Below are 70,091 nucleotides of genomic sequence, written 5' to 3'. Positions count from 1 at the left end.
TCTGGTCAGGGTTACTGGGTTTGGGAGTTTGTGATGTTGGGGGTCTTTCTCTAAGATGATTGCTTTGGGGCCACTGAGTGTTTCAGGGTCCACTGAGCTTTCTATGGGCCACCACTTTAGTATAAAGACACATACATACAGTCTGAGGACACAGCTAAACACCTGTTTGTAATGGTTTATTTTCATATTTATAGCTAGTGGTTTGGGTTTGGTGTGTCATTTTGGATGTGGTAGCTTTGAGTTAGTCTCTTGTCTGTTTTATCTCATTTATCTTTTTCTTTGTTGTCTGCTCTTTGTCTGTTCACCTTTTTTCTATTTGCTTGCTTTCTCTCTCTCGCTCACTTACTCTCGCTTTCTCTGTGGCAAAAACAAGCTAAAATCAGCTTTGTGCTTTTGAGATATTGAGCAAAGTAAATATCCGTCAATACAAAAACCATACCATGATAAAACAGATTTGAAAAGAGCTTTTAAAAGCATTGTTCTATAGAAAAGATGCATGAATGTTTTGAATACCGATACAGGTCTCCATGTGTTGATGCTGTTTTTAACACATTGTTTCCCAGTGTTATGGAATAAGTTATTTTCCCAGAATCAAACACAGAGCCCCGAGTCTGTCCTGAAAGGGTCTTTCTTTCTCCTTTGATCTTTTTCTATTTCTGTATTTTATAAGAACAAGTTTTTCTCCTCCATTGTGTTTAATTGGAGGTCAGTTTTTCACGAGAAACAGGCAAGCTGTACCTCAAACAGACCTCTCCGTTTCATCACGATCAGCATCTTTCTTCACTTTCTTCACTTCAAAGTCTCAACCTTTGCCAGAATAACTTTCCTACAGCTTTATTTGCTACATGTATGCATTTTCTTGCATGAGTAAAATATTTCTCTGAACCACAGGTCTAATTTGACAGGTTTTTAATTTCTTTGTGAAGTTTTTCAAATATAAAGATGAGCTTAACGGAAGTGTTCTATCTCTTGTGTATACAGGGGAATCTTTAGACAGGGAACTTGTCTTTTTTAAGTTTTAAAGCTTTAAAAAAATTTATATCTCTATTTGTTTTTTTCCTCCTCATTTTTAAGAGTGTTGAAAGTAAAAATGTACTAGGATTGACCCACAAAACTGAAATATGTCATTACCATCATACATCTTTACCATCACACACAATTCTGAAAGTCCATTTGACAACTAATCAAGGCCATGATCAGATCCTTATTCCTTATTCCATATTGTGAGAAATGTTTGAACATAAATGGAACATTGTTTTGGAAAAGTTTCCATTTAAAATGTTTTTATTCTAAGTAGTAAGTGCCCCATCAAAGAAATCACCCATAGACATGTGTGCTTGTATGTGATAAAAAGTGTGGAGAGAAATGAGGCCCCTCACTGGAATTGCAGTGAAGTTCAGGTTAGCAGAGTTCACCACACCTCAGTTCAAGGTGTCATCTTGAGGACAGCAGGGAATAAGATGACAATGTCACAGGGGTGAAACAAGAAAGATGTGATTGGTGGTTTGGTCTAACAGAGGGTGGGTCATGGAGGTCAGCTTGACAGGCCATTGAGCACACACTGTTTGATGGGCAGCCTGCTGTGGAAACAGTGCATCGCTTTGGGAGTGTGAGGTAGTTCATTTAGACACAGAGCCAAAAGAAGAGGAATAAAGGCTGAGTAGCAGAGGACAAAGGGATGCCCGAGGTCACTCATATGTCTGCCATGTGTGAAGAGAAAGATCCTGACATGAAAAACAATGAAGAAAACAAACCTTAATTGAAATAGCGTGCACAGGTATGTGCGGTTATTATGGTGACGTTTTCAAAATGTTATATTCAATATTTTGTACTTTCATCAGAAAACAATAGAAAACATCCTGACCATTTGATGATTAAGGTGAAGCTTCTTTGACAGTATTGAATGCAGTGATATTCAACCCAGAGCAAGACAGAGAGACCAGAAAAGACCATAACATAATATTAATGAGTAATGGTCATTTAAAAGTCCCTAAGCAGGTTCCACCATAATTATTTTTTTTAAGGGGAACGTATTTTATCAAATCAGGTCAAACGTATTTAAGAGCATATTTTAAATAGATGACCAAATTTGCATGGCGAGATTGAAATTACAGTTTGTACAAAAGTCAACATGGCATCACTAACACAGACATAATGAAAAGGTTTATTTAAATGTAGGAATACTACAGAAATCCTAATGCACAGGTACATTAATATATCTGAGGGGATGGCCTAACTACTGGAATGGGAAATATCTGAAATGTTAATATCAAAGCTCATAATTCATCCATCCATCCATCCATCGTCAACCGCTTATCCTGTGTACAGGGTCGCGGGGGGGCTGGAGCCTATCCCAGCTAACATTGGGCGAAAGGCGGGGGACACCCTGGACAGGTCGCCAGTCCATCGCAGAAGCTCATAATTATGTTGGATAATTAATAACTTTCATATTTTGTTTATTTATTATGGAATGCTCTCTAGTACGTTTATATGAAACTCTTCAGGTGGGTTTGGGCAAGTAAGGGATGTGTGGGAATAAGATCGGAGTCAGGATGGCTGTGGAATGCACTGCACTACCTCTGTCCGAATGAACTTCTGTTCTTTGTGTGATGTCATGATAACATCAGTCCTCCTGTCACCATGACAATGGTTGTTCTGTTAACCCCCCCATACCCCAATAATTATCCCAGGCTAGATTGTGATTGGAGGGGTCAGACTTATGGGGGCTCCATCTGCCCCATGAACAAACCAGCAGAGATAAACCCATGCCAGACTCAATCGCAACACACACACACACACACACGCACGCACGCACGCACGCACGCACGCACACACGCACACGCACGCACGCACACACACACACACACACACACACACACACACACACACACACTATAATTCACAGTTCAGGCACATCAGGGATCAAGCACAGGGTGTAGTCCAACAGGATGGAAATGATTACATGGCAACGAAACCTTTAATTTAACGATGCATCCATCCTCTTGTTTCTTTTTCCTTTCTGTTTCTCTGATTCCCTATCATCATGATGAAGTGTGCTGAAATCTCATTCGTTCAAGTGCATGTGCCCATGTGTTCAATATGTGTGTGTGTGTGTGTGTGTGTGTGTGTGTGTGTGTGTGTGTGTGTGTGTGTGTGTGTGACTGATTGATTTGTGGTGAAAGAGAACAGCCAAGCCAAACCGACAGAAATCTACACTTAACCACAAAGGCTCCAGCGACTACTCATAGCATGGTAAAGGGTGCATTGATGTGTGCTTGTTCATGTGTGTGGGTTGGATTGCAGGGTTATATGCACATGTGATATTGCACCATAATGTGATATAGGATTGTGGAATGTGGTATCTGACAGTATGTATCTGGGTGTTGGCAGACAATTCATGGCACAATGAAATTAACTAACACATTTTTTATCTCTCTCAGTGTACATGTGCAATCATGCATTCATTATATTATTTTTATATAATGAAGGTCTTAAATTGCCTAAAATCATTAATACCAGATCTTATCCACCAAATACACTCATGAGTGCAGTCTGGCTCTGATTCTGTGTGTGTGTGTGATGTGAGGAGCTCTGTGGTTTGATTGTGAGCTTTGTGCTTTTGGGAACATAATATTGTTACTCATCTGTATCAGCACTAAAAAGAGCTCTGCAAACACAGTATCTTTTTGCTGACCTGGTATGTGCAAAATAGGAAACAATAAGTTGCCTGATTTCCCATTTTTTTTCTCTCTTATTTTGCTGTCTGGTTTTCTCTGTCTCTCTGTTATAACAGACTTGGGTTAGGTTTTTCAAAATCCCTAAACCAAGACCAAAGTTTCTAACTCATCCTAGAGCTTTCAGGCTAAATTATATCAATCAATCAATCAATCAATCAATCAATCAATCAATCAATCAATCAATCAATCAATCAATCAATCAATCAATCAATCAAAATCAACCAGTCAATCAGTCAACCCAGCCCAAACCAATTTAGCCCAACCCAACATCTATGAGAGGTCACAAAAAAGAGAGGCATGGTTTTATACAGTATACCAACCTCAGCAGAAAATAATGTAAGGATTGCTTTACAATAAAAATGCAGTGGCGGAATATGGTACAGTGATGGTATCAAATTGTATCCCATGGTAGTCAATATTTATTTTCATGTACCAATGTATTTACTCCAAGGTACTTCAGCAAATACATTGCATTACCATGGTAATTTATTTAATGATGGATGAACTGTAAAGGGGTGGAGTTAGAGAGTGGCATAAGCATCTGTTATTTACAGGAGGATGGCTAGAAGGTAAAGCCACAATCAGTTTGAATGAAAGTAAAAATCGATGGAGTATAAGAGGAATGAAATTAAAGTATCATGTGGGGGTTTAATGAAAAAGGAATGTAATAAAGGAAGTATTGGCAGTGTTAAAGGAAAGGTGCTGAGGGCACACAGTGAGTTGAGTACGAAGGCTCTTGTTCACAAAAAGCACCCTACTATTGTGAACAAGATCATGCATGAGATCTTTGTGGGAATTAATTTATGAATGTAACAGGTCACTAAATCAAGGCTACAGTGTCTGGTAGAGTATCACAGTCAAGGATGTAATCACATATTCATGATTGATGGGGACCAAATTTAATAGTGTAATAATTAACCATGAAAAAAAAACTGAATTATTTAACAGTGAACTACCACAGTCCTCAGTTCGCTATTACTTACTGATTAGTTAATCGTGTTTCCATATTAGTTAATAGTAGTAACTAAAGTGTTAATGGTGTACTACTCATTAATCCTGCATTAATTCCTGCATAGTTACCTATTGATGACGGGCCATTATTATAAAGTGTTAACAGTTTCCGGAAACTCTCTTTGGTTCAGATATGTTTAAGTCAAAGAAGGTTTTGCCATTTACAGGACTGTTAATTCCATTTTTGTTTGTTTACATGTGCACGGAAGTATTTGTCTTCATACAAAGGTCTTTGTTTTCCTCATAGGTCTAAAAATGTCCATGCTTATGTGCTCGTCTGTCTGTATGTGTGTCCTTGTACTGTACTTGGGCATGTGTGTTTGTGCTATATGTGCTGGTTTGGCTAAAGGGTTTGATTTGATTTGAGGTGTGTGAGCAATGGTTTGCAGAAAGTGAAGAAATGGGACACACACTGTGGGGTAAGAGGCTAAGGGACCAGGCTACATGATACATGATTCAGAGCCATGCATATGAGAATTCTCACAGCTGGCCAAGTTTAAATCAAATGACACAGTCATATCAGTTATAGGCAAAAAGCTGCAACCTCTCCAGAGATACAACCAGCAAATTGCTCTACTTCAAATGGTCAGATAAGTGAAATATCATATTTTGAAGCTAAACAACAGTTAGTTCTGGTCCTCAATTTTGATTTCACAAGTGTGCGTTACAAGAGTGCCGATATTCATATAACAGCACTGGAGTGTTTTACTCTTCTTCTCACTCTTAGCCACTTAACCTCCATGCTGATTTTCAGTTCAGCAGCAAACTGGTTGCTTGAATAGATTTTTATATTCAAGAATGGGTATTAGAACTTAAGAATAGTGTTTATGTCAAGATATCATCATCTTCCATAGAATTGAAATAATCTAGAACACAGATGTGTAATTCCCAACCTGGCTTAATCAAGGACTCTGAGATCAAATTTAACATGGAACAAAATCCACCCGGAAAAATACTTTGGATCCGAACCAAAAAGGAAAATGTACAGTGCTTGTTATTCATCTAGCCATGAGAAGAACTGTTCTTTCCCATCTTAAATAAAGCAAGAGAGCAGACATTCAGGGCCAGGGTGAGATGAGATGCTCTTCAAACACAAAAGTGACAGAATTATGAGGGCGTAATATTGTGTGTTACAATACTGAAGCTTTATGGACTGCAGGGTTTCTGTGTGCACAATACATGCAGGAGGGTGTGTGTAAGAATGTGGGTCATGTATTCTTTGAGATTTGATTGCTAAAGGGAGGATGTGTGAGGATGTGTGTGTGAATGTGCTCTGAGAAGGGAGTAATGAAGGAGTGAGGGAATTCGTTTGTCATCAAGATTTGTTTATTTACAGCCTGTCCTTCTCTCCCACATCCCTCTATCCTTAGTAATCTTCTCTTATTCTTGTGTAAATCCTTCCCTCCATCTCTCCTTTAAGGGGGGCAACAGTTGGCTGACTGACACACAGGCTATCTCTGGAGTGATCATTGAGTGAGTAGGAGTGTGTGTATGTATGTGTCTGTGTGTGAGGTTTCAGAGAAACAAAGAGATGCTTGAGTATGCAGCAGGCTCCTGCAGGGCTCCGGTCAGGGTTTTGTGTTTGTGTGCGCGCACGTGTGTGTATGGGTGGGTTTGGGTGGTTTATGAGGACTTTTCTTTGGTTACAAACTGGTAACTACAAGGGTATTATGCTATAAATGGGGTATATGAGGACATTTCTAGTGTCCCCATAATTAAAATTGCTTAAAAAACATATTAAACTATGCTTTTTTGAAAATGTAAACATGCAAGTTTTTGTGAGGGTTAGGTTTAGGGGTTGTGTTAGGTTTAGGGGATAGAATCAATAGTTCGTACAGTATAAAAATTATTTGTGTGTGTGTGTGTGTGTGTGTGTGTGTGTGCTTGTGCATGTACATTTTTATACTACATTATGGGGAAAAATGTCCCCACAAGGATAGTAAAACCTGAGATCACCTACCTTGTGGGGCCCAGCCAGTGGTCCCCACAAGGTAAATGGCTTAGTAATCTTACAAAACTATGTTTTGTTTTTTTTATTGTAAAAATGTCAAATGTTTTCTGTGAGGGTTAGGTTTAGGGGTAGGGTTAGGAATAGAGGATTATCATTTTATCATTAGATATGTATAAAATCCAAACAATGCATGGAAGTCTATGGAGAGTCCTCACTCATTCGGAACTTGACTTGAACAAACCAAAAACAGAATCGCAAAGTACACACACACATTTCTGTATCTTCCACCTCTCTCTCAAAACTCTCCTACTGTGCAGTCACATAAACCCACATATCTGCCTGCCAAAGCCTTCAGGAACATTCAGCAAACATCTAAGGACAACTTTCAGCTAACGTTGGATATTGCATGGACTTTAATTACACTTGGCTGCTTTTTATGTTCTGCAGAACATAAAGTAGGGCATATATGTTTGGAACGACATGAGGGTGAGTAAATAATAATGTAATTTTTATTTTTGCCTGAATTATTTTTTTAATATTACTTCTTACAGAACTGAAAAACGTTTTTGTAATTCAGTTCTTCAGTCACATTTGTTTGTCCAGTCTGTGGCCTTCTTTGAATTTGTCTCTCTGAGGTGGACTGTCTCTGCCTCTTTTAATGTAAAACTTATGAACCTCTGGATTATTTCTGTTTTTGCTATTTTTGTGGATTTCCTCTGCATTCTGTTTGAAAATCCCAAAGACACTGCTGAGTGTGTGTAAGAGTCCCGCAAGGGTGTGTTCCTCTTCAGTTAAATGGTTTCCGTGATCAGGAAACCTCCACTCTCAGCAATTGACTTTGGGGAGTCAGTGGGCTGAAAAAGGAAGAAAGCAATGCAATGCCTGGTCATGTAACCTGCAATTAATTTGACACTTATATTACAACATATTAATATAACACTGGAACAATCAAGTATGGTGTTTTGTATGTGTATTAACAAGGTTTTACATCTTCAGCATTTTTTAGGCTTTTAAAGGCACTTCTTGGTGGATAGAGAGAAGGAGAATGTATCCCCTGTTATAGATTGTATAAAAAGAGTGTTTCATATTAAGCCTGGCCTTTAATAACATGTGTCTAGTACCAAAATAATCAAAATAATCATTACAGATGTAGTGATATACTTGTAGATTTAATTATTATATTTTTTTGTGAGAGGGGCAATAAAACCAATTAACCCAAACTTTTGTTTCTTAACACTAGAATTGGTTAAAGTTAAGATTATATTTTTGTAACGCATATTTACATGTTTTCTCTAAATGTGTTTAAAATAAAACATTAATTAGAGGACTCTCTTTTGAAGACCCTCAATTTTTTATTCAGATACAGTATGTTGTTTGTTAGTTTGTGCCACTGCTGTGTCTTTAGTGTAAATACCAGAGAATACCTTACCTCATGTTTCCTTGATTGACCTACTCTACTGTATCATTCATTCGCTCAGTCCGTTTTGGGAATGAGGCCCTTATTGTTGTGATTTGTGCTGATTATAGCTGTGGAAGCAGAGCACGCTCAGTAGATTACCTCCCTTTGCAACAGCAGAAAATTAGTTCCAGACCATCAAACATACCTCTAAGTGTGCTGTGATATTTGTTTGAATTTTCCCACATAATTTTTTTCTTCTAGATTTTATATTTATTTATATTTGTAATACACTTTTCATAACACACAGTTTCAAAACAGCATTACAGAAAATAATGCTGTAACAGAAAATTATGCTGTAATGTCTTAAAGTCTTCATTGTGATAAAGTGATGAAAAAAGAAGTTGTACATTATGCCTTCAAAAATATTAGTTTTCTTTAGACCCACAGTGAGCAAGGCAAAGGCAACTGTGGACAAGGCAAGGAACACAAAATTCCATAGGATGTTAGTTAATGGAGAAAAACAACCTTGGGGGAAACCAGGCTCATGAATGTAATGGCAAAATTAGTTATCTATGTGTAATACAAGTCATGGTTTAAAATATGAAACTGACTAGATTTTGTTGGCCAATGTTTGAGCAAAAGTATTTTGTTTGCACTCTACATGAATGATTTGAATTAACTGTGCTGATGCTCATGTCAATGCAACATCCTTTGTTATTTGGCCTTCATTCACTCAAACGACTGCAGAACCACACACATGCACACAGTCCCTAGAATGAGGAGGTGATGGTTTGTGTCCGCACCAGTCATTCATCATATAACAAAACTAATGTGTCCCCCTTAGAAAACAAATGTCTATCTTAATGTGTCACGGTCTCAGTGAGTCCAATGGTTTGTTCCATTTGTGTTTACATTCTCTTCATGTGTTTCAGGTGCCGTTGGCTCGCAGAATCAGTGTTGCCATGGGAACCCTGATCATTTCCATGGGAATGCTGATCATGCCAACTTTCAGCGGATAAGCAGCACCTGATCATGGTTTGTTTTCTGCCTATATTTAACCCACTCTATTTCGTGTTCTTTGCTAGATCGTTGTTGGGTGTTAGTTATTCACCACTGTCTCTGCACTAGTCGGTCCTGTTGCGTGTTTTCTATATTGGTTGCCAGTATTTGCTGTAGTGCCTGGATTGTGGTAACCATCCTGTTTGTCACTTTGCTCACCTTGACGCTTCACCTGAGTGTTCCTCATCGGTTACCTCTCTGCACTGGATTTGCTCTCGCTCGCCTTGACGCCTTGTCTCCTTATTGTGTAATGAAGCCTTCATATAGTGCACAGGTCAAATGAGCTGAGCTAAGGTTAGCTGATCTTTATGTGGAGTTTAACTTGACCTGTTCTCCAAACTCTTCCATTAAATCAGATATTGGTTGCACTCAAGGGAAGTCTAGCGGTAATGTCTTAAGGTGAGCAAAGTTCCAACACTCGTGTGACTTCATGAAGGCACTTTAGAGCTGACAGATAGATTTGTCTTCACAAAGGAGTGAGCTGTTTAAACAGACGAAAGACAGAGGGCCTAGGCCTCATGCGGAGTGACAAGTGTGTGTGTGTGTGTGCGTGTGTGTGCATATGTGTGTGTGAACGTTAATGCTATAATATCCACACAAGACGAATTAGCTTTATGAGTAAAAGTCAAAGTACACAAACTTGAAGATTAATACATTTTGTGTCAGTCTTTCTCCCTCCTTCCCTCAGTGAGTCTAGGAATGGCTGCATGTGGAAAAATGTCAGATCTAAATATTTGCAAGGTGAAAGTTTAAAGGTCACTGTAGCAAGGTGAACACGAACAATGCTATGCCAACCTCCTGATGCTTATTGGTAGGTTTCCAGATGTTTGCTGAAATGTTGCTGGATCTTCTCTGTGTAGCTCTGGGATTGCTGGGCAATTGCCTGGGGCCCAGGGTGAAAGAGGGCGGGAACGATTGCTGTCCTGATGGAGAAAATTCCCCAACCTCCCCACTCCGGAAGGCAATAACAGGGAGGTCCCGATCAGTGCTTTGTACTGTGGCCCGTAAGATCCAAGTTACGCCACTGGCCCAGAGTGTGCAGAGCTGTAATGAATTTGAGTCCAAGGGTGGTTATTTTAAAGAAAATACAATATAAAATGGTTTTGAATAAATAAAAAAAAAGGTTTGCCCACTATATAATTTCCATAATTCAATTTGTGTCATTTCATTCTTTTTATGACTTTATTGTTTTTCTAATATGTCAAAAATATCAAGAAAGAGGCAACATCCACACTAATAAATTTTTGTTTAAACCAACGTTGTTTAAACACATTGATTTTGCAACATTTACACTGCTCATCCACACTGGAACTGAATTTTTCTCCACTGAAAATTTTCAGGAAACACTCCCAAACACCACATACTATGAAAAACAATGACGTTAGGAAACTGAAAATGGAGGTTTCAAACTGTAAAGGGATCAATGTAAAGGAGGAGGCGAGAACCGGCTTGACAATATAAATAATAGTTTTAAGGATAAACTTAAAAGACAAACGTAAACGATCTCTCTCTCCCACACGATCCTCTGCAGTTGACCTTTATCCATCTCTGAGGCTTAATTAGCCTAATACGGGACCGGGTGTGTAGGATCATGGCCCGGCCCCGCCCTCCGCCCTGCCACACAAACTTTTAGTACAATTAACGATTAGTATTGTATTATGGCCTAAGTGTACTTTTGACTTGTTGTGTATGTGTGAATGTGAATGGTTGGGTGTTTCATTAAACAGTTATGCTGTTCACAATAATACATTTTTAAAGTAGACTGGCCATGATAACCCTTTTTTAGTAGATTGGATTACTTTCTTTAGCCTCAGAGATAATTTGTTCTGAGTTCTGATTTTTCAAAGTGGTCAAACCATCCAATTTAATATATCACACACTGATAGCACAAGCAGGTTCTGTCTTTTTCGCTTTGTCTTCACACTCTCCATCTCTCATTTTCACTCAACCTGGCTTTGTCCACAGGTAACACAATTCCCCTTGAGGAGGTTATGTGGTTTTAACCTTTGGCCTCATGACCCTTGTTAATGGGTGCTCAGTAAGTTGTGATACGATTGGTTGTTTGTGGTTTTTGGGATGTTGGTGAGGATTGCAATCCAGCAATTGCACCAATCAGAATGTTTTGCTTGCTTTAAGCAAGAATAGTTGCTGAGTTTTTAAGGAGTGCAAGTGTGTTGTGTGTATTTGTGTGGATTAGTGGTTTTGGCTCTGGTGAGTCTGCTGGTCTCTTGGGAGTCTGGACTATTGACTGCGTTGAGAAAATGACAGAGAAGTGTGAGTGTGTGTGCTTCAAGAGGTGTGTTCGTGATATAGAATGTGATTGTGAATATGTGTGCACAAGTGAAAAGTATGTAGTTCGGCTGTCCATATGCTTCAGAGCTTGTATATGTGAAAATAGCTACCAAATGTTTATAAATGTTTACATTTATAATAGTTAATAACATCATAATCTGTGTTTTTTGGATAACAGCCACAGATTAATATTTGTGTGTTTATGTCTAATAGAGGGTGTGTGTGTGTGTGTGTGTGTGTGTGTGTGTGTGTGTGTGTGTGTGTGTGTGCGTGTATTTATCACTTTGTGGGGACCAAATGTCCCCATAAGGATAGTAAAACCCGAAATTTTTGACCTTGTGGGGACATTTTGTCGGTCCCCATGAGGAAAACAGCTTATAAATCATACTAAATTATGTTTTTTGAAAATGTAAAAATGCAGAAAGTTTTCTGTGAGGGTTAGGTTTAGGGGTAGGGTTAGGTTTAGGGGATAGAATATAAAGTTTGTACAGTATAAAAACCATTATGTCTATGGAAAGTCCCCATAAAACATGGAAACACAACAAGTGTGTGTGTGTGTGTGTGTGTGTGTGTGTGTGTGTGTGTGTGTGTGTGTGTGTGTGTACAGCTGTAAAATCCCTGCTGTGGCTGGTTTGAGAGGGTAATTGGTGGTAATTGGTAGTAAATTTCCAGAAGGCACAAAGACAGCCCTAATCTATTAACACAACTTCCACTTCTTACTTTAACTGTGTTAGTGTGTGTTCATCATATAAATTACTTCTTTGTGTAGGTACCTGACTGACTGTGTGTGTGATATAGGTCTGAATGTGTGTATGTGTGTGTTTGCCTATGGGACCTATTGCCTTAAAGTCACACTGAAGGATTAGGACCAGGCGCCATATGGAAATGGGAAATTAGCCTGAGGCTGTGTATGTGTGTCCAGAAGGCTTTGTAGAAAGTGCACTGTTATTTCCATCGAGACGTTAAGGCATAGTGCCCAGATTTTTGACAGTAAACAGACTTATAGTGGAACTGTGAGCCTAGATTAGGGAGTGACTGTGAATAAATATATATATTTAGGGAAGATAGACGGATGATCTTCCTTTGTTGTTTAAAACCAGTAATATTGATATGATGTGTATTGAAACATTCGTAGACCTTATTCGCAATATTTGCAGTGTGTCCATAATTTGGAGGGCAGCAACCAATCAGATCATATTTAAATGTTATGTCAAGCTAGTGTTTTCACTTATTGGTTGCTTTTTTGCTGTCAAATTCCAGTCTTATTTGTATTACCCCCTTCAAAAGTCAAACCCATTTGACAATAATCAACATGGAATAAAGTAGAAAAATATATGGATTGAAAAGAATTTGGAGGATGTGGTTTGAGGTTCTGCCGTGTTGGTTTGACAGCTGGCATGTGGGGCAGATCTGAGATTTGGCTCATTATTAAGGGTTTCTAGGAGTTTTGGAGAGGTTTTAGAGGTTTATTGGGGGCAGGCGGGGTCCGTTTAAAAGAGGTTTGGGAGTCAGACACTAACTAAACATTTAAAGCAAATCCCCATGTTTTAAAGAGAGAGAGGCAGAGAGAATAGTACAGTATTTGTATAAAATAAAAGCAGGCTTAAAGTGAGGTCTGGTCTTCATTGGGTTCACACAGAATGGCTGAGCCTTATAAAACCTTCATGATTGTTTATAAGCTCTTATAACACCCTCATACAAACAATCCCTTCATAATCTCCAAATGTTTATTCAGTGTGCTCAAATTAAAATACCCTAGTCCAGCATTAAACCTACATTTAGCTGCTGTGTGATACCATACATCCACACACTAAAACATATATCATAATTTTTTGTGGCATATCCATAATCACACCCACAAACTTTCTCTATCCCTTCTATGGATATCTACAATGGCTTTTAGCAGCATTATAAATAAGTGTGATTCATTTGTTAAGTTGCTGAGCTCGGTGTGCTCAGAGATTGAGTAAATGAATTGAACGCACTCCCTAAAAACACATGAAACACACTCATTAATCTTCACACTCATAAAACATTAATCTTATGTTTTAAAGGGCATTTATGTGGGGTCCAGTGCTATTGCAAGACTAATATATATTTACGTTTGACTTATTCAACTGTCTTCCCCCTCTTTCATGTATTTGGTTCATTGAGTGAATACAATCTAACTATGAATGTATGACCTACTAAAGATCACTAAAAATGAAAAACATTTCTCAAGTGGATTTGCCCACATGTTTTGTCAGACATCAAGTAGTGATAACCCATATTTATTTTGCCTGGGTCATATTTGTGATTTGGTTTACATGGTTGTAAAGGTTGCCATAGACCTAATTTGACTAGCTCCTTCCAAGTTATATAAATATGCCACAAAATACGGTAGAGTTTAATTGGAGGCGTAGCCTTCATTTCAAAAAGATATGTGTAGTCTTTTCTCTTCTATTAACTTTAAACAGCTACTGAAACCACAAATTGGATCTGCATAAACAGAAAATAACAGCAGAATTGCTGATGAGCTACTGACGAAAATAAAACCAGAGAGGGTTTAAAGAGAGGGAGATCGAGAAATAGAGATGAAAATAAAGAAATCTGGATAGAGAGAGCTGTTGGAGGAAATGAAAATCATTTAATTCACTAATGTCTGTTCAAACTGTGCAGGTCTGTTCTGTGGACGGTTATAGCAAAGGACAAGGATAAAAGAAACCCAGGATGAGGGATGAAAAGAGAAAAAAGTTCAAAGTGGCAGCTCTCGCAGGTTTTGAGGCATGAGCATATACAGACATGCATGAACAAACACTGGTGTGTAAAAAAGGAGATCAGAACAGACAGAGTTGAAATCGATACATCAACGAGAAAAAAGATTATTTTTATTGTTTGTTTTGTTGCATCAACATTCATCCACAGGTGAGAGAGAGAGTTCAGTCACGCTGTAAATGTGATGAAAGGTAAAGGAGACATTTTACAAATTTTTTTTTACTAACTGTCATCTCTGAAAAGGTCAGTAATCTCATATTCCTGTACATCTCATACACACACACTTAAAGCCATGTTTTTATTTTGGTGAAGGCTGCATTTTTCAACCGTGCTGTTATCTCTCCATCTCTCTTCTTCACAAAAGAGTACATTCTTCAAGAGTGACGAGTAAATGAAAAGATAGAGAGTGATTAGAATGATGATTAGGATAAAGACCAGTAAAGACAAAAAGTAACAGATGACTAACATCAGCTAATTGACATCAGAGGTATGAGTATAAGGGATATATTCAAGTAGTTTCAGCTGTGAATGTGTGTGCATGTCCATGCTCTGGAGCTTGTAATTTGCTGTTTGTAAAGCAGTTGAATTGGCAGTTCTGTAAGCACAAATCACTAATATAAAGCTGTTATCACATTAAAAACACATTCTCAAACCACACGTACGTTCACAATTAGACAGACTAAACACAGGACCTTTGTATGTGCACAAACCTAAATATTTATTCAAAGCACTTTCACACACCTGCACACATACAGGCAGGCAGTTCACAAAGAAGAATTAGGTATAAACACTCACACTCTGTTGTGACAGTTATGATTTATGAGCATTGGGGTTCTGGGGGTAAATAAATAAATGCTGTCAGAATGCTCGAGAGGTCAAAGGTCATGAGTCACGGTCAATGACAATGTCACTATGATCATCTGTGTCAGGCTCACGACCCTAACATGCTTGACCAATCATTACAAAGCATCACGCCATTTCCAAACCACAAACTAGGGAAGGACAGAGTGTGCGCATGTTATCAGAGATCCATCAGTACTAATAACCTATAACATTAATATAAAGACCTTATCAGAGATTCATGTTATCAAATTACCTTCAGAAATCAGCAAAGCAAGTTTAGAACTCAGACTGGCCCACAACATATTACATGCTCATTCCAGACGTACATTCCACAAAGAGGTTGAACATGGATATTAGCAGAAATGTAAGACTGGACAATTTTGGGTACAACTGCACTATGGTTTTGGGTTCGGATCTGTTCATTAATCTTCCTATGTAATTCTGTGTCAAGCTTGCTTTAAGAATTGATTCAAACTGCTGTGTAACTGGCCAAAAGCTATAAATACCCACTATTCTGGAGATTTGCAGTGATAATCTATCTGTCAACAAGTCCCACACTGGAAACAGAACCCTGAGCTTTCTTGAGATTTCAAGAAATCAACATATAAAGTAGATACTTTATACTCTGAAATATTCATTACATAAAAACACTGCAATTAATTTAATAAAATGTTGTATTCAATATGTAATGAATATAATTTAGATTAGCCAAAATCAATCTGTCCGTCCGTCCATGTATTTGTCTGTCTGTCCATCCACAGTCATAGCTTTTATAACTTCGAGAGAAAAAACTTGGAAGGGAGTAAGGGTAAGGAAGGTCCCACCAAAAATGTATGAGAATATTCTCAAAGAGCAAACAAGAGACTAATGAAAAAAGGCAAAAGAAGAGGGGGAAATTAGCATCATGTCAGGGGTCACATTCTAATTAAGACTTTCTATAAATGACCTCTTTCCTCTTCAATGGATCAAAGGTCAGCCCCCTGAAGGGTTTTGGGGTTACCTCACTGTTTCACATGTCTGGCAGGTGGCTCACACACTTTCTTTGATGAAACATGGTTAGCTTCAAGTCTTTTTATTATGGTCCCCTTTCTCTTTCTCCCTCTGGTCCGAACATTTTTAACTTACACATAAATTGATACAAAAAATTATTTGAGGGCTATTTTGGTATTTGAGAGTATCAGATGAAGATTCACTTCATTAACTTAATAATTATCCAGTTTAATATTTAAACTGTAAAAATTTTGGCAAATGTCATAAATCTAAATTAAATTTAGAGTATCCATAACATCAAAAAAGTGACACAACAATAGCATGATGGCAATCACATAGGGAAACACTAAATATGAATGAAAGCAAGCAAAATAAGTGAAAATGAAAAATTACATGCATACAGAGAAACGACAATCATTCACTGTATTTAATTGGCCAAACTCTTTATAGTAAAATGTGCATTGTGTCACATTGAGGTCTATGGAAATAAGACTAAGTTAGAAACACACACACACACAATCTCAAATTTGTTCTCCCCGCCCACCAACATGCAACATCCCAACATGGATGTCAGCCTAAATTATTGCCTACTTACTCCTTGCGAACAACAACTGCAAAAATGTCCTATCCAATAAACTAAAAGTCTGTTAAAATTGGTCATAGTGCTCCAGACAGTTTGCACTTGGCAAACTCCCATATTGTGTCCAAAATTGCTCCCAATATAAAAATGTTGCTCTCTGCCTCTTTGCCAGGTCATTTCCAATCCCCCGTTGCTATGTCAGTAACAGCACTGGAAATGGTATGCTGACATCATGCAGCAATGACGTCTCCTTTTTTCAGCGTTGGATTTTCTTGATCAAAAGATCCCGCAGAGTCTTAAATGCTCCCAGAATATCGGGACCTCCGATACTCTCAAGAGGCGTAGCAATACACAATAGGGCCAAGTGATAATTTCAGATCAAGGGAAAGACGGAAATTGTCCGTAGGTTATAGTCAAAATAATCAGAACAGAAATATATAAACGAATTAATGCAAACTGAAAAACACATTTCTTTTTCTGATGCACCCCAATTTAGGGGCAGACTGAGTGAGTGTATAGGGTACATCAGGCCTAAATGCACACCTTAAGGAAAATGTTTTTTTTTTTCTGATAACAAAATGTATCAAGACTGAAAAAATAAATAAATTTTTATTGAATATTGCTGGAGGAACATATTTTGTGTGAAAAGAAATAATAATGGAAGGTTGTGGCGAGGAGGACTTTTACTCCACAGTTGGGGTAAAAGGCCCCCAGGGGGTATATTGTGTAAATATAGGGACAATTGTTATAGGGCAAATAGTTTTGAGACAGCAATATGCTTTTTTTAGAGTAAAAAAGGTGCAACTATTCTTTTTCACATCTCAAGTATTTTACACACAGATTAATCTTCATTGTGATTGGACTCAAGTTGAGTCCACTTTGAACATTTTTTTGTAACAAATCTATAACTGAAACTGGTTATTAACTGCATTTTAAAATAATGTTAACCTGCTTTCGGTTACGTTCTGTAAAATATTTTTTTGGTTTTCATTCATTGAACCCCATTTAGTCCCTGTAAATAAGTATTTTGTCCCTAAATAAATGCCTCAAAATCAACTGTGTATGCAATGATCTCATGGATCAGGAATATTTTGCAGTGTATATAGGGACAAATAGGTGTTTAGGAAAGTGCTGTGATAGCTTTTGTTGCTGTTTGTGAGAAAATAAAATCATAAGTCTCTTTTATCTTTGGGCCTTTAGCCCCGTTGTACGCCAAGAAAAATGCTTTTGTGGTCACTGCAAGAAAGGTGAATTTGAGAAGTAGCACACTTTTTTCTTTACAGGACTTTCTCAGTAACCTCAAAAGTCAATGTAAGAATCCGCGTTCCGTGACAAAGCACGCTGGATTTGAACGTGAGGAGACACGTTTTGCTCTTCTGCGAAGTTCTCATAGGGCGGGGAGGGTGTTCTCAATACTGAACGACCACTCTGTGAGACATGAGAGTATGATAGAGATAGTGAGAGAGAGAGAGAGAGAGAGAGAGAGAGAGAGAGAGAGAGAGAGAGAGAGAGAGAGAGAGAGAAATGGGTCATTTGAGCTCGAGGTGTAGTGTGGGAAAATAGCGCACGCGGGCACAGTCGAGTGGCTCGTGCTTAACCTGAGATCTCACAGGTCCAGCTGCGAATGTCCAACACTGTTTCCAACTTTTACGAGGGGACACCGTCCAGTCAGAAGTTCTTATTGCCGTTAGAGTGAACGTAAAGAAAGGTCCATTAAAAGTGGCCCATTCAAAATGGAATTACCGGTTCTGGTTTTAGCGGCGGTCCTGTCGTTTGCCACCAGCTCTAAACTGAATGTGCCGCGCCTTCGCCTGTCTTACAAAGGTAAAGTGCTCACACAATCTTTATCTGAATCTGTCTAGCTGATATGTTTATCATTTAGGTTCGTATATATTCTCAAAATAGAACTCCAACCCAAATATTAAATGAATAGATGTAAAATAACCTTTTAGAAGGCTACTGGCAGGATAGTAGCTACACGATCCAGTAGGCTAATTAATAACTGTTTCCACCGCTTGAGTGTTAAGGATGCTGATACCATCTCTCGGTTCATTTGTGTAGACTTTATGAATACTTGAAGAATGAAGACTTTTTAGGCATTACAGCTTAATTTTCTGTTACAGCATAATGTTCTGTAAAGCTGCTTTGAAACGAGGTGTGTTGTGAAATGTAAATTGTTTAAGAGTAGGCTACTACCAACAGATGCGTGTGGAAACTGTGCAATGCAATCAACGCACAGAGCGTTTCCAGTAAGCTGTTTTCCTTGTTACTTTTTCCACCCATTTCCATGCTTGTCACATTTAAAGAGTCATTGTTTAAACTTTCCACACAGTCCTCTTGTGACCGTATCAAGTCCAAATCTAAGCTCGCCGTCTTTACATGGCAGGAACTGCTCGGTTAAAACTGAGATGTTATGGCTGCCTGTCTTTTTTTTTTTTTTTATAATGGGGAAATAAGTCAGGATTCAGTAGGCCTATTTCAGGCTACTGTTTTAACTGTTATCTATCCAGAACCCCGGGATCCTTAACCCTCGAGCTATCCTGGCGCGCGCTAACCGCCTCGCAGTCGGACACTCGGCGGTGCGCGAGGATGATTTAACTGTGCTGATTTGGACTTATACGTTGATAAAATACGTTGCTTAACATTAATTTACCTGCAGGCTTAGTGGAATGAGGCGTAGGGTGGTGACATAAATGTGAAGAAGTAGTTATTAATTGTTTATATCAGTGCTCCGTAAAGTTATTTTCATTAATGATTATTAGCTCATGTGTCCAGGTTCTTTCCAGCAGTGTGAGTGCGTGACTAGAGTGCATCTGTGCAGATACGGTCATTTAAAGCGCGCGCAGTCACTGCGTGGAGCTCTGGTTGCGTGTAATCGCCCTGTGGTCTTCTCTACGGACGCGCTATGAACCTTGATAACGATCAGCCTAGAATAGAGTACCATGCATTTGGGGTAAACGTATTTAGATTCTCATTACAAGATTCACAACTGACGGATCACCTTATAGTTATTCGTCACTTTTCGCGCGCCTGCAAGATGAAAAGGCTGAAGCAAGCACGCATGCATGCACTCATCAAGCTGTCAGAATTGTATGGATTGGTCTGGAGGGAGCATGTTATGTTTTGAATGGGAAATAAGGGACAGCCTGTAAATGCCAGCAGTTGTGTGTATGTTGGTGTGGATCTGTGGGGTGCTCCAGTTCTGATCTCTGGTCAGTGAAATGCGTGTGCTGATTTAGTGCTCAGCTTTCACACAGGATTCTAGAAACTTAATCTCAGTTCAATTCAAAGTGCTTGTTTGCATGACAATATTGTTTTGTATTGCCATAAAACAGAACAAGAGAAACCCAAAAATGTAACAAGCAAATCAAGAAAAACAGTTATAAACATACAGAATAAATGTATATTTATTAACACAACATTATCAACAATAGGGTGGGGGTTGGGATATAATTTGTAACCAACATTGTTTTCATTGATTCTTAGTCTGGTTATCACAGAGCTTACAAATTCTACTACAAGCTGTGCACATATGAGTTTTTATGCAACAATAATATCCATCTATTCATCCATCCATCCATCTTCTCTATACAAATATATATATATATATATACCGTATATACACCGACCACTTTATTAGGTACACCTGTACACCTACTTATTCATGCCATTATCTAATCAGCCAATTGTGTGGCAGCAGTGCATTACATAAAATAATGCAGATACAGGTCAGGAGCTTCAGTTAATGTTCACATCAACCATTAGAATGAGGAAAAATGGACTTCAGCGATTTAGACTGTGGCATTATTAGTGCCAGATGGGATGTTTTGAAGATTTGTGTAACTGCTGATCCAAAAACAAAAAACATCCATTGAGCGGCTGTTCTGCGGATGAAAACGGCTTGTTAATGACAGAGGTCAATGGAGAATGGCCAGACAGGTCCAAGCTGACAGGATAATTAGAGTAACCCAAGTAACCACACATTACAACAATGCTTTGCAGAAAAGCATTTCTGAACATACAACACATGGAACATTGTGGCAGATGGGCTACAGCAGCAGAAGACCCATCCAGGTGCCACTATTAGGCCCTTTCCCACCTACTTGTCCTGGTACTTTTCCCTTAGTGACTTTCTAGATGAGAACGTTTATGAGGAAATTTTGCCCTGTGGCATTTGCATTCTTGAAGTACCATTGTAGTGACGTCATCTAGTATTGACCATTTTTATTTTGGCATTATTTGCAGTATAGCAACAATAGCAACAACAACCAAATCAACAACACTGACAGAGACGCCAGGATCAAAACTAAACTTTTGTTTGTTTAGGGCTGTTTTATACAAACTTTGGCTGCATCGGAAATCGTATGCAGCTGCCTTATCAGTTAAGGGTTTAAACAACAGTGTTTTTGGATGAATGGATCCCTCTGAACAGTTAAAAAAACACATTATTTCAACCAACCTTCATACATTCTTATATAGCCACCAAAGACAGCATATTTCAGTTTTCGGACACAGCCTGTGTCTTCAGGTTACAGTTTAAACAGGACCCGTAAGCCGCGGAGTGGAGATGAGACGAGGCAGTAAAAAGCGCTCTTTAACCATGCTGCACACACTGAACTCAGTGGACAACATGTTGAAAATGCACTATAAACATATTTATCAACACAATCTTTTACAATAAAGGCTTTTATGACTCTACTACCGAATTACTGTACCGAAATACTCACTCATTGACTTAAAAAAGACATCTTGATGCAAGTTAGCCATGCTGTAACAGGCATGCTACACTTCCCTCATGTAAACTACATTTAATGACGGTTTAGTGTATAATGAAGTTCATTTACCCACTCTCAATAAACATCTAATTATTTATATCCACCATCCCAGGAAAAAGTCAACGAAGTAATCCAGAATTCACTTTATTTTCTGTATAGTCACACAGTAAAGATGCGATGAAAACTCAAAGTGTGTCTCCCGATAAAGTCACACACATACATACACACATATGTGAAATGGGCGATTCTCTTTGGATACTTTGTTTGTTATATGTTACTTATGTTAATTAAATTGTAAAATTAGCGCAATCCTCTCAGTAGCAGATTAGCAGCTATTTGTTTACTATGGCAGCTGTGGAGCATCTCTCCTTTCTCAATGCAGATTTTTGTTCAATCACAGGCTGCAGCTCCTCCCACAGTCCCTATATGCCCCAGAATTATCTACACATGTACACTATAATCGCATGAATAAGTAGTTATACAGGTGTACCTATGTATATATATATATATATATATATATATATATATATATATATATATATATATATATATATATATATATATATACACACACACCGATCAGCCACAACATTAAAACCACCTGCTAAATGTTGTGTAGGTCTCCCTTGTGCCGCCAAACAGTGTCAACCCGCATCCTGAGATGATATTGTTCTCACCACAATTGTACCGAGCGGTTTATCTGACATTATCATTGGTGCCAGATGGGCTGGTTTGAGCATTTCTGTAACTGCTGATCTCCTGAGATTTTCACACACAACAGTCTCTATAATTTACTCAGAATTGTGCCAAAAACAAATAAAAACCAGTGAGCGGCAGTTCTGTGGATGGAAATGCCTTGTTGATGAGAGACGTCAACAGAGAATGGCTAGACTGGTTCGAACTGATAAAGCCTACGGTAACTCAGATAAACCATTCTGTACAATTGTGGTGAGAAGATTAGCATCTCAGAATGCTATTTCGAGATGTGTGTTGGTACTGTTTTGGCAGCACGAAGGGGACCTACACAATATTAGACAGGTGGTTTTAATGTTGTGGCTGATCAGTGCATATATATAGTATACATAAATGGGAAAAGAGGAGGGCAAACATATGGCAAAACCAAGACACAGAAGTTGAGGTACAGACTCCAGGCACATCTACACTGGCAGTTTTATGTCCATGTTTCATTTGCTGAGGAAATGAATTTAAGGCTGAAGGTTTGGCAGGGCACACATACTGTAGATATATATATATATATATATATATATATATATATATATATATATATATATATATATCTACAGTTATCACTGTACTTATATATATATATATATATATATATATATATATATATATATATATATATATATATATATATATATATAAGTACAGTATTTATCCATGAAGAGGAGACAAGAATAATGAATGTGTGACGTTAGTAGGAGGAGGCAGACGAGGAGTGAGGATCTAAACGCGGGTTTTATTTAACAAGGTGAAAACTAAACAGACAGGAACAAAGGAAACATCCACGATGGGAAAATTGAAACCAAAAACACGAAAACATACAAAGGGTACATGAACTGAGTGAGCAGGACAAAACATAAGCATCCAGGCATCTACAAACAAGCAACGATTGAAAAGGGAATGGAAAACAAACAGGGTTTAAATACACAAGGTAATGAGACTAAATGACAAACAGGTGAAAATGAGAGAGTGATGAGGGCCGGGAATCATGGGAATTGTAGTGCATGACAATTGACAAGTGAAACACGGGGCAGACAACAGGGGATCAGAATGCTTTTACTGTGCAAAATGGATGCAGGTGGTATTTTTACGAAAACATGCATTACCTCCATCCTTGTGGCGTCAGTCAAAAGATTGGTGTAACATTGCAGAACAATGAAGTATTGTAGCAGTTTCCTCCAGAGTTGAGGGGAGATTGCAGCTCATCGCAATTAGGTCACAAGCCCTGGACTTGATCACACGCACTGATAATGACCAAAACAGCTGTTGGTCACTTAAACTATGATTTTTTTAACCCCTGAGCTGTGACCATCCTGGGAGCCATCAGATGAACACATGCTTACTTAATTACAGCCTCAATGCATTCAAGTACCCAGTTCATAAATACAGCTGCCACACAACCATTAGGAAACAAGGATGCTAAAAGGGGTCATGGTAATACAGGGGGAAAAAAAAGAGTAGTGTCAGAGAAATCAATGAATGAATGGAGGTAAATTAAAGAGAAATGAAAGGAGAAATGGCTTGAGTCTTGTGCTGAAGATGGAGTGGAAGTTGAATGAATTTCACCCATTGTCACTTACAGTAGATTATATGTGTGGGAGAAAGAATCTCTTTCTTTCTTTCTTTCTTTCTTTCTTTCTTTCTTTCTTTCTTTCTTTCTTTCTTTCTTAGGATTCATTTAGTTCACCTAAAATTATTATGAAACGCGCTGATGATTTTTGTTCTGCTAAGGTGATTTCATTTCATTTGGTGATTTCTTGTGTTTGTAAACATCCCTGAAATTCTTAACCTAGGAGAGCTTTGCTTGTCAAAGAGCATTGATGATGACCCTTTTCACATGTCAGGGTTTTGGAATGCAGAAGTAAATGATTCCTGGGTAAACTTTGTGAAGTTAGTGAATAGGAGACCAAGGCAAATATAATTTTTGCTTACTCATTTGCTCCAACAGAAAAAGAAAAACACCACTATTATATTGATACAACTTTCCAAATGAAGAATAAAAAGAGAGTGATGGATTATGACAATTAGAAGAGAGAAGATGGCAAATCCCTCAGCAGCTGTGTCAGAAACCTCATCGCTTCTGTGGCATAATGTTATACATTTACACAAAATAATAATTTTTTATTGCAAATATAAAAAAGTTTGCTATATTTACACTGCTATATAAGGCGGAAACATGTCATCACAGTCTGTGAAAAGGGTCCATTGTGGGTGTGGTTCTATATATTCTGTGAGGAGAAAAATACTAAAAATAAACGCATTTCTTGTCTGTGTGTATGAACTCACTTCTGAAAACAAAACTAAATGTGTAAACGAGTCTTGGAATCCATGTGTAGCCATAACAAGGTGTTTAGTCAAGCTGCTGTAGTCTTATTGTGTGAGTGTGTGTATAGAGTGGAAGGCAGTGACTCTCATGGCTGCTGTCCAGAGGGGTTTATCTAAAACCTCACTTTCTGATTCTTGCTTCGGGGAGAGTGGGGTCAAGAGAGGCCAGGGAGCAGGAGAAGACAGAGGGACTGAAAGAATGAGACTGACAGTGAGAAAAATGGGATTCGAAGGGGAGAGGGAAAGAGGGACTGAAAGAGTGAGAGGTTATGTGTTGGGGATTTATGAGTTTAACAGTTTAAAAGAGTTGGTGTAGCCTAATATGGCCTGAAGTAATGTGTGTAGTGTGTGACAAATGAAGACAGACAGGCAGAGTGAGAGTGAGAGAATTAGAGGAAACAGAGCTGATATTAAACTATGGAGAATTGGTATCTTGTGTTGCACTCAAATTCTTTAGAATTATGTGTATGGACATATTTACAGGGAAAGGTTTGGACTCATCTACTGATTCCGTATTATTACTGTTTTACACATTTAAGAGTAATTGTTAAGTGCACCCTTCAATGGACATTTCACATGGAACATGGAGTCCACATGTGCCTGTATGCCCAACAACACTTGCCAATTTCAGCAATTTCGGTAAGCACAGGCAGGGGCGGACTGGGCCAATTTTAAATAAAGAATAATCAACCTACTGTTTCCGATTTCACTGTGAGTCTGCCTCAACTAATCTCATGAGATGCAACCTATGATACTTTTTAAACAGTACTGAAGGAGTTCAGATGTATGCTGGGAACTTATTGGCTGTTTTCCCTTCACTCTCCAGCCTAACTCACCCATTTGGTTTACCAAATAAATTTGAGAAGGAACAAATTCTCTCAAGTGGGTCTAAACTTATGACTGCAAGTGTACAGTATATAGTGAGAAATAGAGCAAAGTGTATAAGTGGTATTCACAGAGAATCTGATTTGCCTTGGAGAGTTTAAGTTGTGATGCTGTGAAATGTTGACATACTCTGCAATAGATTTGTTATCTGAAGAGGAAAAATAATTTCTGACTGTGTGTATATGTCTATCAGAGCAGTGTTGTGTATTCTTAGTGCTTGGGGAAGACACCATGAGATCTTCCTGCTGATGTTCGACTCTGTGAACGGTCTCTGCTGTTGCTTCACTACACCAGTCAGAAATCAATTAGTTCAACCATGGAACTGCTGACACATTCAGCCTGAAGCCCCCTAGAAAATTAAACTGATACTGATCGCACACACTGTCCAACACACACACATGTGTTGGTGCAGTTATCATTATGAGAACTCTCCATAGACATGATGATTTTTATACTATACAAACTATAGATTCTAACCCCTACACCTAAACCTAACCCTCACAAAAAACTTTCAGCATGTTTATATTTTCAATAAAACATCGTTTAATATGTTTTTTAAGCTATTTAAATTATGGGGACACTAGAAATGTCCTCATAAACCACATTTATAGCATAATACCCTTGGAATTACCAGTTTGTAACCTGAAAAAAATAGTCCTTGTAAACCACTTAAACTGCCTACTGTAATGCGCGCACACACACACACACACACACACACACACACACACACACACACACACACACACACACACACACACACACACACACACACACACACACACACACACCAGAGGTGGGTAGTAACGCATTACATTTTCAGGTGTATCTTTTTGGGGGAAAAAATACGTTTAGATTAGGTTTAAAAGTGGGTACATTTTACTCTCACTTGAGTAAATTTTGAATTAAATTTTTATACTTTTACTTCTTTACAGTGTGTGGCGTTACATTACTGGGTTTAATTTGAATGAATGTGTAATTTATTTTTTGAAGGTATTTTTTGAGAGATTATTGAATGGGACTTTTACGAGAGCGGAAGTTCACAGCTACGCACGATGAGACACTCTCACAGACTCTCACACAAGTCATCAGTTCAGCAGCATCAAGCTCTTAAAAGTGAACACTTTCTTCGCTCCGCACAGTGAAAAAAAGAATAGTTCCGTCAAGCAATGCCTTCATTTAACACCAAAGCATGCTGAGGTAAGTTTTGGCTATAATTCTAACGTGGGCTTTTCTGTGCAATGAGATGGTCATTTTCAGGGTAATTCTGTAACTGGGCTCTGATGACATCGGTTTTTAAGTGTACATTTTTAAATCAGTGCAGCAATATATCAGTGTGCTTTGTCCCACATGTCATAAGCAGTATTAATTTACTCCACGGCCTCGCAGGGGTACTGGAAACTATTGCAGCTACTTCAGGCAGATTAACTGTATAAATCCATAAGGCTCTAGTGGTTAAATCAGTATCTTCAGAAGTGGTGTGGATGAGAAACAGATCACCTTCACATTCTTCTTGCGTTTTTGGTGATTCATATTCTTCTCTGCATATTGCCCCTGCAGTCTAGCAAAAAATGACATATATTGAGCTGTTTCTCACCCACACCTATCATATTACTTCTGAAGACATGGATTAAACTACTGGAGTCTTATGAATTACATTTATACTGCCTTATGTGCTTTTTGGAGCATCACAATTTTGGCCTATACAGAGCTAAAAAATTATTTTTAAAATCAGAATTTGTGTTCTGCAGAACAAAGAAAAGTCATACACATCTGGGATGGCATGAGGGTGAGTAAATGATGAGAGGATTTAAAGTCTAAGAAGATCTCTTTAAAGTGATAGCTCAGCCATAATTTAATATTATGTCATAATTTCTCTATCCTCATGTTGTTCCAAACAAGTGTGAGGATTTGTATTATGTGGAACACAAAGTATGTTAGATATATATATATATATATATATATATATATATATATATATATATATATATATATATATATATATAAAACATTCACTGAAAGTATAGAAAGTATCTCCTTATTGTTTTGCATGGAAGAAAGAAAGTCATATGGGTTTGGAACAACGTGATGGTGAATGATGACAGAATTTCCATTAATGATAATAATAATTCTGTAATACATGTTCAATGTGTATTATGTAATGGAATATAGGGGAGTAAACGTCTATTATGTCATTTGTGATAGTAACAAGTTACTCACTACTTGAGTACGCTTTTAATTGGATACTTTCTTACTCTTACTCAAATAATAATTTATGTTAGTAATTTTACTTCTACTTGAGTAATTATGTTTTGAAGTAATTAGACTTTTACTTGATTTAAGTTTTTGGCTACTCTACCCACCTCTGACACACACACACACACACACACACACACACACACACACACACACACACACACACACACACACACACACACACACACACACACACACACACGCATGATAAAATACATCAAAGGTGTTTATGACTGTATCTGTCTACACTAGAAATGAGAACATGATTAACTTCCCATTCAGACATGTGTCCTCCTGAGGGTTACATATTCATATATTATATATTCATATATCCTTTCTCACTTTCTCATTTTCTCTTAATCACATTCAGGCACACAGTCGTTTAAACATAACTAAGAATGAATGCAAACCATAAAGCAAATGGCCCAGCCAGCTCTAATGCAAAACCTCTAAACCCTAAAAGGTAGGACAAATGCCAATGTGCATGTGTGTTATTAATGCTTGTTTCGAAAATTGGTGGCATGCCACTGTGTGGAAAGACAGCTGATGTAAGAAAAGAGTTTGCGAGAGAGGGATATAAATACATTGGTGTTTCATCAGCATTAGCATGTGTCACTGATTAGAATTCAAGCAAACCCTGTAAACTCTTCTTTACATTTGTCATAGCCTACTTTCATAGTCCCTTTCTAATTCTCTCTCTCTCTCTCTCTCTCTCTCTCTCTCTCTCTCTCTCTCTCTCTCTATCTATCTATCTATCTCTTCATCCTCCTCTTTTTCCTCATTGCTGATGAACACACAGATGTGATTAAAGGCTTAATGATTGTAGCGTTTGTAAGAAACATGCATCAGTTTAGTAGAAATGAATTGATCAGATGTGTGTGTGTTTCTGTGGGTATTGCAAGTACTAGAGTACAACACTACAGTTTTAGTTCTCTTTCCAAAGTGTTACTCATCTACTGGCACGCAGCTTCTTACTGTCACTATGGGGAGTTGTAGTGCATGCCAACTCAAACCCCTGTGTAGTATCAGGTTGTCATTTCATCAGGTTTAACTTCATTAAATTGGTGATTATGAATTGTTAGTTTAACAGAGAAGATTATTTATACAGCTACAGGAGACAGACCAGACTACCTGTGTAATCTATACTGAATGTGAGTGTATGCATGTCTGAGACATACACAAATGGCACTTTTCCACTGCATGTTACGGTTCGACTTGACTCAACTCTACTCGCTTTACTTTTCTGAGTTTGCTTTCCACTGCTGTTTAGGGCGGCCTCAATGTGGGTGGGATTATAGGCTGATCGTCATAGTTGCGCGGCCTGTACTGCCATGACATCATCTTAAACGCGACACAAAACAATAAACAAACTTATTTTCAGAAAAAAAACTTCTAGCTCATTGTGCTGCAAAAAGCAGTTCTTGCATGGTGATTTTACACAAGTATTACAGTTAAATTGGCCAGGTTGTTTTAGAAGCAAGCTTCCAGTAGCTGGTCAACTATATAAAGTGAAACTTTCAAGCAGAGTATAGAGTTAACATACCATCCTCCATCGTGGAGTCCAGGGCACTCTCCCTCCCATTGCTCGCCTGTCTAGATAGCATCCATTTGGACGAACCACTTCCACTTTTCCTTGATTGTTCTGTTCTTTAGTCACTTTTAATATTTTTTTTACTTTTCCCTACACTGTTGGTAGGTTCGGTAGCCGTGTCTCAACTGTGCGGCCAACAGCTGATACAATTCCTGAAAGACTTTTGTTTCTTTCATCGCTAACAAGAGGAACATCTGCACCTCGTTTATTGACCACGGTGTGGTTTTGCGCACAGCCATTTCTTTTTACAATTCGAAAGTCACGTGAACAAATGATACTGCTATCACTGTAGCTAACTTTAAAACTAGCAGGTCCGTGTCGAAAATCCAGTGATGCCAGTGGTGACGATTCTCTCTGACCAATCAGTGATCTGCAGGATTTTGACGTCACATTTAGTAGCGCCTCGGCTCACTTGGAACTCGACCGAGGTGGTACTAAAAAAAGTACCAGATACCAGGTACAATCCACAGTGGAAAACCCCCAAAAAGCGAGCAGAGTCGAGTTGTACCATGCAGTGGAAAAACCCCATTAGATACTAGAAACAGGTGGAAGGTGAAATGTGCGTGTGTGTTCTAGGGTGTATGTTTTTTGGGGGCTTGAAAAGAGAGGACCACAATGTAGAGTAATGTTTGTGTATGTTGTGTTTTTTTGTATGCGCGTGTATGGGTTTACTTAGTTTGTAGCCTGCGTCCATATTCATGTACTGTCAGAGTATCTACTGCATTTGATGAAGAATGCACTTCTCTGCAATTTATAAAATGCATTCATTAGGTATGCAGTTGAGTAGTTTAAATACATTCCTAGACATACTTCGTATTTGTGCCATCATCCGAATGTATGATGTTGTAACAACAAAAATATTTTACTATGGATTTATTCAACAAGTACAATTTAACCACGAAGAACAACTTTCTTGGTGTATATAGCATTTGAAAACAGCTGCCTGACTCTGCGTTTTTAAGATCATTATGGGAATATGGGACAGTAAAGTTTCCAGTGGGTATACATGTCAGAAACTCGCAGCAAGGGTATGTTTCTGTTTTATAAAAACTGAGGATTCTGACATACTGCTCAAATGACAAACTGCTTTTGGCATACTATATTGTTGGGGAGTAAGAATATTTGGACACATGATTAGTTTGCACACAAATTTGTCCCAGAAAACATCCCTATGGGGACATTTGGGATGTCCTCATTTGGAATATTTTTTTATAATTCTAAAAATGGTAAAAGGTTTTTTGTTTCTGTAGTTATTAGCAATTGTGTGTGTGCATGTGTGTGTGTGTGTGTGTGTTGATAATGAGGACACACACATTATCCAAGTTATAGTGAGCAAAATAGTGAGTAATTAATAAAATATCTTTGGAATAGGAGAGAGAATTAATGGGTATGGATGACGCTGAAGCTCTAAATTTCTTTGGAGGTCTGTGTCTCTGTTTTATTTAATTGTCTTCAGATGTGTGTGTTGATCCATGGGGGACACAGTGTTGATTCATGAACTGGCGAGTTATTGAGATCATCTGCCACCATTGTGCCTTTAATCAGGACATTGGACATGTTACTTCAGAGAAGCCCAGCAATTAGTGTTTCTCTATGAACGTTCTCGATAAAAAGCATCTGCTAAATGACAAATAAATAAATAAATCTGTGAATTTGCACATGTATTTGCGATTTTGTAAGAAAGAGGGTGTGTAATTGTGTGTATGCCAGTATTTCACTGTTTGGACACTGGGTTCTGGAAAGCAACCGTTATGAGCATTTATATTGTGTTGAGAAACTTGCACGCAACATCAGTAAAAAAAATAAAGAAAGAACAAAACTCTTTCTCTCAAGTTCAGCTTTGGGAAAGGTATTTGAGGATTACATCGTAATTGTAAAACTCCAAATGTATTTGGTAAACTCCTTAAATGGCTGAGAGAGAGTTTAATTGACGTATGTGGGGAGTGCATTGTGGTTGTTGGATGTGTGTTGTTTATAATTGTGATTTTACTCTTGGCTTTGTTGTTTGGCTTCTGTTTGTGCTCTTTTCAGCAGTGCCCCATTAGCGGCTTTAGACGCATGCCACCCTCTTTTTCTTGACTCTATTTTTTCTGTCCAATTACACATTATATGAGGAGAATGTGGAGGGAGTGTTGGGCTGCTCTTCAGGAAACATTACATGAGAATGTTTAAGTGTTTAAATAGGATATATGGTAACCTGGTGAAATACTTGAGTGTTTGTCAATGTGTGTGTGTGTTCTTGTGTTCCCTCTTATCTCATTCTTGTTATCCCTCTGACATCAACCACATGCACTTTTCAGCTATGTCTCGTAGAATCACCTTACTATGCTTACATTTTTGCAAATTTCCACACAGTTGACATTTCACCTCGGAACTGCCGCTATGCGTTTAAGTAACCACGTCAAAAATAACGAGGCTCATATAATCCTCTACACACGCACCTATTCACCTTCCTGTTTTCTATTGTTTTGATACAAAGCCAATTATAGTAACTACAGACTAACACTAATCCATAAACCTACCAATGAAAGAGATTGTTTTTAATTTTTACAGTAAAATTATTATTTATTTTGTTTCAATTGAGGATGTCCCCAAAGGGAAGATTTTATGGCAAGCTGAACTGACTTATATTTATTCCCAAGACATGAATTGTTGATATTAAAAATTCCATTTTCAATAGTTGATCATTTTTATATGAGGAATGTAATTACAACTAGTGGAAATGGCAATTCTTGATATCAGTAAATACATTTGCACTTTAATTATACGTTAATACTTGATAGAAAAAATTATGTCATTACTTGCAGAAATATACATTCTTGATATCATTTTTTATTATTTCAATTAGTATACTAAGTGCTGTTCTTAACTGCATTTTCTCTAGTCGAATTTCACAATAATCAGTCATCTACTCCTATTCATAATACCATAACGGATATCTAAAATAAATGTTTTACTAGTTGAAATTCCAGTTTCACAAACCAGCAATGCACTTCCTACTAGTAAAAATGATACTAGTGCAAATATTAATTATTGATATCAACAATTGTATTAATAGTAAAAACTAGCTACTAGTAAAAATTCCAAATTTTATATCAGTAATTTGGTTTTCCCTAGTGGCAAAGCTAACTTCTGATACCTGCAATATGATTGTAACTATTAAGAATGACTTTTTAGATATCTTTAATTACTTTCCAATTTTTTGATATCCAAAATTCATTTCCAGATATTTTAAGTACCTAATCAAACATGCTGAAATGTATTTACAGATATAAAGAATTGGCATTTTCACCAGTTGTAAAATGAATCCGGAATGGATATTTGTTGTAGTAACATTGCAATTATTGTTATAAAACAACTTTTTACTAGTAAGAAGTACATTTCTGATTTGTGAAATTAGAATTTCAACTAGTAAGAAATACATTTTTGATATCCGTAATTGTATTTTGGTTGACAGATCATTGTGGAATTCTACTTGTGAAAATGTTACAGATATAAAAGCTAATTTTAGCTAGTTGATGATGGCATTTATTATCAGAAATGTTTTTACTAGAGCAAATGAAATGACTGATATCAAAAATGAACACTGTCACTGGTAGTAAGTACATTCCTGATATCAAGAATTAGCATTTTAACTATAGTGAAAATGGAATGGTTGATATCAACATATCCTGCATGTGATTAAATGTCAATTCGGCCTGCGATAGGTTTTAGCTGCATTTCATCCCTAGAGAAAAGGAAAGTAAATCCACACATGCACATACATACACACAGCACTAGCTCATTTCTCTAATACCTAGGACTCACTTTAAGGGTCAAAGATCCCTTTCCATTCTTTTGTCTTTCATTTTTGCACCATATGCCATCACATTCTCAGAAGGGGAGAATGGTAACTTAATAGTTGGGGATCTGGTATGTTAACACAAAGATTACATGTTCAACAGAAATCACAATCCTGCTCTTGAGCAAGGCACTGAACCTAATTGTATTGGTCTAGAATGAGTCTTATGCAAGTGGTTAAAATGCATCTGCTAAGTACTGACGTAAACTAACAATCTGTAAGATTTGGACTTGGCTTTGAACAAACAGTCACGCCAATGAAGCACAATTGAATGGAATTTAGAATGAGAGAAACAGAGAATGAGGGGTTTAGTCTTGAATTCCAAATCCTGAACCCAAAGAGCTCTCTACAGCAGTGTAGAACACCAGGCATATTCCACAACAGCTCCAAGTGCTTTTCCTGCTGTTCTAGATTGAAGAACAGCTCTTTGCATGTCCTCTTTCTGTGCTTCATCACTACCCTAAACATTTTCTCTCTATTAAAGCCAGTCTTCTTTGATAGAGAGAGAAAGATTTACTGTAAACTTTCTGTTGAAATGTGGTTTTGGTTATCAGGTCATTCATAATTCATATTTGTCTCACTATATCTCAGTTTCTCTATCTCTCTTCGTTTCCCACAGATCTGCTGGCCACAAACCGTACCTCTATCTTCAGCGGTTACCATGGCGATCTGCACTTGTCGGCTGTATATTTGGATGAATATCATGACAGGCTTTTCCTGGGAGGGAAAGATGTTTTGTACTCACTGAGACTGGATCACACACATGATGCTAAAGAGGTAGCTGGCACACACAAACACTGTGATAAGCATAGGAAAACTGTCCCAAGAAAAACACATGTGAAAGCAGAGACAATGTAAAGTGATGGTATTGGTAACGTATGTGAGTGTCTATTATTGGAAGGTGTCATGTTATTCAGTCTGCTCTGCTGGAGACAAATTCAGCAGACAAAAATGCTGACACACTTTAGACATAATTACAAGGAGTGAATGTGAATAAGTGAGAGAAAGACAAAGGGAAAGAGAGAGTCAGGGGTGACATCCACCTGGACGATGCGATGGCAGCCATAGTGTGCCAGTAGGCTCCTCACACACCAGCTATTGGTGGAGAGGAGAGAGTTGTGTTATTGAGCCAATTAATAGATGGGGATTATTAGGAAGCCATGATTGATAAGGGGCAATGGGGGAATTCTCTTTTTCGAGAAGTGTCAGGATCTCGGTTTATCGTCTCATCCGAAGGACTGAAATGACAGGGGAACGTAGTGGGACACAGAATAGGTGCAGTGCCTTTTATATAAGGTGTGTGAGTAAGCGTGCAAACCAGCTTTTTCCTTAAAAAACATTGTTTGAAAGCATCTGATATATGTTTAACTGCTGAATTATGGCAATTAAGTTTCGTTCACTCTGGTGCGACCTGTGTTGTGTTTCCCATCATGTGCATGTTTGTGATGATGCAAGTTGATGACGGAAAAGCACAGGGGTTCGACAGAATCGCATGTGAGTCTGAAACCAGACCAAGGCTGCGGAGGGCACCGGGAAGAATCTCACTCGGATTCGGACCCCACCTTATTGGTTCTTCATATAAGTGTGAACCGTGCTGGTGTAGTGGTACATTTTTTGTTTAGCTTGCAAGGTTCAAACTATGATCCAATATATATGGGTGGATGATGACAATTTCAATTTAAAACAAGCGATCTGTGGTGCGATTTGCTTAGTTTTGTTTAGTTTTACTATAATCCTACAGAAAACTATAATCTTAATGGAACACATATATTTACACACTCTTAGTTCTTGTTTTTCTGCCATGTTTTGTTTTTGTTGGAAGTCAGTCAGTCCATGAGTCAGAATGAGGCATAAACAACTGTCCACAAACAACACATTCAACTCCTATAAACTGGCCACACTTGTGACAAAGATGTGTTTAGGGCACACAGACATTTAAAAACATAAATGGTGTTTGTTTGATTTTACATGTTTGGCACCCCTTATTGTTTTATTGGTGTAGTTTATAACATAAAATTTTCAGTCATCATTGGCGTGTAAACAGATACTGATCTAAATGGACTGAAAAAGCAGAATTGCTTTGGTACTACTTGTCTTTAGGTTTTGGCAATTTTTTCATGTAATTATCTTTGTGTGTGTGTGTGTGTGTGTGTGTGTGTGTGTGTGTGTGTGTGTGCGCACTGCTGAGCTAAATTAAAGCCTCTGTTCATTTTAATGTGTTTTGACCCAAGCGACTGGAGCCTCAAATAGTGTGGTTATTTTTGTTAAATGTGCATGTTTGTTTTAGAGATCATGCCCTATGTCTCCATAGACCTTATCATTGTGTGTGGCCTTGTTAGAAGATATGAACAGGAATAGGAAGTAAATTGCCATGGTGACAGACATGTGGGAGTGGCTGCCACCTCTGGGGTTATGACCCCTTGACCTTCGGTTCAAAGGCAAACGTTTTCTGTCTGGTCAGATCTTCATGCACTCAATAAGGCCTTCATACCAATACTGGCAAGAGTGTGATTTCATATATTAGTTTCTATAATGAGATTTCAATAAAAAAATCTGAATGTTATTACATTGTTGTTACAATGAATTTGCAATCATAAGGCTCACTATATGCTACTCTACAGCTGATCTTGTTTAATTTTAGTAACAAAGTCAAAATGCTTTTAGCCTTTTGAGCACAGCACAAAACTAGGGTTGTTTAATGTGCAATTACTAGGATGTGTGTGAATACGTGTACAACATTTCTTTGCAGATTTTATCTGTAAACATTCCCGATCAAAGTGAAGGGTGCCACAGGAATCAAAGCAGTGACTCATGATGTTTTTCTTTAAGTGGAAAATCACCCTGCCCTTATCAGACTTCCTTCTTCCCTCTTGGGGATGTACTCACTGTTAATCTCCATAACTTCAGCCTTTATCTCAACTGATCTCAGTTCAGTTTGGGGAATCATGCCCACCCATTTATTTCAGATAACTGGCAGGATGCAATGGTCTAATATCAGCCTTACAATCTTTAAAGCCCAGCTGCTGTGTTTCTCCCATGATTAATGGAGAATGATTAATCTTAAACGCAGTGTATCCAGAACAAATAGAAAGGGTAAATAAGTGAGGCTGCTTTAGTGTGTCCAGAGAACCCTTGCGCTCATAAAATGGTTTACATTACAGAGCTTTTTCATTATTTATGAAATTTGAAAGACAAACATGAAAAATATGATGTTACATTAGACCAGTAAGTGTTTTGGAAAAGTATGATGTCTAATTAAGGAAACAGGAAATACCTTTAAGCACAGGAAGGACACTGGGTAATGTAGTTGATTGCAGGTTCCGGATTTAGACAATGTTAAGATGTGTAAGAGCTCAACAAAGTAAAGAAAACCCAGTGACTCAGTCATTGTTTAATCATACCAGAAATGCCTGGAACAGACATTTCTGTGATGATCTAATATTTTGGGCAGGATGAATCTCTTTGTAACCACCATATGACTCAAACAGTTCTGATAATCAACAAATCCCACAAGTGTTGAACAGATATTTTCTGTCAAAAACTGACACACTCATTTATATGTTTCCCACTAGTTGATTTCTTTTTGGCTAGTTAACATTCTTAATATGATTGTAGTTTACTCATCATTATTTAATCTGGCTAGCAGACTGTTATATCTGATCTCTAATGCTAATGTGGACCAACTAATATGAGGAAGTTGCAGATCTGCACAAACAATCCCACTAGTCTCTGTGTGGTCTGAATGTGACAGTGGTTCAGTGCCAGACTGATCTATGACACATATGAAATGAATGTGACAGGATGTACGATCTTATTATATACTTTGATAGAGGGGGTCCTCCATCTGTGGCAGAGTTATGTGAAAAATGAAGGAATTCTGATGGGTTTTGATGTTTATTTCTCAATTAATCATAATATAACATTAGGTTTTGCTGACTTTGACACTCTCAGATTTATTGCTTTCATAAATCTGTTGGTTCATAAATCTCTGGTTTTATTGCTGAAATTCATGGGAGCAGCAAATACTCACAAGTCGCTTTTTTTGTTACACAGCCATCCTTATATACTGAATCTGACAGTCTCTGTTTAACAGCGAATGTCTGATTTTGTTGTGGTCATGGACCACTGAAACCTTAGACCACTGAAACATACACTTTGCACAGCCTTGTCACCCCCAGACACATTTTCTTGTTAGTCTGGGTGTGACAAAGTGTATGCTTTAATTTATGATGAGACAATAAAATATCATGTATTCTTCCACTTTTTCTCCAGATCCATTGGCCTTCATTGCCTGGTAACCATGAGGAATGTATTCTCAAAGGAAAGGATCCTGAGGTGAGTGACTAACTGGTTTTGAATTCACCAAAGCATTTATCAGACCATAAAAAATCCATCATTTTGTGATGTGTCTAACTGAAATTTTTGCTCTGAACAGCAACACTATTCAAATAATAAATACAAAACTAATTGCATTAACTACATGAAGTTGGATATTTGGAAATACGTTTCATTTCACATCCACACTAATAAGATTTTGGTTGAAAACACTTTGATTTTGCTTCGTTAATGCCTCTCACCCTGGTACAGTTAGTCACTGTTATGTTCATAAGGACTCTTATTTTGATATGGTTTTTGTCTTCTGTCAGTAGTTTGCCCCAAACTACATTTCCCATGTTGCACTGCCCTCATCACAGCCATCTGTTCCCACTGTGACAAGATGTCATGACTGGCATCAGCAAATGCAAAATTTCCACACTGACTGCTACTCTCTAATGTATCTTGTCGTTGCGCTGACATTTACAGTAGGTAATTACAATGGAAACTTATGTAGATAGACTAAATTGATTTGTAAAACTAATTAGATTTGTCTGCAGTGTGAAGCCTAAATGCCCCCCTCCCCAAATAAAGCTGGGTCAGTGTGTCACAGGTTCCAAAGTTTTTTGTGAAGCTTGCATATTTTAAATGTCAATGAGGTTTATTTCTCAATTTTTAGTTAGTATGTATCAAGTATCAAGAACATTGCATTTGATTTTTTACAATCTGCAGTTTCACATAAAACATATATCCATCATCGGATTGTGCTGCAACTGGCGTGGTGAGTGGAGAGAGAAGCCAAATGCTCATAAAGGAGATTTGATCCACTCACTTATCGTTGTCTTGCTTCATCCATGTGTATGTGTGACTCACATGTCTCTTAAATCTATTGACCAAAGAAGGCTGTCGCAATACACACACCAAAGTTAAGCTTTCGTTTATTTTCCCATTTGCTTTCTCTTTCTGTTTCTCATTCTGTTTCTACTTTTTCAGCCTCTCCCTTTTTGTCTTTCACCGCCAAGAACATGTTAATTATGTTCTGAAGTCTTTCATGTCCCTTGTCCCTATTGGTGAACTCTCTATCTCTCTCTCTCTCACACACACACACACACACACACACACACACACACACACACACACACACACACACACTTAGAGAAATGCACTCTGCATCTGTTAGTGTTTAGTGTATTAGTATGTTTCGCTCGTAATTTGGAGATGTGAGACGTCTCCATGGGAACATGCTCTGTGGTGGCTGTCCCGACAGTATTGTTTGATGTGACAGGTGAGTGTGATTTCACAGCAGTGTTTTAATGACTCTGTTCATTGTGTGAGTATGTGTTGGGGAATTGAACAGGATATTTGTTTTTCTTTTAAGCTCTAGCTGGTTTTACACTGAAACAACACACAGTTATGAGCTCAGAAGAGTTTTACGTGCCCTAGAAGAGCAGTACTTCTTAACTGTTTTTTCATCAGGACCCAAATCTTTACGTTAGACATCAAGTGGTGACCCTACACAGTCAGGGCTTGACATTAATACCCGCCCACCCGCCAAATGCGGGTAGAATTCAGCAGTGCCAGGAAACTCTGTCACTTTTACTAGCCACTTTGGCAAGTGGCCGCAGCCGAAGCAAATGTAATTGTATTCATCCCGTGTTCAGTGACGCTTCTCAAATCTGACACGCACATCTCAGCTGGACGAATGAAGCATGCTTTTACCTGATCCACCACAGTGCACATAAACGTGTTCCAGAGATAACATCGGCAGAGCTCTGGAACAGCGCAGAGCAAAACTTACATGATTCAGTTGGGCTTCACTTGATATTGCGGCAGCCGACCACAAAACTTATGTGATCCATTTGTATTCTACTGAGAAAGGTACTATAAAAATGAATGGTGACTGAGTTTTATTTACTTAACATCTTGTTTTGTACTTTTAACTGTGAAAGTTGTAGTAGTAGTGTTTAGGCTATTAGTATTTCATAACAGTAGTTGGATTTTTTGGAAAGACTATCTTCATTAACCTAACCACAGTAATGTGGAGTAATCCATGGTCTGGCCTGTGATTATGGCATTATTACAAATGTCACTGTTAAAAAAATGAAACGACAATGGTAAATGAAGGCAAGTACATTTTAGAATGGTTTAAGTGTTTAAAAATCTGGGCTTCTGTGGACAAATGGACAAATTATTGACAATGTTTTTCTCCTATCTATCCTATTTCTGTGTTAACTGGCCATGTTTGCCTTTAGACATTCTAAGAGATTACTTAGGCTAGTGGCTAGTGACTTTGCAATACCATTAGTCACAGTGGCCAGTGAACCAAGAAGTTAATGTCAAGCCCTGAACACAGTACCAATTATTTTGATCATTTAAAGGTAAAAAACAAAACAAAAACAAAACTGTCTTTACATTAAAATCAGTGGACACTGGGTCAAAATGTAATTTTATTTTCCCCTGCTTTCTGCGATACTATCAGAACAGACCTGTTCTATTTTGGGGTTGTGAACTACAACACAGCTTATGAAAAAACGACATTGTTGTGTTGGATTGCTCTCTCTGTCTGTCCTGCTGGTTAACATCTGGTCGTAGTTTGAGCATCTACCTGCATCTTTTATGACCTTTGACCTTTCCTTAATTTATGTTTCAATGCTTTTGACCCAACACAGTCAATGAGGCTGCACACAGGTTAACATAGTTAAGAGTGTGCACATGTTGATTGTGTGAGTGTTTTTACGTTTTCTTCCTCTTTCTGTACTCTTCTGTAATTAGCCTATGAGAGCTTCTTTTGCATGTTCATAGCTATAATTGGTCTTCAGTGATGAGTTTTCAGTGGGGATAATTTACTTGCTATATGCTCACTCTTTTACTCTGCTACAAAATGTTGCTGATTCATGTAACTCTCCCTCCAGACACTCAGGTAACACCAAACAAGGAACTCTCAGTCATTCTCACAAAATCCATCTTGATCAGGAAACACACTTAAAGAGTTTGGCATTGTTGGCCAATGTATATGTGTGTTTGTATGTTTGTACGTATGGGCTGTAATCATCAACTGGGTCTGAAATCAAAGGCACCTGTCTTGCTGGATCACAGCCCATTCAGTCAATCAGTACATTTACGTGCTCATTGAAAGTTTGATTTTAGTCGGTCTAAAACAATTAACTGTCTTTACTTTGATAATACGACTGTAGCTCGGCTGTATATACATATTCAATTACTTCAGAGGCAGCATTTTTTAATGAAGAAACCTACAAAGAAAACTGGTTTCAGTCTGACTACACAAACAGGATTTTTTAATGTTATGATTGTGGAAGGATACATCTGTGCTGCTTTTAAAAACCAACCAGATGACAACAAAGTGACAGGATGTTACTCATGATGGATTCAGATGTGCTTTGCCTTCCATCATCACTGTGCAGTATAGGGAAGTCAAAGCACAACTGAATCCATCCTGTGCTATTTTTTTCATCTTCTAAATACTGTCACCAAGATTGTACCCTCTGTTTTTTTGTCTAATTTCTCAGATGGAGTGTGCTAACTTTGTACGACTGCTGCAGCCGTTTAACCGCACTCACCTACTGGCCTGTGGAACAGGAGCATTCCAACCTGTGTGTGCATATGTGTATGTCGGACACCGCGGAGAGGTAACACACACACACACACACACACACACACACACACACACACACACACACACACACACACACACACACACACATATACGTTGGTGTGGCTATCCTTATGAGGACTCTCCACAGACAGGACATAGTGATTTTTATACTCACTATAGTATATAAAATTTTATACTAAATATAGATTCAATCCCCTAACCCTAACCTTACCCCTAAACCTAACCCTCACAAAAAACTTTCAGAATTTTTACATTTTCAAAGAAACATCGTTTAGTATGTTTTTTTTCTTTTCCTTTTCTCCCTAATTTGAAATGCCCAATTCCCAATGCATTCTGGGTCCTCGTGGTGGCGTAGTGACTCGCCTCAATCCGGGTGGCGGAGTCTCTGAGACGGTCAATCCACTTATCTTATCATGTGGCTTGTTTAGCGCATTACCACGGAGACATAGCACGTGTGGAGGCTTCATGCTATTCTCCGCGGCATCCACGCACAACTCGCCACGCAACCCACCAACAGGTTGAGCCTAAATGTCAAGACTAGATCATGAGAGAAGAGACAAAGCAAATACACACACTATACACAGACACTCACTTTTTCAGTATCAAAGGAGACATGTGGATAAAGATATTGTCTTTAATGTTAGAGTTAGGATGTGTTTAGTGTCATCTAATATAGGGCTGTATAGTAATATAGGTATAGTAATATAAGGTCTGTAGTAATTATAATTAGCTTTATATTAAAACAACAGAGGTCTATGCTGCCCCACAAAGCCAAAACGCAGTAGCATCACCAACAACACTGAAACAGAGAAAAAATGGCTTCAAACTGGCTTTTGATTGTCCATCCAAATGTGGATAAAAAAAAAAAAACATTCTAACTAAATTTTTTATGAATATGAGCTAAGTTGAGCCAAACCTGTCTGTTACAGGACAGGTAAGAGTCTTAGAGACTTGATTTCAGCCATAACTCAGTTTTGTGTTTTGCCTTTGCAGGGCAGTAAGGTATGTCCCCATTCACATGGCTAAGTAATCATGTGTTATACAGTATGTCTAAGCTGGAATTAGATGGTAGGTCCTGCTTCCTTTGGTGTGTGTCACCCCATACGGAGTCAGGGATGTCTGTCAAATACACAATACTACATTGTATGTAGTAGGAACTGGCATAGTTCACAGCGAGTTTAATCTGTCTTACACACCAGTGGACACACACCCACAAACAGTGTCTGACATCAATGACAGAAAAACTTCTGCGCTACTATTATTATACGATAGTGGAAATTTGTGATACTGTACAACCTAAAAGCTGAAAACCACACAAACACAATATACATTGTGCCTGTTTGAAGGATCTAATAACAATAGCCATTTTAAAAATTCTTAGTAAAAGCCCAGTTTACAGATATCATTGAAGCATTAACCCACTGTTTTATCACAAAGTAGGGATGCACTTTACAGAAATTTCCTGTTATCCAATATAGTATCTTTGTTTTTGTGTAAATTTGACCTCAGCAAAAACACAATGTCTTAAAATATTATACAAATTTAAATAACTGGCAGAGATATAAACAGATAAGAATATTTGACAAAATTGCATTTAGCATTTCTTTTAACCTAGGATCTCTGAGACCCTAAACAGAAACTAAAGCATTTATTTTTAGCATGTTATCAATTTAAAATTGGTTTATAATCAGCTCTGTCATCAGTTCCTAATAATATTAACAAAGGTTTTAGGGTATGAACCTGATATGTTGGAAATATTAAAAGGGCCTTGTGGTCTCTCAGACCCCAAATAGAACATGAGTGTTAATAATACAGTACAGTATCATATAAATAATGAATATATTTAATGATAAACAACAGTAAAATCACTTGCGCTAGTTTATTGTTGAGTTTTAAAATAAAGCACAATTTTCTTGTTGGCAGCATGTGTTCAGTTTGGATCGTACCACAGTGCAGAACGGGAGGGGCAAATGTCCCCATGACCCCAAACTACACTTTGCAAGCACCTTCACAGGTACAGTTGAATGTGGGGAGAAAAATATGAAAGTATGTGTGTGGGAGTTTGTGACTTTGAGTTAGAAGTTGCTGTGTTAAAGTTCCTGCCACTACATGTTTGTGTTGTGTGTTTATAAGTATGTCAGAGCAAGTTTGAAAAAGTAGTTTTTGTGTGGGATTTTGTAAATGTGTGTACATTTTGGCTCTTGTGCATGCAGGGTGGAGGTTTCAGAGTTTATGGGCCACTGTAGATTGACTGCTCTGTTGGGGTAAATTTGAGGTCCTCTTCATGCCAGATTTTGTGTATGTGTGTGTTTGGTGGTGTGTGGGGGGATTGTCCTTTTGTGTGTATGTTAGTGGGTGTGGTAAAGTCTTTTGGGGCACAGACTCATCTCCCAATGTGTTAGTGTATAGTGTGTTTGTTAACACTGCACAATCTTGGCATTTCTTTTCTTGTCATTTGGCCAGATACAATGTATTATGGACAGAGATTTAGGATTGCATATTTGTGAACTTGGACATTAGTTCACACACTGATTGGACAGTGTGGACTTGGACACACATTATACACAGATATACGTACACCTTTCCTAATTTATAGGGGGACAAAACTGTGCATGTGTTTAAAACTGAAGAGTGGTACATCTTCCATTACCACGATCCCATATTATAAGATTCTCTGTGTATGGGGGTGTGTCTTGGAAAGGCTGTCGACAGTATATCAAGTTTCTGATTTTATACTGAGCTCTGTCTAAGTGTGTGTTTTTAGGCTGAGAGTGTGTTGTAATAAAAAATACTGCAAGAAGGCATCCTGCAGAAAACTGTTTGTCTTTCCTTCCTCTCACCCCTCTCTTTCTCCCTCTATACAAATCTTTTTCTGTCTGTCTCTGCAGGCGGAGAGCTGTACACAGGTCTGACTGCAGATTTTCTGGGCAGAGACTCTGTGATTTTGAGGAGTTTAGGGACTCGTTTACCTACAAGAACAGAGACAGATCAGAGAATCCTACATGGTACAAAAACACACAATAACCTTCTTCCAGCTCTACATACATGAGTATGCAGAAATATAATATGAACACATGGGTGAATTTACTAAGGATAAATTGCGCCTGGTAAAAGCGCTGGTTATTTACTCATGCTGTCTACTATGGTTTAGTGCCTGATTCGCTAAAGAAATTATGCAGATCAGTCATCTATAGTGATCTTTCATGCAATCTATATTGGATCTAATTTACATAGAAAGGAGGTGTGTTTGTGTGGAAAGGAATGACAATGACTTTAAAATACTTTAAAATACTCTGACACAGATGCAACGCTATTTCAGCACTGATTGCCCCTGTTTAAACTAGATGACAAGTTCACTGAAATACCAAGCACAAAAGTGTCAAAACTGTTTTCTGAATTCGTTCCACCATCTTATCTAATCTTATATAGAGGATGGTTACTGATAAATATGTGAGAAACTTAATTATAATTATACATTGTAAAATTAAAGCATTTTTTTAAGGGTCCAGTGATCAGAAAAGCATTAAATGTGTATGTCTGTGTGTTTGCAGAGCCCAGGTTTATTGCGGCCCACCTCATTCCTGACAGCGCAGATAGAGATGATGATAAAATTTATTTTTTCTTCACTGAAAAAGCAACTGAGACTGCAGAGAGAGACGACGAAGGAGCCATACACACACGCATTGGACGAGTGTGTGCGGTGAGACAAATCATCATCACACCCCACCTCCTGAATGTCTACCAACATTGTCAACTTTTCTCACAATTGCCACTGTTACTGCCAAAACCCTTGAAATAATCTCTTATGAGAGGAGAGAAATGCAGAACACCAAACAAGAATTCTGTACAATAATTGCTTAGAGCAAAAGCATGCAACAGCCACATACATCACATGCAAGCACAAGCAGGAAACCAAAGAAGGCCAACATAATGGAATGATCAGTACATTTATTTTTTTATTTCAAACCCATACACACAGCTGTGGGATGGTTTGCATACCTCTGAATCACACACATACTTACCAATGACCCAGTAACTGTGTACACACACTCACACACTCATGGTCTCTAGTGTAAGAAGAGCTCCACAAATCTCTCCTTGTCATTTAGAGGTCAGTGTTCAAAGAGCCAGAGGTCAATCACACATCACTGTCACTTTTGACTGCTATTCATAGTCCAACTATACTACATTCCCAATTACACACACATTTACACTGCAGAGAGTGCGATTATCTCCACATATGGCGATTACACAGATTTAAGGTAATTTAAACCACCCCTGTGTGTTTGAGATGTTAAACACAGCTGTTATGATTCTTAGGATCCGTGACGATCTTTCACTTACAGTGTTGTAATTTCCATAACTGGGTGATGCTCTGAGTAATTATGGGATATTGAAATATTCTTGTTCCCACGGGAACAGATTTGAATGTTTACGGATAAATACACATTTACCAGGTGCTCGGTGATTCTCAAACACACACACACACACACACACACACACACACACACACACACACACACACACATGTTGTGTTTCCATGTTTTATGGGGACTTTCCATAGACATAATGGTTTTTATACTGTACAAACTTTATATTCTATCCCCTAAACCTAACCCTACCCCTAAACCTAACCCTCACAGAAAACTTTCTGCATTTTTACATTTTCAAAAAACATAATTTAGTATGATTTATAAGCTGTTTTCCTCATGGGGACCGACAAAATGTCCCCACAAGGTCAAAAATTTCGGGTTTTACTATCCTTATGGGGACATTTGGTCCCCACAAAGTGATAAATACACGCTCACACATACACACACACACACACACACACACACACACACACACACACACACAAACATAACATTAATTCTCTTTATCTTTTCCTTTCACTCTCTATACAGTCTGTTCAGCTTTGTAGGGTTACTGCCCATTTGTTCATTATGATTTAGAAGGTGAATGATTTTATGAGTTTATTTGTAGATTGTCAGCTCTTATTGTCTCTTAGAATATATATAATATGCATTATTTATGTAATAGTATGTAGTTTTCTATTGACTCTTTAAGTCTGCATGAAGCGTTAGCATCTACATTTTTTCTTTGATCCATTATTATGTTCATACCTGTAAAAACTGCTGATGCAGCTTCAACCTCACTTTCCTGGTAAATTTTCTTTAACTTGAATAGTCTGAAAAGAACCATCTTTTCCATTGTGCAAGTGGTTGTTGGCAATTTCAGCTGAAAAATCCTATACGGATGCACACTTTCCACCAGAAGGTATATACAGGCAGCTTTAGCATACTATTTTCAATGTAATATGATTTGGAACACACTAATTCTAATCTTGCATATAATTTAGGATGGATAGTATGAGCATTGGGATGCAGGAATAGTCTCATTTTTATTGAGGTTGGTCGAGATGTCTTACTGCAGACATGCAGCACCAGCCATTTCAGGACAGAAGCGCCAGGACGTCAGTCAGAAGTGAGGGCGGAACAATGACATTTTATATTCAGATTAATATTTTATTGGATAGAAATCTAAAACAGTTTTTACTGAGATACCGCGGGCTTTGTTGATCATCAACCCTTTAATATCTCATTTACATTTATCTACATCTATATTAATCTATATCTCATTGATCAATTTATATAGGATTATTACAGTTATTACAGGTGTTAATCACCTGACTCTCTGGACTCCCAGCTGAGTTAATGCCTTCAAACACTGAAAATACACAGCCGGCTTGCTTGAAATGATCACTGGCTGTGGGTGGGTTGGGAACATGTCATCAAGGCAGTGACCAATGAGTGCAGTTCATGTCTAAATAGTTTTTTTGCCAGAGGAGGCTTTCTGCAGAAAAAGCATGTCTTCTGGAAAGCGCTCGTGGATGGTGCATTTGGAGGAGAAGTTTATTGCTCTTTGGAGTCAGCATGTATATTTGCATGACATATCTCCATATGTTTTATCATGACAGACCATTAAAAGAAAAAAAAGTGGTCAGAGATCCCTACCGAACTCAGTGTACGTGGTAAGGAACAGTTTAAATATACAATAACGATTGTGAGTAGCCAGGTTGTAGTTCATATTTATACTACTGCTGCAGTGATAAGGCACAGAACAGAGTCGTTAAGTGTGACACCTTCCCTCCGTTTTTAATCGGTAAATGTGGCTTACTGACCAGGAGGGCAGGATTAGCAAAAACAGTTATTAAGTGTGACACTCCCACCCAATTTGAGTTGTTCTGATCTGCTAGTGTAGAGCCAGCTTAATTCTTTTGCCGAACTTCCGCCCTCAGACGATTGCCCTGGCGCTACCTTGCCCTGAAGCAGCTGGTGCTGAGGAACTGTAGTTTGATATTATGGAGTTGTTCTGAGTGTAAAAAAACACTGTGATTTTACTTTTTGCAGATTCAAACGAAAATTAAATGCATATATGAATGCCTCATAATTTATTGTGTATGTGATGTTGCAGAATGACATGGGTGGGCAAAGGGTTCTGGTGAATAAGTGGAGCACATTTATTAAAGCCCGACTGGTGTGTTCTGTTCCTGGACCTCATGGCATCCAAACACACTTTCATCAGCTGGGTGAGACAATAAATTCACCCTTAACAGATAGTTCACCCAGAAAAGGAAATTGTCATAATTTTACACATTTTTCCAACCCCATATGACTTTCTATCTTTGTGGAAACCAAAAGAATAGGTTAAGCAAAATGTTAGTCTCAGTCACCATCCACGTTCATTGTACCTTTTTTCCATACTATGAAAGTGAATGGTGACCAGGGCTGGATTGGTACTACCCCACGCTCAACAACTTTTGGGCCAGTTCTATGTAAAATCCCAGGCTGATTTCTCTTCCCAGTCCACCCCTGATGGTGACTAAGGCTATCATTATGCCTAACAACTCAAATGGGTTTGTAAAACATGAGGGTGAGCCTTTCTCTCCCTTTAACCCTATATATTATTAGCTTGAGGCATAATTCTTTTCTCTTGCATCCCTTAAAACTCTACTTCTTGTTTGTTTATGCAGAGGATGTGTTCCTGTTAAGAACTAAAGATGAAACTAATCCAGAGATCTACGCAATATTCAGCACCATCAGGTTTGTGTGCTGTTGTCATTTTTTAATCATTACAAAAAGCACTGATGTGTTTTGGTATTAAACATACATGTTCTCTCTCCAGTAATGTGTTTCAGGGATATGCAGTGTGTGTGTATAGTATGGCAGATATCCGTGAGGCCTTTAACGGGCCGTTTGCTCATAAAGAGGGTCCGGACTATCAGTGGGGACCTTATGAAGGACGAGTCCCTTATCCACGACCAGGAGTGGTGAGAAAATATGCACACACATACATCTGTGCGTACAGGTCATTTTCTACTAAGCAATGCAAGACCCTGTTTACACCTGTTAATAACATCCAATACAATGCTTCTTGGAAATGTTATGATCTGATCACTCAACCTTAAGAGGTGGTTAGAAATGCATATGGCCACATCACAGTTGCATTAAGCAAATTTGTTCTGTACAAAAACCACAGCTCTGCACAAGACTTCACCAAGTCAACTGATATCAACGTGCTGTACCACACTATCCTAAAGTGATGGGTGTAGTCATTAGATGAAAATTATGTCATAATTTACTTACCCTCATGATGTTAGGCAAATTGTTCCTCACAGTCATCATTCACTGTCACTGTAAAACATTCTCCGTAACATCTCCTTGTATAGTTCACAGAAGAATGAAAGTGAAATGGGTTTGTAACTACAATACGGTGAGTAAATTATGGCATAATTTTCTCTTTTGGGTGAACTATCCCTTTAAAACTACGTGTTAACATCAGTCTGTCTGGGATGACAAAATTTTTTTTTATTATTATTGTAAACCCCATATCTGCAACACTTTTTCTCCAACAAATTTTCCCTCAGTGCCCCAGTAAGATCACAGCCCAGCCTGGCCATGCTTTTCGCAGTACGCTGGAGTTTCCAGACGCGGTGCTGCAATTCGCAAGAACACACCCACTCATGTGGCGCCCCATTTACCCCTCACAGAGGCAACCATTGCTGCTCCGCACTGGTGCCCCCTACAGACTCACACATATTACTGTTGACCGCACTCAGGCTGAGGACGGAAACTATGATGTCATGTTCATTGGCACTGGTAAGAGGGAGTGTGTTTTAAAACCACTTAACGCATGTATATTAATCCTTGGTGACTGGTTAATTACCTGTGACCTTTGACCTCTACAGACATCGGGACAGTGTTAAAGATCATCGTACTAGGAAACGGCAACTCTCTCACCACTGAGGAGATCACACTGGAGGAACTGCATGTGTTTAAGGTCTGTTATCACAAGTGTTTGTAATTGTGTTTATCTTTCAGAGTATGTTGTTGGCTGATTTATGATGGTTAGTGCTGGTTTGATGCATTTCTAGCTGGTAAAACCAGCAAAACCTAGCTAGCAAAGCTGGTCAACTAGCATGGGTTTTATAGTGATACTGGTTGACAAGGAAGTCTTGCTGAATCGAAGCCTTGTAGGAACACTAGCACACCAACATCCAAAATACAACATATTTCAGCAGGGTAGGCTAAAAAGATGTGTTATGTGTTGTGTGACTATTTTGATGTTCATATAATGTGTTCCTTTTAGTTCTGTTTCTCATGGTGTATTTACCTCTGCAGGAACCCACTCCCATAACCTCTATGGACATATCTGCGAAGAGGGTGAGTGCACAGTCATGTAATCTTTCGCTTCTATTCCAGTAAATGAAAATAAACAGCACAAAAACCTAATAATATTCCATGGAATTCCCAAAGGGGCTTCAGATCTGTGGGGATATAAGGGACCCTGCTTTGTGCGTATATGCTGTTGGCTCCAAAGTAATTAAACATGAATGTAAATCAACAAGTTGCATGTATAAGGTGCTTTAAATCTGACCAACAGAACACTTACCTCATAAGCAGGCCTGGAGCCATCACCTCAAGATACATTGCACCAAGTTTGACATTAGCCCCGGCATTACTTCTCGTGTGTCTTATGACCAATTTTGATACCACGTGTTTCAGTGTTTTGGATTGAATGCAATTGTGAATGAGATCTCAGAGCTATGGCAGAGGGGAAGATTTAAAAACGTGGTCTGTTTCTTACTCAAAGCTAGCATATAGCTTCAGAAGATTCGGAATAAAGCATATGAGTCATAAGAACAACTTTCAAATTTCTTTTTTGTCCTATCTGAATCTTGACAAACCCAGTCCTATTCACTTCCATTGAATAGAAAAGAGCAACCAGGGTATCTGCTAAACGTTTCAGATTGCATTCCATGGAAGAAAGAAAGTAATTTTTAATTATGCAACAACATGAGGGTGAGAAATTGCTGAAAGAATTTTCATTTTTGGGTGAACCATTCCATTAAGTTCAAGGATACAATAGAACTATGATACGATTCAACTAAATCTGCTGTTTCTCTCTCTCTTTCCAGCAAACTCTGTTTGTGGGCTCACAGACAGGTGTTGTCCAGGTGCCCCTGCACCGCTGCAATTTGTACGGTAAAGCGTGTGCCGAGTGCTGCCTGGCTCGAGATCCCTACTGTGCCTGGGATGGACACACATGCACACACTACCTGCTGAACACCAAACGACGCTACCGGAGACAAGACATCAAACATGCAAACCCTGCGGTGCAATGCATGGACCAAAACCTCAGCGGTGAGAGACAGATGTCATAATTTACTCACCCTCACATTGTTCCAAACCTGTATGACTTTCTTTCCTTCTTAAAACACAAAAGTATTTTTTAAAAAGTACTTTAAACGAGTGCAGCCATGCAGTGTGAATATCAATGCAACAGTCTCCTCTGAGCACTTAAATTGTATTTACGTACATGTCAAAGAGCTCAAAGTTAATTTGTTTAATCATTCAAGTTAGAAACTTCAATACACCTTTAGCTAATTTATTATCCCAAGATTATTCATCTTACCCACTGGGTCTTAAAGGGATAGTTCACCCCAAAATAAAAATTCTCTCATTATTTACTCACCCTCATGTCATCCCAAATGTGTATGACTTTCTTTTTGTGCTGAATACAATCAATGATCCTTTGAAGAATATATCAGCTCTGTAGGTCCTCACAATAAGAGTGAATGAGTAACAACATTTTGAAGCTCCAAAATGCACACAAAGGCTTAATCCTTAAGACTCCAGTATTTAAATCTTCAGAAGCAATATGATAGTTGAGGGTGAGAAACAGATCAATATTTAAGTCAATTTTTACTATAAATTCTCCCTGCACAGTAGGTGGCAATATGTACGAAGAATGTGAATAGCCAAAAACAAAATGAAAAGGAATGTGAAAGTTGAAGATTGATTGCAAAAAAGGACTTGATCTGTTTGTCACCCACACCTATCATATCGCTTCAGAAGATAAACATTTACCACCGTTTTAAGGATTACTTTTATGGTGCCTTTATGTGCATTTTGGAGCTTCAAAATGTTGGCACCCATTCACTCTCATTGTGAGGACCTACTTAGCTGAAATGTTATTCTAATCTTAATTGGTGTTCTGCAGAAGAAAGAAAGTGAAACACATCTAGGATGGCATAAAGGATGATAGAATTTTCATTTTTGGTAGAACTGTCCCTTTAAATATGTCAAACCCTCAAACTGTGTCCAGCGTGAAACACAGGAACTGATAGTGAGAGATGAATACATTAATCACTCAAGATCTTTCATTACAAAGGAGAGAGAATGAGAGAAAAGAACAAAAGAGGTGCGAGTGAAGAATGCTTGAGTGTTTGCACACCTAAGAGTGACGATGATGGTGATGAAAAGGGATTATATGTGTATGCACACACACATGCGCAAATTCAATGAAATATTCTTCACTGACCTTTAAGTCAAGTAAAGTCAATTATATTTGTCCCCTTTAACTGAGGACGTTTTCGTAAAAATTGTGTGTGCGAGTGTGTTAAAGTTTTTGTAATAATCTGTGTTTTCTCTGTAGTGGAGGATCAGGATTTGACAGAAGAACAGGTAGTTTATGGCACTGAGAACAACAGCACCTTCCTGGAGTGTGTCCCCCGATCGCCACAGGCCACCGTCACCTGGCACATTCAGAGAGATGACTACTTACAGGAGGTGAGAGACAAAACATAAGGACAGGATCCAGAATTAACACTCTTCAAGTGCCAAATGTCCCAAATATGCCATATAGAAGTTATGCATGTTTTCTTATAGAAATGTTAACAGCCTTCAAATAAAGTGAGTATTAATTCAAGATTAATCTCTCATATAAACACTCATGTTTTATTTTGTCATAAACTGACAAAATTAAGTTACTTTATTTAAGTGCAAACATGAAAAGTCTGGAGTGGGCGGTAAGGAGCATGTGTACCATTTAAGCCAACATGTGTTCTTAATAAGCCCGCTATGTTTTAAAAATGTTAAATGATTTACATTTGACTAAATAAGCACCTCAATTTAAATTTATTTTTAGATTTATACCTCAAACATGCAAGCTTTAATCATATTTGGACAGTCATTATAATTTTTTGTCTGCCTATTCATTTTCTCCCTGCAATGAAAATAGATTCATTATTTAGAGCTGAATTTTTTTATGTGAGGTTCAATGGGTTATTTGCTCTGTGGACATATTAGAAACAATTGGGGTCAATGGAAAATAAACCTCAATAATTAGATGGTAATTGCACTGTTCTTTATAAACTCACTTGAAAAAAGTAAGATTTCTGGATTATTCTGGATACATTTTGTTTGAGCTGAAGAATCTTATTATATATTTTAATTTAATGTGGTTATCAGCAGTTTTTTTTTTTTTTAAACTTGAGGTCTTCAAAACCAGTGAATTTTTGGAGCAACTTCCAAAATGGCCACTGAATGGTGGTAGCACATTTTTCCAAATAACTCAAGAATTAAACATTTGATTGGCTCCAAATTAAAAGTCAAATGATACCAAAAATATGTGCATTTTAGAATTTGCATTTCTTTTGACAAGACATTTCTTGTGAAAAGTATAAAGTGAGATTGTATCATAAGATTATTTCCCTATTTAAATTTTTCTCTCTGTTTAGGTGGTATTAGATGAACGTATCATTAATATGGATGATGGTTTGTTATTCCGCCGTGTGCTACGTCATGATGAAGGTATCTATGTGTGTCGTTCTCGGGAACATGGATTTACACAAACCCTCTCTCGGTTCTGGTTGGACGTCTTACATGCCGACACCCTATCAGACCTCCTGTCACGAGACAGCAAATATAAGGTGTGGTCACCATGCCCTGCCAACATAAGCCCGGCCAATCGTGGTCCAGCAAAGGCATGGTTTAAGGATGTCTTTCAGCTGATTGGTCCTTCAAACCTACCGCAGGTGGAGCAGTACTGCGAGCGTGTTTGGTGTAATAAGAAGCTAAGGAGGAAACATAAAAGCATGATGGACAAATATCGGCAAGTGCAGGACTCTGTGGGGAGAGCACAGATTCAAAAGAGCACAGGAGAGCGAATCCGCTCACCAAGGGACCTCCATACGGTTGAGTAAATGCACACCTCAAGCAGGATGGAGAAAGTAGGACTTCCAATGGAAAGTAGACTTTTAGCCCTATGCTCTTACACACAAATGTAAACACACATTGTGATGATGTAAAATATTGTAGGTATTGTTGTGTTTCTAACGGAGCAAATGTTATGTTCTTGTTAAGGCCTATTCATACCAAATGCGAAATGAATCACAGACGATAGGTCTATTCACAGATAGACTGAGACAAATATTCAGCAGGTGTTACTGACTAATTAACAAATTTGCTCCGGTATAACACATGCACCTTTAGATTTTCTGAAGTTTTGAATAAAAAAAAATATTTTTAAATAAATTAAACCAAGATGAAGCATTTGACAAAAGTAAAATCATTTGCAGATACTGCTTGTATTGATAATGTCATTCTTCAATGTCTCTTTTCATTCCTGTTACCATGGCCGAAAGCCCCCATCACCCCACAGTACACCGTGTCTAATGTCTCACTTAAGTATTTAACAGCTGCAAAACTTTTTTTACTGGAACAAATGAGGGTAGACAGGATGGAACTTGTTGGCTTAGATTGGAGAGCTGCCACTGCTATAACAGGTGCCAAAAACATACATTCATTTAAGATGTGTCTGGCCATGATAAAACTGGGCACAATGCTCAAACACAGACTTTTGCTCAAGTGGCTGTGCTCAGCAAAGCTTAGCTTGCCAGTGTATTAAGCTGTAAAGAAATAAAATGTGTGGACTAATTAAAGTATTTTTCTTGTAACTAATCATAGGTTGACAACTGTTGAGACTTTAACAGAAATTATAGATTTTTGTATTATTATCTCTGAAACACTACATGTGCTACAGAACTGTACAGCCTTTTTGCTCTTTTTGTTTTTGCATTGTAATTTTTTTTTTTTTTTTTACACCATTTACTGTATAAAGTTTTATAACTGATGCAGAGCTAGAGAGCTCCTCAAAATTGACTAGGATTTGCCATAGACTGTTAATTGATCCTAAAGCTGCATGTGCTTGAGGTTTCAGTATAGCCTTATGTGAAAAATACACCCCGTACTCTCTATCCTCCAATTTTCTTTTTTTTTTCTTTTTCCTGCATCACTTGAACCATGTTTATTTATTTATAGCCAGAAACGACTGCTTTCTCTGAAAGAATTGACCTGTTTCTCTGAGCTAGATCTCTCATGCAGCAATGTTTTCAGAGACTTTCCGGGTCATTTTAGAACTTCAGGGAAAAACCATCATTCCATTTCTTTTTTCAATGGCCTAACAGATATGACTGCATATATATGTAATAGTTGCACTGAAAATGAGCTTTTTGTGAACTGGTACCGCAGCACTGCTCCGATTTGAACTTATTTTTGCCTTCATATTCCTTCAGCTTTTTATTGGTAATGCTTTGAAGATCATTTTATATGACATTTTATATGAAGCATTAATTAAAGTGATAATTGAAAGGAATGTTGAACACTAATAACATGCACAGATTAATTTCCCACTAGTCTTAGCTCTCTAGTCATTTTCTCTTTAGATAATATATACAGAGGGTTGTCTGATATATTTATGTGTTATTTAAAAGCGATTCCTTGCATGCAGAAAACTCTGACCTGTGTTTGGTTCAGTGATACATAAATAAAACATTTCACAGAGGGTTTTATGGGTTTGTGCTTTATGAAGTCCACAGAGCGAGAGATTAGGTCTGCTTTCATTGACCCACCCTTAGAGGAACCCAGGGGTTGGGTGTGGCCCCTACAGATGTTAATTATCCTGTGTGTAAATAGGATTTGTTTATCGTGTTGGACTGAAAAGTTCTTTTTTCCTTGAGAATCTCTTTGCCAATATATATTTGTTGAGTGTGAGGTCATATGCTAGTGCCATTGGTGTGTGGTATGTGGTTTGACATTAGGATCAAGTGCCTCTACTATAACTGCTGGTGAACAGACCACAGTAAAACAGATATAAAAATCTTTCAAGACATTTCGCATCCACACCTGGCCAGAAGAGAAACACCACCAAACCGAGGCACAAATGTGTTTAAATGTGATATAGTTAGCAGGTTGATATGCTTGCATCATTTAATGGACAAGAGGTGCAATGTACTGTATTCTCTCTCAGAAATAAAAAGCTAATTGTCTAGAGGTCCCGTGTGGGAGGGGTGTGAAGAGTTGAACCAAAATGAAACCTACAAAGACAAACTATCCTATACACTAGATATAAACTTATAATCTATCATTGGAAAAATAAAGATAGACATGAAGCTGTTTGCAAAAGATGTTTTACTTAAGATTAAGATCCATAATTTACAGGGGTCCTCATTGGTTGCTTCATAATTTGTTGATAGTTTACTACAGGTGTGGAAAATGTATGTATTTATTTATTTATTATTCATGCAACAATACGTCTTAAAAGTTTTATTAATAAATATAGCTGCATGAATAAGTAGAGGTGGGAGACTCGAGTTACATGACTTTACTCACAAATTTAAGGACTTGTGACTTGCTTGACTAAATGAAGAAAATTAGGCCTACTTGACTTTGACTTGAGAATTGACATTTTACAATTGTTCATGAAAACTTTTACTTCACTTTTGGTCTGGGTGATATGTAAAAAATATTTTCATGAAAATCACATTTAAAATATTGCGATATCCGATTAAATGATGAATATTTTTGCTTGATTGATTTTGCTTTAAAAATGTAATTAAATTACTGAAACACAAAAAACATAAGTCATTTCTAAATTCAAATTGCACTTTAAGCGAAACGAAAAGCAATTAAAATAATTAAGTGATTAAAGAATTTTAAATATAACCACCTCCCCAAATACATCTCCAATAACCCCATTTGCCATCACACAAGTATCAGTCAACAACACCAGGTGAAAAATGACTAAGAGCATACAAATTAAGAACTAAAGACAATTATAAATGTAAAGATTATTATAATAATATGTTACGAAGGCAGGAGGAGGCAGACGAGGGGTGAGGATCTAAGTGCGGTTTTTATTGAAAAAGGTGAAGACAAAACAAAACAGGAACAAATGAAATGTCCACGATGGGAAAACAAAACCAAAACATCCAAAGGGTACACAGGCTGGGGAAACATCCACGGTGGGCAAAGGTAACATGGACAAAAGAACATCTACATCCAAACATCCACATTCAACGATCGACAATGACTGGGGAACAAACAGGGTTTAAATACACAAACACAATAATGACTAAATGCGACACAGGTGAGAACAATGAGTGACTGCTGGCAGTGATGAGGGCAGGGAACTCTGGGAAGTGTAGTTTAAAACAGGTGACTGGTGAAACACGGGGCAGACAACAGGGGATCGTGACATAATCAGCATAATAAATGAGCCTAATAAATTACCATGTGTTCTCAAAAATGCTGCCAAATATGTGTCTTATTGAATGTGTTTGTATTGCATTGTTAATACAGTTTATGCTGCCTAAATAAAATGAAATAGAACTAAATTTTAGGTTCAAGGTGAATGTGTCTTGTATTACTTTATGATTTAATAATTTTCGTCTTTGTTTCTTTAATACAAAGATATTTATTACTGAACCTGCAGTGTTGCTTTTACAATGTGTAGGAGTGAACTAAACTCGCAGTACCTCACGAGATGATCGGAGATCATGTGCAGCATTCTCATAGATTACATTATTCTTCCAAACAGTTTTCAGTTAAATGAAATAAAGAAAAAGGAGTGATAACTCTGTACAGGGTCCCGTTGCACATCTCTGAACAAACAGAATCAGACACGAGCTTTGACGGCTTTTCTTTCGTCTGTTCTTAAAAATATAATAAAGTGTGTTTCTTCAATAGTGTATTTTTGACTAACAGAATTTCTTGACATGTGTCACACCGAGATGTCTTATAGGTCATCCACCTGTTGTGGGTAGAATTGTGGGTAAATTACTCGTGAATGAAATACATTTGGACGAGGAGCTCACAAACATTTCTTTCAACTGTTCTTCAAAATATAATCATGTTTCATCAAACATGTATTTTTGTGTACAATTGATTGTAATATATCACTCCGAGAAATCTTGCAGGTCGCCTTCCACAGTGGCCGGTACATCAGCAAAATACGCTGCATTTGGCGGGTGTTTCATTTCAAACCTTGTTCACCAGGAGTAGCTATATGACAAATTCTGAAGAAAGGAAATCAAAACTGTCATTGACTTCAAGCTTTGTGTACAGGCGTTACCAGGGTAACAGCTATATTTCTTCTACATAAGCGCCACCTACTGTCAGAGAGCGAATTTGCATTTTCATTCAGCCCGCCTGTCATTTTTGTTAGATCAATGTGAATATCTGACCACATTTTTACACAGTTTTTTTTACAGTGTTGAACATTTTTACCAGTTAATTCAAAAAATCTAAACAATTCAAATAATAAGGTATCTAGTAGTATTCACAGTATTTTTAAGTGCCCACAATAAGAATACTGTGCATGTTCATTAACACAATGTAATAATATATATATTATATTATTACTGTTATACAATTCATTTAAAAAATATGTAAAGATATGTATTTAAGTTAATCTTTTCAGAGCAAAAATAAATATTTATTTAAAAAATGAACCTCTATTTATTTTAGTACTGTGGCTTGACTTGACTTCACTGACTTGACTTGAAACTCATCAGGAATCAACTTGACTTGCATTAGGTGAGTCACTGACTTGACTTGACTTGCTTGATTTGTCAGCACTGCACTTGAGACTTGACTCGAGACTTGATGGTTAAGACTTGAGACTTGCTTGTGACTTGAACATGTGTGACTTGCTCCCACCTCTGAATAGTAATAAGAATATTGTCTAGAGGATCAAAATACATACCGTATAGGCCAACTTAAGCCTAGGTTTAACGTTTTGTCAAATATAATTGCATTACATTACATTTGTTTATGCCTAGTCTTTCACATTATTTTTGTTTGATAATTTATTTTATTTTTAATACAGCAGTCCTGAAAGTAGATGTGATGTCACCATTATAGATGATGAGAGAGAGAGACAGAGAGAGAGAGTGAGAGAGAGAGAGAGAGAGAGAGAGAGCGCTACTGATTCACAGCCCAGCTTCTTTGTGTTTTCTGTATTAAGCCCATTTATCTACTACCTATTACCTTTTGGTTTCATTTCATCAGTTTATACTGTGTAAAATAAAAGCATTTTCATTATTTGTTATTGGAGTTTATACACGTATTTTAAATATCTTGACTATCAATAAAATATAAAACACCAGTATCATAACTGTAAATGTAAGTGCTTGAGTTTAGACAGTATAAATAGCCTACTACTGATTCTTACGTTTTTTGGTAACACTTTACAATAAGGTTCTATTTGTTAACATTAGTTAACAACATTAGTTAACATGAACTAACAATGTACAATACTTATTAAGCATTTATTCATCTTAGTTCATGTTAAATCAAACATATACAAATACAGTTTTAAAATGAAAAGTTGTATTAGTTAACATTAGTTAATTCACTGTGAACTAGCATGAACTAACAATGAACAATTATTTTTTTATTAACTAACATTAACAAAGATGACTAAATTCTGTAATAAATATATTGTTCATTGTCAGTTCATGATACCTAATGCATTAACTAATGTTAACGAATGAAACATTATTGTAAAGTGTTACCAGTTTTCTTTCTTTTTTTTTTCACCTCTTGCACATGACCAGAAAATATGAACTATTTGTTATACATGGCTAGGTAAACAAAGTTCAGCAAAGCACTTCTTCACTCCTGTTTCTGTCTGGATTAGCTGATATTTCCTCTGCACTGCCTTCTATCAATCTCTACAAGAATAAACAATGATACTTTAAAAATCTAATTTAAAAAGAAAGTGGTTATAAGGATTTTGAAGAAACTTTATGGAATTATTGGATACATTTTGTGGAGCTATAGGATTGTCCTTGGAGGTCCCTTCCACATGTAGACTGAGACTCTGCACCCCCTGGGACTCTGGATCTCAATCGCTGAAGCAAAGTCCCAGGGGACCTTCCTTGACTGCCTCCCTGATGTTGGAGTTCCCTTACCCACTTAGGCTGGGACCATGGACCCTCCTGCCCTGGAGCTCTATGGATAGTTTTCCAAGAAATGTATCCGTAATTTAAAGAAATGTATCCCAGATATCAGATACACTTCTTGGAATGATATATACACTTTCTGGAATATGAGATACACATTATAGGATATAAGATATATTTCTTGAAATGCTTGACTTTCCGGAATATTGGATACAGTTTCTGAAAATAGTGGATCCACTTTCTGGTATGTAGATATACTTTCTGGAATATCGGTTACACTATGTGTGAAGTACATGCAGATACACTTGGATTCGTCCAGCGCTGCCAATGGCAGAGGGAGGACGGATACATCTGACAGAGGAGGGGGTGTGCAGGCTGTTTTTTCTGTGCTGCCAGTGGAGCAAGCCCAGCCATTTCACAGTCATTGTCTGAGTAAGGCCATGTGTCCACTAACGCATTTTTTTGCCAACTGAAAATGCCAGGTGCTCTTCTGAAAACGTCCAGCTGGGAACACTTGAGAGCGCTTTGGAGGTACAGCGTTTTTTCAGCTGAGGCGCATTAGTTTCAATGATACAGAATATCTGTGGAAGTAATGCAAGTTGCAAGTACCCAATTTTGGAAGAGTACTTGCTCTGATCCTTGCTCTGGATGAAGGGAAGGCTGGAGCATTATTTTTCATATTAATATTGTGATAGTCCAGGAATGTCATCTGGTACAGACATGAAAACTCAAAGACCAGCACACTTCTCCATAGTTGTTCAATCATTGTACAAGTAGGATGTGATGGTAGGTCAGTGTGGTAGTTGTCCCACCCCTCCTCCACTGTGACTGGATGGCTGGGTAAAATGTGACAGGGATGAGAGCTGCGTTTTACACAAAATTTAAAATGTTTCAACCCTCGGTGACCAGAAAAAATGGCAAGCACGCAGCACTCAAAGTGGAATAGACGCTCAGCGCCTCGTCACGCTGCAAACGACTGAAGAAATACGCTGGCCTCAAGAAAAATATGCTTTGGTGGACACAAGGCTTAAGAGTCAAATTCTTCAGTCAGATTCCCAGTATGGGAGCATAGCAATCCTCTTAAAGAAAAGTAAGAGAGAGGGAGCACATCAAGCAATGAATACATTCAAATGTAAGACATTTCTGGGAAAAAACGCCTTCACTTGTTATCCAGAGCATACATACATTTCTCATGGACCCTGACGTTGTGCTTACTCGATCCGGCCTCCTCCTTAGTAGGCATAAAGTGTCTTCACTCTCAGAGTCTTTGTTGGAGAGTTCAATGAAATCGGTGGAAAAACAAACACAAAAAGTGCATGCTTAGTGGAGAAGAGAGAGAAATTAATAAATAAGCATGCACTGGTGTGCCCAGCCTTATGTCTCGGTATATTGCATACATGCGTTATTCCCACTGTCCAGCTTTCGGCAGAACTCGTCCTCGACGTGTGGGGGAACAAACAATGTTGAGTTTGAATGAAACAGATGAGCAGAACAACTGCTGTTTGGCCTTATTCCTCTGTGGGATCTGGGGTGGAATGGAAATGTTTGTGGGCATGGAGAATGTGGCCCATGAGTTCGAGAAAAGGGTGAGGTCTAATTTGGAGAGCAGCTCCGATCTTTCACACGACCTCCTCTGGTTCCTCAGCTCTTTGAGAATAGCTTTCCTTTTCACTTGCCTGACTTACAAATTCCTCTGGAACACAAAAAGAACTGCATTAAGGTCAAGACAATAAACAGTGCTGCTCTCTCTCTCGCTCTCTCTCTATATATTTCGAAAAGTTGCTTGTGTTTGCTCCAGGTGTTTGTCGAGACGTACCCGATAGTGGGCTTTGCAAATCCTTAACTCCTGCTTCCCACAGTGTCTGAGAGGATTAAACATACTTTCAGCAAAATGTCAAAACGTCTGCATTGCATGAGAAAAATACATTTAAAAAAGACATGCACAGATGACAGAGGAGGCCTCTATGGTACGGAAGATGATGGCAGGGAATGAGGGTAGGGGGGAGGATGCAATATGGAAAAACCATTGGAGGGCACATGAAATGAGTCAGCCACACCATGGAGAAGAGCAGGTTGGTGCCTGGCTCAGGCAAGTACAGTAGATAGCCACACACATCGTCACCAAGATCACGCCAGGGTGCAATTGGGGAGGGTAAACACCGCCAGGCCAATGGGAGTCTGCCGAGCCAGAAGACACAAATGGTTGGCAATTAGCACATATTCCAAAAAATTCACTATAATTCCAGGTTGCAATTCCATATTAATTTCAAAGACATACCAAGAGTAGTTTGAACAACCTTACATCAGATATCAAACAACATTATTCACAATACACTTTTTGGAATTACGAGATAGCTTTCATGTAAAAAAAATTAGTTTCAACGAATTACCAGATTGATTTTATGGAATTCAGGCAGAATGCACAAAACAACAGGATAGCTTTTGTGCAACAAGGCCAGCCATCCAAAAAGTGAATCAATAATTCCAAGTTTCAATTCCTTAAAAAAAAATGTAAATGGCTTTTCAAAAAATGCATTTAAGTCTCTACATCTCTACATGGAAAGCAAAAATAACCCACTTGTGATGATTTTGCAAGAAAACCAGCATTCAAGGATCCACTGACAAAAGCCACATCAATAGCAGAAAAAAACTGTATCCAAAACAAACAAAAAATAAAACAAAATGAAACGAACACAAACATACATCAGAGACTTACAACATTTTACATCTGACCCTAGGTGTTGTTGGATTCGACATACAGTACAAAAGCTAAATTCAACTGAAAATATTAATTTGAGGAACACACCAGCCGCCTGCTAACTGCTATCTGCAATGCGCTCTGCTACCTGAAAACAACTCAGTTACATGAAACGTAACCCTGGTTCCCTGACTGGGAATGAAATGCTGTGTAATCACATTGGGAAACACCCTGAGTGTCACATGGTCTGAATCCCTTGTACAATCACATCAATTTATTGCCTGGAGGTGCTTAATCGATGCCCCTAGGGAGCTATGTCAGGGGCTCCATAAAATCGCTTGCTTTGGTGACATCGAGTAATATTTCCTGCAGGAAAACACAAGCCTATGCAGCTGCTAGATAGTATGGCCAGTTTACGCAGAATCTCGTTCCCACTCTGGGAACCAGGATTATGTTTCACGTAACCAAGTCTTTCCCTTTCATAGGAACTCGAGCTATAAAAAACCCCAGATAAATCCCATAAGAGAACACAAATGGGACGAAAAGGTCTAAGCCTGCATACCCTGTGCATAAAATAAGTGACAAGAGAATATCTACAGACAGAGACTCCAGTGATAAGTGAATGCTCAGTCACTACAGTGGCAACGTAGACATCATAGGATTTTCACTTCGTGCTGTACACCAAGAAGCAAAATTACACCACTTGAACGAATAAAGCTTCCTAGCTGATGGAGCTCTAGCACCCAGAATGGTATCAACCACAGTGGGGGATAACCCATCATTCAAAAGAGTTCCCAGTTGAGGGGCCATTCCCATAACTTCCACAAGTCTGGCCAGGGGTGCCAAATGCTGTCTGAGACAATATGTCTATTCTGACTGGAATCTCCAGAGACATTTCCTCCAGGAGAGAGACCAGCGTCGAAAACCATACATAAGATGGCCAAAACAGCACCAATAACAGAAGCCAACCCTGATCCTCCTTGAACTCTCTGCCGAACTGCGTGCAGATGACAGATTTGTGGGAATGCTTAAAGACGTGCTGTCGGCCACTGAAGCACCAACGAATCGATGCTAGAGGGAAAACCAGAGGGCACAGTGTGACGTGAACAAGTCTACTTCCACTCTGCCTAACCTTCCCCAGATTCATTCCATAATCTGAGGATGTAATGTCCACTTTCCAGTCGCCCTGTCTGGACAGGAGATCTGCCCCCAAATTCAACCAGCTGAGGACATACATAGCTTGTAGTGACAGCACATTTTCCCATGCCCACAGAAGAATGGAACGTGCCATGAGAATGCACTCCTCCCTGGCGATTTATGTATTTACACCGTCCTATCTTTCGACCAGATGTGGACATGGCTACCTGCTGTTGTTGAAGTCCCTTTGTGGAGTTCATCCACACTGAAAATGTCTAGCATGTAACATGCCAAGGGGAATGACAGTGGAAGCCTCATGAGCCCAAAAGCCTGTGAAATGTTCTTGCAGGGAGAACATTGTGAATATCTGAACATTGTGGAATGACACCGGCAGAATGACAAAACACAGAACGGAGACAGACGTGCCTGTATCACCTCTAGAAACAGAGTCTTTTGCCTTGGAAACAGGACACTCTTGTATAGGTTTACACACAGCCCTAGATTACTCAAATGGCTGAGAATTACATTTCAGAGTTAGGCAGCCTCAATCGTCAAGATAATTCAAAACGCGGATGCCCTGAAGCCTCGAGGGCATCAAAGCTGCATACATGCATTTTGTGAAAGCGCTTGGTGCAAGTGCTAGTCCAATCGGAAGGGCGCAAAACTGATACGCTTTGCCCCTGAAAGCGAATCTGAATATGGAAATAAGCATCTATTGTCATAAACCAGTCCCCCGGCTAAACTTGTAACATTATTTGATCTGCATAAGCATTCTGAATTGACATTTTATCAAAGTGGAATTGGAACATCTCAAATATGGGATGCAAGCCACAGTCTTTTTCGGGACCAGAAAATAATGGCTGTAAAAAACACATTATCTCTGAGAAGGGTGAATCTTCTCAGTTGCCCCTTTGTATAAGAGAGAATGAATTTCTGGAATCAAAAACTTGGACTTCCCGAACACAAACATCTGTCGGAACAACCCCTCTGAACACTGGTGGAGTTCACCTGAACTGAATTACATAACTATGCTTTATCTTTCGAAGTACCCAGTTTGAAATGCCCTACAGCTGCTGCCAAGCCGACAGACAGGCAGACAGAGGGATTAATGCATGGCTCTTGCCTGCATCACAAGCTGTAACCACTAGATGGTGCGCTTGGCTTACTTTTGGAGGCTGTCACAGAACCAGTGGCACAGCTGAGGGAAGCCTTTGCTCCTCAATACTGTGGCTGGTTGAAGGGAATTTGATAATGGTTTTGCCTTTATTGTATCTAGGCATAAAAGATGAGTGCCATGAAATGTATCTACAGCAGAAATGCTGACATAATAAACCTTTTTCCTGGTATTTTGAACAGGGTAAAATTGCCAGCCGCAGCTGGAACCAGCTTTCAGAAGAGATCAGATGTGCTCCTACAGTAGTCACATCCAGACTTAAAACACATCTGTTTAGCTGTGCATTTACTGAATGAGCACTGTGCCACTGTGTGTCCGACTGTTTGTACTGTATTTTATTTTATTTTATATTCTAAACTGTTTCAATTATTCTTATTTTTTTTAATTTTTTTTTTATTCTTATTTTAATCTCTTCTATGTAAAGCACTTTGAATTACCATTGTGTATGAAATGTGCTGTATAAATAAACTTGCCTTGCCTTGCCTTGCCTAATGTTTATTTGAGAAAACCACATTGTTTTGGTTTGCCAAAATGTCCCTAGCATTCTCTATAAGATCCTTGGAATCCAATGCCACCATAGACATGGCACCAACGTCTAGCCTAATACGGGGAGAGTGACAGAGAAAACTGAAGATCAGATAGCTGCTCAGCTCACATTTCTTATGCATCCACGCTGGGCACATAGAGTCACATAGCTGTGTGGTGCTGGCAGACATGTGGCCTGCACCAGCAAGTGGCTTGACCGAATTTTCGATGGAGGCAAGCCTTTCATGGAATGTTCATTAAATGGCACTGTGGGCAATCTGAACCCTCCAACATGGCCTCTGCGTGGTGAAACCCCAGACAGGCGACACACATGTCATGGGAATCTTCACCAACAATGAACCATGTGATTGACATACAGTATTTCGATTTTGGATAAACTTCTTGGAATTATATGGGATTATATTTGGATAGATTTGACATTTGGAATTTTGTAGAGACTTCTTGCAATCATCGGGATAGACTTTTTGGAATTTCGGATAGACTTTGGGAGAGTTTATTCTCAAGTAATCCAGGGAGAACTCTCACAGACCTTACCCAGGGAAGGGAGCTCCAAAGATAGAGAGGGAGTCAAAGAAGGTTCCCTGTGACTTTAGCTGAAATCATGAGCACAGCTGTGTAGAAATATATATTCACTCTCACACTGAAATGTTAAGGCTAACAGTGGGCCCAGGCTACCGTTGCATGAATGGAAAAACAGAAGGGGAACATGATCTGTTCTTTTGCAGTCATATTGTCAATGGGCCTCATTACAGGCAATTTAGTACACATTTAAATCCTTACACACATTATCAGCCATTCTCTCTCTCTCTCTGGCCTGTTTCCCACAGTCTGTGTAATAAGATCCTCAAATATAATATTTTCTAAAGCTTAATTAACTCTTAATTAACTAATTTTCATTGTTTGGGTGGATGTGTTTTTCTTTGCCACTTGAACAAACTCATCTTTTTCTGTTCATCTTGTCTCCTGTCCTCAATATCATTGTTTATTTTTTCAGCCTCCTCTCAGAAACTCTCCCACTCTGCTTGGTTTGGTCTGAGAGAGACAGAGAGAGGGAGTGACTCTTACATGGTAAACAGAGCTGCAGTTTAAATAACAGTTACTACAATTGCCACCACTGTCTCAAAAAAAAAAAAAAAAACACACCCCTATGTGCAGCTGTACCTCTGGGTGTAACAAAAGTATGTGCATGTGTTGTCACGCTGGAGATCTGGGTTTGAATCCCACCCCTTGATATACTTTTTCCCATGAATCTACTCATAATATTTCCTATAATAATACTGATAGTAATAAATAAAAGAGATTCCTCACAATGATTTGGTCAGAGTTAAGGTCGGAGAGTTGAGAGGATTTGATCCGGATAAAATGAACCATGGTTTTACTATAGTAATATTGTAGTAAACATCTGTTTTGGTGGAAACTATGTAGTTCTGATGTACTAACCATGATGTTACTACAGTAACATGTTGTTAATAGTAGTTTATAGGAACCATGTTTAATTTTGTGCTTACTAAGATTTTACTAGAAAAATACTATGCTGATACAATGGTTACTGTAATCACCCTTTTATATATAAAAAACAAATCTCTATTTTAGTTTTCTTTATATTAGGGGCCTCTGCTAACACAAGAGCTGCTTAACTTAAAAAAAAATCAGGACCTTTTAAAATGGGTAACCACAACAAGGATAATCTATGAAATACACAAGTAGGACAGCAATTTACCATAAAGAACCACCCCATGTTTAGAATTTAATTTAAACTTGGCCAGTGTTGGTGGCATCGTGGTGAGCATGGCTGCCTTCCATGCAGTTTACCCAGGTTTGATTCTTGGCCAATGCATTGTTTTTGGATCAAGTGGCCATTGTAATAAAAACACAGCTGGGGGGCACACTTCTTCAGAAGCAACGGGTAGTTTTTGAGTCTTGTTATAGTTACCATGGTTATGTTTTCAAAGGGAAAAGGAACAAATGAAAGAATTGATGTGAGTGCAAGAAACCATAGATGAAGAAAGAACAGAGGTGAGAAATCTGTTGACACTGAGACCCTGTTTTCTTAAGTCAACACCTCTAATGAGAGCATTAGGTAAAAGTGCCTAAGGGAGGGTTAATTAAACCTAATTAGCATCATTACAGCTGTCACAGTGTGTGTACACTGTGAAATAGAACATGGGGGAAATATGATCAAACTTGTTTAAAAGTCAGAAGGAAATAAGTGAAAGTTAACGTGTTAAAAGAATGTGTGAATTAAAATGTTGGTATAACGTCGTAGGTAGAACGTTTAAACAGTTATTACCCTTAGCAATTAAATGTATAACTTGATAGCTTATCGTGTGTTAAGTGAACTGTATCTTTTCTCTTGACAATAATAGTGGATGTTCAACGCATAAATTGACAAAATGTATCAATAATAAAGATATATAAGATATATTCACTGTAACCAACTAAACTGTCCACTTTAAATCCTGCACAACAGCATACTCGAGTGGTGATCTCGCACTACTGCAAACAGAGCAAATCACAAATTGCTAATCTCACACTTGGCCTATTAATCTCAAATAAAACAGAGGGAAGAGTGATTGCTGTAGCACTATTTTGAAGTAACTGAATGTTTTATTGTGTTAATCAATTACAGTCTGATGCAACAATCCACAGAGAAAAAAACTCAGGGAGTAATACAGTGTTCATGTCAACTTTGGCCTATAACCTTTGACCAGTCCACAAAATGAAGTCCTAATATTTAATGACACACAGAGTCTCTCACAAACACACAAAGTCTCTCACAAAGAGACATTTACACTTGCTGTTTTCTGACACTCTCAAAATCTGAGAAGCGTCACAAGGTAAAAAGGGAATCAGATGAGTTGGAAAAGCTATTTGGAATCTCTTTTGAATTAGTCTTCCGAGAAAAAACTATTTGGCAAAAAGTGACTTTCAAATGTAGTGTCAGGTTAGGTAGGGAAATGTAGGGAAAGAATTTCAAAATATACACACAAGCATGATCATATTCTCCTCTATCAAAATGGACATTACACAAGTAGGTCATTTGGGCACAAACCACCACAACACATTAGCTTATCGAGTCTTATAAATATACCATGAAAACACCAGATAACCTCGTAGGATAGTTTAAAAAACATATTTTTTTTCAATAAAAAAAGAACGCTCATCAAGACGCCATGCAAAAAATGGAATTAAAAAAAATGGTATAACCATAAGTACAACTTAAACAGATATAAATACTACCACATGTGAATCGACCAGTTCCTTTCAAATAATTATTCTTGTTTAAAAAAGAAGTTTAATCTGTTTATAAAATGAATCAAAATTGATTATTTAACAGTGCCGAATTTTTCTCTTTTCAACTCAGCAGGAACAACCAATACACACAATAACCAGACGAGGGCGCCCTTCACAAAGCTCAAGAGCACCACCACACCAGTGTACTGTACACCTGTGACCTCTCCATGTGCCTTCAGTGCTCAATCCCAAAAAAATGACCACTGTAATCACAGTGACAAATAAAACGCCATGATTACTACAGTTATTGCTACTATTGTAAAATCATGATAAATTAATATATGATCACTTTAAACAGTTTAAAATCTTTATGAATTTTTCTATATTTTTTTTTTTGTTTGTTTGTTTTGTTTTTGATAACAATGGTACCAAGTTTGCAGAGTTTTAATGGATTAGAAATGAATGTAGTAACTATGGGATTTGCTGTAGAGTATAGTAACCACAGTAAATTGGTAGAATTTCATTTTTGGACTATTAGATTCACTTCCACATCCGCATTTGCAACTGGAAAATAAAATAATAATTTGGCATCAAATAATTTTTGAAAACATGCCCTTAGTAACAAATTCAACACAGTTTTTTTTTAAACAATAAAAACAAAACAAAACTTAAATGGACCATTGGTCTGCCTAGACAAAAAATGAGTTATTATATGTTAAATATTTGTCTGAATTGTCATATTGAGAGCTAGAAAGTGGAGATGTTTAATGAACAAGGGTTAGCAATGAACAAGTTAGCGATGAAGTCAAATATAAGATGGGGATTTATAAGATGTTCACAGAATGGTCATTTGTTTAAAACAGAGAATATATCTATAGAATTATAATAATTTATTTGAACATGATAGAGCTGACTAAAAAGCTGTGATACATACAAATACCACTATTTTTGCAGTTTTTGAGAACAGCACTGTAGAGTTTAGACCTCAATGCTTCTAAAAATGTTTCTCTGTAGATTTCCTCCTTTGGTCTCCATGTTACCTATAATGCCCCTGTGCATTTTTCCATATCAGTCTCATATAACACATATCACCACAAATAAAAGAAACCGACTGAAACAAAACTATTCAATAAAATGGAATTCAAAATCAAAATTCACTTTGACAGAAATGTAAAGCTCACTGACCTCTTAATGTTTTCAAGGTATATAATAACTATGGAATGAAAAACATTCACTTAAAAACACTCATATTTACAACTCTACTAGTTCACAAATGCATTTTTTGTGTTTCTTTTTCTTGCATTTCTTTCTGTTTTGCTTTTTAAGGATGAAAGTTTTCATGCAGTGTAAAAAAAAAATGATGATGTTTATCCGGTGCTGGTGAGTCAGAGGTCTGTGTGGTCTCTGGTGTCTCTGCTTCAGGGCCAAAGTGAGAGAGGAATCTAGTCGATCACACGTTGCACAAACAGCCAAACAAAAACATAGTATGCACAAATTTACAGAATGTGCGATTACAACAGACTGTGTTTACCAATTTAGGCAGCGCATGCATGTGTTTGTCTTCATTTTCCAGTTATAGTTCTTCCAGTTATAATCCAAAGGGATTTATTTCCCCCGGAATTCAGGAGTGTGATCCACCGTCTTCTCTGTTAGTATTTAGATGAACTTGAGGAGAATCATCAGGAGTAGACTGCAGCAAACTGACGAGGTAACTGATGGGGCTACAGGCAGAGGC

At 38.0% G+C, this 70,091-nt stretch overlaps 2 protein-coding genes across 3 annotated transcripts in view; one reads left to right on the top strand and one right to left on the bottom strand.

Moving 5' to 3' along the window:
* Nucleotides 1-18,079: 18,079 nt before the first annotated feature.
* On the top strand, nt 18,080-54,563 carry LOC127630515 (semaphorin-3G-like). Its single transcript, XM_052108096.1, has 16 exons — nt 18,080-18,440; nt 33,650-33,807; nt 37,303-37,365; nt 40,872-40,991; nt 42,902-42,992; nt 43,867-43,983; nt 44,530-44,678; nt 47,453-47,567; nt 48,012-48,081; nt 48,164-48,308; nt 48,906-49,137; nt 49,227-49,318; nt 49,660-49,701; nt 50,457-50,682; nt 51,977-52,110; nt 53,061-54,563. The coding sequence occupies exons 1-16, from the start codon at nt 18,350-18,352 to the stop codon at nt 53,523-53,525; spliced, it is 2,310 nt and encodes a 769-aa protein (XP_051964056.1). The 5' UTR covers nt 18,080-18,349; the 3' UTR covers nt 53,526-54,563.
* Nucleotides 54,564-67,704: 13,141 nt separating this feature from the next.
* LOC127630514 (semaphorin-3B-like) overlaps nt 67,705-70,091 on the bottom strand; it is a 42,014-nt gene continuing 39,627 nt past the window's right edge. For both annotated transcript variants that reach the window (XM_052108094.1, XM_052108095.1), the window contains exon 18: nt 67,705-70,091. This exon is cut by the window's right edge and continues 738 nt beyond it. The gene's annotated coding sequence lies outside the window, so the exon portion shown is untranslated.

Source organism: Xyrauchen texanus, chromosome 37, assembly GCF_025860055.1.
Source record: "Xyrauchen texanus isolate HMW12.3.18 chromosome 37, RBS_HiC_50CHRs, whole genome shotgun sequence".
Classification (NCBI taxonomy): Eukaryota; Metazoa; Chordata; class Actinopteri; order Cypriniformes; family Catostomidae; genus Xyrauchen; species Xyrauchen texanus.
The sequence above is the reverse complement of the archived record's forward strand: the minus strand, read 5'-3'. Positions and strand labels throughout refer to the sequence as shown.

What these genes read in the sequence shown, in the direction of transcription:
- LOC127630515 (XM_052108096.1), top strand. Translation starts at nt 18,350, where the DNA reads ATGGAATTACCGGTTCTGGTTTTAGCGGCGGTCCTGTCGTTTGCCACC. An exon ending in ACACACATGATGCTAAAGAG is followed by an intron (nt 33,808 to 37,302) that starts GTAGCTGGCACA and finishes CTTTTTCTCCAG; the next exon opens with ATCCATTGGCCTTCATTGCC. An exon ending in GAGATGACTACTTACAGGAG is followed by an intron (nt 52,111 to 53,060) that starts GTGAGAGACAAA and finishes CTCTCTGTTTAG; the next exon opens with GTGGTATTAGATGAACGTAT.